This window comes from Rosa rugosa, chromosome 2 (assembly GCF_958449725.1).
Source record: "Rosa rugosa chromosome 2, drRosRugo1.1, whole genome shotgun sequence".
NCBI lineage: Eukaryota > Viridiplantae > Streptophyta > Magnoliopsida > Rosales > Rosaceae > Rosa > Rosa rugosa.
In genome coordinates, this window is record NC_084821.1 from 40,830,541 (window position 1) to 40,896,100 (window position 65,560).

Here is a 65,560-nt window from a genome sequence, read left to right on the forward strand (position 1 = left end):
ATCTCAACAACCGCTGCTGTCTCTGTGGATCACTACCGTTGCAAAATCCGACCCGAAACCCGGACTCGCACCCTCAACTGTCTCACCGGAGCTGCCACGATCCAAACGAGACTTCCGACCCGCACCGCCGCTGTACCGTCGTCACACACTGCCTGGAGAGTGCGCCGTAGCCTTGCCTGGTTCGGAGAGCGAAGCTTCACCGCCGCCAGCAACACGAAACCCTAGGTTTCGTATCCGAGGTCGCTCCAAGAAACTCAGAGGCCTCCTTCAGAAGAGATTTGGTAAAGAACAATGTTTTGTTTTGGAAACGACTAGAAAAGGATTTTGAATCAAGAGAAGTCGGTAATATTTCGTCTACAATTGAACTTTGCATAATCAGTTGTATAATTTCGTATGTAATTCTAGTTGGTATAGTTAAAATTTTTAAAGCTCTAGTCTGGGCTTTGACTCATGTTGTAAAATTCGAAGATTACATTAATGACATGTTTACTTACCGGAAATGATAATAGAAATAAAGAAAATGATTACGGTGTATGAGTTTTCCTGCATCGATTCTTGAATAACTCAGAATTTGATAACTAAGGGGGATATGGGTTTAGTAATGAAAGCTTTAGGAATGCATTTTTTTTTTACCCAAAATATCCTTACGTATTTTCAGTAGCCCCAAATTACCCATAACCTTATAAATATATATACTCTCTGATAAACATTTATTTATGTAGGGGAATTTTAATAATCAAACTAGTTTTAATTCTGATTCATTATCATTAGTAAACAACATCAATTGTAATTAGTTGCATTCCTATTTTGATTCCATATGCTAAGTATACAACTTAACAGAAATGAAATGTTCTCATACCGATTTCTTCTTTCTCCCATTTTAATTGTCTCTGATTTATGATTTTTGTCATTCCACATAAGTAAACGTGTTATAAGCTTTTGGTGGTTGTTCCTTCACAATAACCATCCTTGATTCCTTGTATTTCTTTTAATTGAAGAAAGGTTTGTGCCTTTAAACTTCAAAAGAAAGCATGTAACGATGTAAATTGCAGTTCATATTGATTAGCTTGATTAGAAATTGTTGTTCTTTCAAATGATTCATAAGAGGGGTCATGGCTAAGATGGCTAGTTCAATTAATTGTCTAATATTTCTCCTATTTTAGGACAATAGAGCTTAGAACATATTGTGTTATATATATTCCAGACGGTAAAAATAGCCGTGATCTATGGTTGAAGGGAAAAGACCAGAATACGACTTTGAATTAAGAGGCAGCTTGCTGAATCAAGAGCCTAGTAATTTTATTCGCCTTGGGCCTCCAAATTCACAGGGTTGGCCATGAATGTAATAGGGATTTAATTAATAAGGTAATTCATAGTTTTGTTTTTCCTTAATCCAAAGTTTCTAACATTTTTTTTTAAAGGATTAAATTCAGTTTACTCACTCAAACTTTGGGTTGAAAATCAGTTTCATCCTTGATTTTTTTTAATCACCATAGCCCCTGATCTTCCAACTTGCATTAGCCGCTTCCAAATTTCAAATTCCCCTTCAAATGAGATGTCACATGCTGAGTTGGAGCTGACATGGGTCCCACTTTTCAGCCTTATTACCCCAATTCTCTTTTCCTCATCTCTGTTCCTCTTCTTCTTCTTCTTCTCAACCCAACTCTCCTACCCAATTTCCTTCTTCAAATCCCAATTTCACTCTGAACCCAAACCCTCATCGAAGCCCTAAAACCTGAAAGCTCATCTATTTTCTCTCCCCTCTCCTGTCTCTCTCTTCACCTCCACCACTTCTCAGCCCATGTCCTCCTCCGACTCAAATCACAACCATAATCAAAGCAGCTAGCAGATCATAAATTGGTAGCTTCTCAATAAAAAAATCATCATCAAGATGGGCCTACCAAAATCCACATCCCATAAATTAAAAATCAAATCTTTGCTCCCACTTGAAAACTTTTCACGTACCCATGAACTTCCAACTAAGGCGGTGAAGAATCTGAGCCATCGTTCAAGTCCACTCAACAACGTCCTCTATCAGAGCCTCCGCGGCAGAGAAAAGGCAGCAAGGGAAAATCTGCCAAGGCGAGAAGAAGCTCCGGTAAACCTCAACGTAGAGAGGGCTCGCCTTCTTGCACCTCGGCAATGGTAACCTTTCATCTTTGTTAAATCCCTTGATCTTGAACTCGTGGTAGTCATTGATGGTTTTAGTGCATAACGTCGAGCACGTGGTCGGCGTAGGCTACGATGGCGGCAGTGAGGGTTTTGATTTGTTACTACAGACCTTGATTGTGCCTATCAATGGAGGAAATGTTCGATTTTGACGCTCTGGGTCTGATTGAGAAGGTAGATTGCCAATTAGATCAAGAGAATTGAGTTCAATTTTGGAGGTCGGATTGAGAATAATGGTTTTGATCGAATAGAAGAAGAAAGAAGAGGTTCAAAGGCTGAAAATATCCATTTTACCCTTCTTGGAGGGTCAAAGGCTGAAAACTGGGCCCCATATCGGCTTAACTCAATACGTGATGTCACATTTGGATGAGAATTTGAAATTTGGACACGGCTGATGTAATTTGAAAGATCAAGAACCGTTGTGATTAAACTGATTTAGTGACCAAACTGATTTTCAACCCAAAATTTGAGGGATTTAATTATTTTTTTTTACAATAGGTTAGATGATGGACAATATTGACATTACATGGTACATCACTAATTATAATTCAAATAAGTATCACCAATAATCAATTTTGGTATTACCACTTCCATATACAAAGATCATTTCTAGTAGCGTGGTTTTCTTCATCTTGAGTTAGAGACACGTGCACAAACAATTGTTTACATGTTTCTAGAATGAGATGAGGACCTTGTGTTTGATAGGTATTTTTAAAATAAAATCAAAATGTTTAATGCAATAATTTACTTTGTTACTTTCTTCCTATGTTGTGAGAGAACGCAACATAGTCACATTTAAACTTGTGCAACCAGTAACAAGACACCATTTTATTGTAACTTATAATCTGAACTGGACTATGTGGTTAATTAAATGTAATTAGGGCATATTTTTTTGAAAGGGGCTGAGGATGTTGCCATCAAGCCTTAATTAATGAAACTGCAGAATACAAGGAAGGGATGTAGAGCCTAAACCCCATATTACAATAAGCATAAAGAGAACATCCTAAAATAATACCAGGATTCTCCACTAAATTTATGTGTTCTAACAAGCACCAATTAGCAAAGAGTGCACGAATGCCTATTCCATTTGCTTTGACATAGTGGTGACATACGGAAAAAATAATTCTATCACGAAGAAGCATCATTAGAAATAGCACAGCTTTTCCACTATGTTGCCGCACGGAAATAAATCTGACGACACTTCATTTCATCTTGCCACTAGGAGGTTGCGTCCATTTGATCAAGCAAATAGGTCGCCTCCTCGCTAGGCCAGACAAGACACACTGTGTATGCATACAGGGACAAAAGCCCACATCGCGCTATCCAAAAGTGGTAGGGACTTATTGCCGGCACAGAGCCATATCTTACTATATATAAGTAAACAACAATAAAATTTAGCAGCCAAATAAAATGGGTCAAGGGACAAATCCCAAACCAATAAAACAGAAAGATAAAATGGGTCAAGGGTCAAAGCCCAGACCCGAACCCCTTCATACCCAAGCCTGAGCAGCTGGTTGCAAAATCAAAGAGATTTCATCTCACCAGCGCGTCACCACAAACAACCTCACCACCGTCTTCTAAGGTTCTACCTCCCGCTGGCTAGCCACGTCGCCCTTCCTTAGGTTGGAACCAAAGCACCTAAACAAATCAGGATCAAAATGATCTGACTTGAACACAATGAATTGTAGTGCTGTCCCCCGCGATCATCACCAACCGATGACCTCCGAGCCCGCGTCAGCACTTTGAACAACCAAGCAAGCCCTCCGTGCTCCTCGGAAGGGCATGGCGACACCGGCTCCACCGAGCTGCCATCCTCCCGCCACTGCCCTTCGCCGTCAGGCTTTTTGGTGTGCAACACCATCGCTCTTCACCGGACACAAGGTCCATTTTGTCCCGTCCAGTGACAACGTCGGGAGGGCGCATAGCCGGACAGGGATCACTCTCACTCTGCGTTTTCTTTTGTCGCAAGGGTTTTCTCTCTCACTAAAAAAAAAATGCTATTGAGATTAGGGCATAATTTTGTTGTGAGAGGATGCTTTTCTCACCCTCTTGCACTTGCAGATCCTATTCAATAAATTTTTATGAAACAAAAAATAGGACAAAAATAAAAATGTTGGAAGAGATGACAAGTTCGACTCTTTTCCGACTAGACTAAAACCAAAAATTCTTCAATACACGGCGGTGAACTTGCACATACAGTCTGAGGGACACGTGGTGCAATATGAGTCGTCCAATGCGTGGGGTCAGCAATAGATTATCTAGGCCATTGATTGAGACTAACCTTTAGTCTGACAATCAACGTTTGTGTTCTTTGTAGGTAAAAAAAAATTAGATGGTAAAAAACCAGTAAGCTAAACAAAAGTCGGTTGATTGGGTTGCTATCCAGTGTGGGAAAGAACCATGAAGCTCAGAGAGGAGGAAGAAGATGGAGATGGAGATAGAGAGAAACAGATCAGTACCCGACTCGAGTCCGTCCAAATCAACGGCTTTGGTTTGGCTCTGCCGGTAGTCTGCCCTCCCTTTTCTAATTGAGTGAGTGGGTCGACTGCGTACAAATTTCAAACCGCCCTCTATAGTAGTCATCATGAAGAGCCTTGGCAACTCAGATACTTTGGGTGCTTTGATTTTCACTTTCCCCAACAAAAATAGATTGATTTCTAAAAAAAAAAAACCCTTTTTGATCTAGCGGTGTTTTCCCAAGATTCACACACTCCGATCCATGTCTTTGTTCTTTTGTCTCTTACTATTTTCGTGATCTGATGATCATTTCATTAAGAAAAATTGAACCTTGTGACAACTGACAACAGTACTTTGTGATTTGAATTTTTGTCATCTTGAATTGAAACCATGAATCCCTTCCTTCCTGATCTAGCTATAATTATCAATTATGTGGTTAATTCACTAAATTCTCTGTTTGTTTTGGCTTGGTTTAGCAGATGAACACAGTCCAAGAAACAACCATGTTTACAGCAGAGACTTCCAGCCCATGTTGGACGCCTTAGACAAAAAGGGTGCGGGGCCATGTCGCCGAGAAAAAGCGCTGGCTAAGAGTTGAGCAAGTGAAGGCCTTGGAGAATAATTTCTAGGTGGAGAACAAGCTTGAGCCTAAGAGAAAAGTGAAGCTTTTAGAAGATTGAGTTGTCCATGTTGGACTTTGCAGTCGGCAGTGTCTGAGTTTGAGCGGCGTGCGGCCGAACTGGAAGCAACATAGGTCATCGGTGAATCAGATTTTGGTTGGAGCGGGTTTGGGCCGGATCTAAAGCTGACCGTTGATTTCGTCTTGGATATGGGCCCAACTTAGGTCTATAAAGCACTTTGCGTATACCAAAAAAGAAAATATGAGACTTTTCAAAAAACTAAATATATATATAAGATTAAATACTTGTTACTCCTCAAACTTTTCCCTGAAAAACAGTTTAGTCCCTCGTCTTTCAAATTAAACTGGATAGTCCTTATTCTCTCTAATTCTCACACAACAGGTCCAAAACAGGTATAAAATGACTATAATACCCCTCACTTCCTCTTTTTTATTATTTCTCTCTTTTGTTTTTCTCTTTTTTATCTTTTTATTTTTAATCATTTTTTAATTTAATTTTTTTTTTGCTTCTCTCTATGCTCTCTGCTCTCTCTCTCTCTCCCCCAATTCCAACTCCGATCCCATTTCCAACCAGGACCGAGCTCCACTCCAGGATTCAAGATCGGAAAATCGTCATATACGGTATCGTTTTTCATTTTTGCTAATTTTCTCAATTGTCCCCGATCCTCTATACTCTAGCTTCGAATAATAGAACCCTAGATTTCCAGATTTCAAATTCAATCGAATCAATCCCTTAGTCGAACACCCATACCCAACCTTCAATCCCATACAAATGATTCAATCCCCTTCCAGATTTCAAATTCAATCCCTTAGTCGAACATTCGAACCCAGCCTTCAAGTCTCTTCGTCCTCCTCCGCCGCCGCTGCAAGGCTCTTCCAAGCAATCCAAATCTCCGAGTAAGATAGCCGCCGCAAGTTCAAGTCTCCGAGCACAGCAGAGGACCAGACCACGGTCTCTCTCTCTCTCCCTCAACCTCTCTCCTGGCCGCACGGTCTCTCTCTCTCTCTCCCTCAACCTCTCTTCTTCTTCTCTTCCTCTGCCATCATCGAAGACAACCACTTCCGGCCACCATCTCACAGCACCACCATCACCAGTCGAATCCAGAACGAAACCCGAGCCAATCACGACCATACGTCGATCCCGGTCCCCACACGCACACCGCAAGCTCCAGCGCCACTGCTCCTCACCCTTCATCTTCTCCGACGCGAAAGGAGTACATGCAGAGCCGCCGAGCACCAAGCTCTGGATCCGACCGCAGTCCACAGCTTCAAAGAGTTCTCGGATTTGTCCGAGGAGGCGTTCGGCCAGGTGAGGTGGGTTCAGACGGAGAGGTCCTGCGACGGGATCGTGATCGTCCATTTTGACGATCTCAGGCATGCAGAGAAGGCCTTGGCGGAGAAGAGGTGGCCAAGGTGTGTTACTGTGTTTTGGTATGGGGTTACTCTTGGATTTGGGAGTGTGAATTTGGAGAGGTGGAGGAATTGTGGGGAGGATTGGCTCCAGATTAAATTAAATTGAAATATGGAGTAGAGTAAGAAGGGGGAAAAAAGAAAGAGCAGAGAAGAACGAAGAAAGAAGGAGAAAAGAGGCGCTTGGTTTGGTGGTAGAATAGTTTGGAGAGAGAGAGAGAGAACCAGAAAAAAAAATAAAAATAAAAAAGAGAAATAAAAAAAGAGAGAAAAATTAGAAAAAGAGAGAGAAAAAAATAAAAAAAGGATCTTGGGGGTAGAATAGTCATTTTATACCTGTTTTGGACCTGTTGTGTGAGAATTAGAAAGAATAAGAACTATCCAGTTTAATTTGAAAGGCAAGGGACTAAACTGTTTTTCAGGGAAAAGTTTGAGGAGTAACAAGTATTTAATCCAATATAAGATTATATTATGGAGAAAATTATGGTTAGAAAGGATTACTGTTAAATTTTATTAATCCGAAGTTATCCTTTACTTAATTAAAATCTTAAATATATATTATTAAGAGCGTTATTTTGCATAGTCATTTTTAAAAACATAAAAACATATGATAACTGAAAATATTTTCAAATTCATTAACATTTAATTCAATGTTTTAATGATTAAAGTCTTTTTTTTTTGGCCAAATGATAAAAGAGGTCTTTCATTTCCCTTTTTTTGAATTTATTTTGAATTATTGATATAGTTTAAGCTTACGAGAGTACGCGATCGAACAACGCGTCAACAAGAGTCACCATTGATTCTATCTATGTGTTGCACAATATGGATCAAGATCGGAAAAAGGATAACAATGACTAATATTTTTAGTATAAGTACTTCACTTCCATATTATCTCATTCCCTGTGTCCCGCAGTCCCCTGCCCTTGATCTACCTCCACGAACTGGTGATGTTGGCTGCAATCTGCTGCCGGTTCCCGGAACCCTAGTTTTGGCTCATCGCTCTCAAGGTCGCTGGCACCCGCCTTCTTCATCTCCTCCAATCACTACCTCCCAATCAGCCACGTCACCTCCTATGGGGCCCTCCTCAAGCACATCTTTAGACAAGGGTAAACAAAAGATCTTTGCTGATGTGGTTCCATCTTCATCCTCTCCACCACATCAGCCTCTTATTGACGTGGCGGACATGCAGTTAGCCTTATCACTCTACTTGGCCGATTTAGTTGAGTCCACTACTATGTTGCCAGATCAGGCCCATTTGATGCAGGTTGATCCGGTTTGTGAACCAGCCCTCCTTCAAGTCTTGTTGGCCCAACAGGAAGCTGTTTTGGACCCTACTCTACTCGGGCCCAATCCGGACATGTCAATGTTTGATAATCCACCAGATCCATCTTCTCAATCAGTCCCTTTTCAAGCACCAACTCCATCCCCGACCCTTCCTCCCTTCCCTTCATATCAAGCTCCGACTCCTTCGGTCTCTAATTCTGCTTCTCCATCATCAGTTCTCCCGTCAATTCCGGCTTTTCCTTTCTCTGGTGTTGTGGATCTCGTGCCGGGTTTTGATGCGCCTCTCTTCCTCCTTTGGGTACCCTTGCAATTCTGGCTCACCAATTCAAACAATTGCAACTCCGGAAGAGATTGCATGATGCCCTTACTGATTCTTTGACTACTTCCAAGAAGCAGAAGGTGATGGCCGTTGTGGAAGATCCACCTTCTCCTCTGGTGTCTGTTCCCCCTCCCACTCGACTCCATCGATCCCGTGCTTCCCCTGGTGCCGGTCGTGGTCGTGGTCGTCGTGGCCGACCCCGAGGTCGTGGTCTTCATCCTCAGGTCACACATCCTTCTTCTCCTTTGGTTTTGGAAGTTGGGCAGTCTAGCAATGTGGAAGTCACTCAGGATGAATATGTGGTTCATCTTCCCCCACCCTTTGAGGACCCACCTGTTTCACTTCCTGCTTCTGATACTCCATCCTTAGATGTCCCTCCATCCTTTGATGATCTTGCTCCGGCAGGTGGTATTGGTAGCTGGCCAGGTGCAGCTACGAGTGCGGAATGAGGCTACTCCCTTGGAACTGTCAGGGATTAGGGTCCTCTCTGACAGCAAAAACCCTTCGAAGGTTATGGCGTAAGTATGACCCGGATATGCTGTTTTTGATGAAGACACGTCAGCCTTCTAATGTGGTTTCTTCTTGGTTTAAACAGCTCAAGTTTGATCACTTTTTTGTTGTTGATCCTGTAAATACTAGTAGTGGTGGTTTGGCTCTGTTTTGGAAATCTTCAGCTCAAGTATCAGTCTTGTATGATTCGGTAAATGTCATAGATACTGAGGTTTTTTTTGTACATGAAGATTTTCGTTGTAACATAAGTTGGATGTATGGCAATCCTTATGAAAATGAAAAGAAAGTGTTTTGGAGTTACATGATTCGTCGTTTTCCACTTCGTTTTCTTCCTTGGGTTTGTTTCGGTGATTTCAATGAGATTCAATGGACCTATGAGAAATGGGGAGGTCTTCCTCATTCTCGATGCCGCATGGATCTCTTTAATCATTTTATTACTCAGGCCGGATTGAGGGATTTGCACTTCCAGGGTCCTTGTTTCACTTGGTATCGTTATCGTTTTGGGGACCTCTATATTAAGGAACGGTTGGATAGAGGTCTTGCAAATTCGTCTTGGTGTTTGGCTAAACCAAAGACTCAAGTTTTCCATCTTCCCTTAATTGGGTCGGATCATCGACCTTTGCTGTTGGATGCTTCTCCAGTTGAATCTAAAGCCCCAAAACTTTTCAGGTTTGAGCATATTTGGACGACTAGTGATATGTGTGGCCATATCATTGCAGAAAATTGGGTGGCTGCTTCTGGCTCTGCTGCTATGCCAGTTTGGCTCACAAATCTCCAGGCTTGTAAGCTTTCTTTACTGGCTTGGTGCAAGTCTGCTTTCCCCAATTCTTACTCTTTAGTCCAAGAGTTGCTTGTTCACCTTAACCATTTGCACAACAGTACATCAGCTAATGTGGCTCTTGAGATTACAACTGTCACAGCCCGCATTGAAGAATTGTGGACTCTCGAAGAGTTATATTGGCATCAGAGATCGAGGGTTTCTTGGCTTAAACTGGGGGATAAAAATACTTCCTTTTTCCATCAATCTGCAATTCAACGAAGGCAGTTTAACCGAATTTTGAGGCTTCGTAATCCCTCGGGTGTTTGGTTGGAATCGGAACCAGAGATCGCTTCGGTGTTTTTCTCTTACTATCATTCTCTTTTCACTTCTGTTGGTCCGAGAAATTGGGATGATGTCCTGAACCTTGGTGACCCTATTGTGAGCCCTGAGATGAATGCTTCCTTGTTGTCTGAAGTTACTTTGGTGGAGGTCAAAACAGCTATATTTGATTTGGGACCTCTCAAATCTCCAGGTCCTGATGGTTTTTCAGGCATCTTCTATCACTCATATTGGGGAACAGTTAAAGAAGTAGTTTTTGCAGCTGCTATTTCTTTTCTTCATACTGGTACTCTGCTGTCGGAAATGAATAGAACTTACATTGCTTTAATTCCTAAGGTAAAGGCGCCGGAACATGCTTCTCATTTTCGTTCTATTGGTCTTTGTAATTTCGCTTATAAGGTTCTTTCAAAGGTTCTTTCGAATCGTTTAAAACCTTTTATGCCAGAGCTTATTTCAGAGAACCAAGCTGCCTTTGTAACTGGTCGTCAAATTCAGGATAATGTGGTTGTGGTCCATGAATTTTTCCACCATCTTAAACTTCTTCGCAAAATTGGTGGTGAAGCTTTTGGTTTGAAATTGGATATTTCAAAGGCCTATGACTGCGTTGAGTGGGATTTCCTACAAGCTGTACTGCTCAAACTGGGCTTTGCAGATCACTGGGTTATGTTGATTATGAATTGTATTCGCTCGGCTTCCCTCTCCATTCTAGTTAATGGAAAACCGTCTGCTTTCTTCACTCCCACTCGAGGTATCCGTCAAGGGGATCCATTATCTCCATACCTCTTTCTCTTTGTCACTGATGTGCTTTCCACCATGGTTCGTAAGGCTTGTGGAATGATGTGGTTGGTTCCTATGCAGTTGTCTGTCTCCGGACCTCCCATTAGTCATCTGTTCTTCGTAGATGACTCTTTGTTTTTCTTCCAGGCCTCTGAGGAAAATGCTTCCACTTTGGTGTTTCTGTTGAATTCTTATAGCAGAGCCTCTGGTCAGCAGATCAACTATGCTAAGTCTCTGCTTTTTTTCAGCCCTAATACTTCAGAGGCACTCCAGCAGGTCATCAAAACCACTCTTAAGGTACATTCTACGGACAATCCTGGTTCCTACCTGGGTTTACCGACTATTTGGGGACGCTCAAAACGTTCTGCTTTAGGCTATGTTCGTGATGCTGTGCTTCGCAAGATTCAAGGATGGAAACAAGCTTCTTTGTCACCGGCGGGGAAGGAAATTATGATCAAGTTGGTTGCTTTGGCGATTCCGGCTTACCCCATGCATGTCTTTAAATTTCCGAAATCTCTTTGCACTGAGATCAATAACGCTCTTGCTGTTGTAAAACAGAAAAGTTTTTGAGAGAGAGAGAGAGAGAGTTTGGACACAGAGAATAGAATGTGTGTATTATTCATCTCACCATGAGGAGCCTTATATAGGACTACATGGTGTACACAAAAGGGTAATGCTTAATTACAATCCAATCACTCCTACAATTACAACCTATCAATCACCAATCTATAGGGATAGGCACCTATTACTCAACATCTATTTACATGATTATCCATAAATATTTACAACACTCCCCCTTGGATATTCCATGTCAATAGTGTTGCATAGGATGAGCGCTTCTAAGTTGCCTCGTCAAAAACCTTGCCAAGTAATAAAAACCCTGTGGGGAAAAAACAACCTTGGTCGAAGGAGAAAAAGAGCACAACGCGCTTGAGCGTGGAGTAGCAGTATCACAGCTTCAGAGATAGGTGAAGTCTTCTTATCAACACCATAGGTAGGTAGTATGTCTACGAGAGGGATGCATTAGAGTTGCTACACCAAAACCTTGCCCGGTAAACCCAGTGGGAGAAACCCGTGGTCGAAGGGAAAAGATGAGCAAATGCATGTATATGTCAAATCAAAGCATCTTCAGGATGTAGTATAAGTGGGGTGACCATGCTAAAGATGTGCCTCGTTAAAACCTTGTCAGGTAACAAAACCCAGTGGGACAAAATAACCCTGGACGAAGGACAAAAAGAGTACACGATGGTCAAGTGGGTATGCTTCAAGATACTCCCCCTGAAAATTACATTTCAGGTAATTCAGATAGTTTATGTAGACCAATACCTTGGACATGCTTCTGGAATATAGACTTTGGTACTGACTTGGTGAAAAGGTCTGCACGATTGTCTTCAGATCAAATCTGATTAACTTCAATCTTCTGATGCTCCTGTTGTTGCTAATTGAAGGAGAACTTCGGTACAATATGTTTGGTGTTGTCTCCTTTGATGAAACTCATCTTTATCTGCTCTATGTAAGCAGCATTATCCTCGTAGATAATGGTTGGTTCATCAGTGGTGGAATGCAGTCCACAAGTGCTTCAAACATGCTTTGTAACGGCTCTTAGTCATGTACATTCACATACTGCTTCGTGAAGAGCTAGTATCTCAGCATGATTCGAAGAGGTAGCAACAAGTGTCTATTTCGTAGACCTCTAAGAAATTACAGTATTCCCAATGGTAAAGACATAACCAGTTTGGGAACGTGCCTTGTGCGGGTCTGATAGATAGTCTATATCAACATATCCAACAAGGCAAGCATCATTCTGAGGATCAAGGGGGTTTGATCCATTCCTTGATGCGTAGGGATAGAATAAGCCCATATCCGCCGTACCTCTAAGGTAGCGAAAAATGTCTTTTATGCCATTCCAGTGGCGGCGTGTTGGCGCAGAGATATATCTAGCTAACAAGTTCACATCAAATGAGATGTCCTGTCTAGGGCATTAAGCCAAGTACAATAATGTGCCTATTGCACTTAGATATGGGACTTCTGGCACCAATATCTCTTCGTTATCATCTGCAGGACGATACAGTTCTTTCTAGACTTCGGACGACTATGGGTATGCGCTTTTATCCTCATTAAAGCGTCTTAACATCTTCTAGATGTAATTTGGTTGATGGACCAAAATTTCATCTGCACTGTGCTCGGGCTCCAGGTCGAGACAATAATTTGTTCTCACAAGGCCTTTCATCTCAAATCCCAACTTCAGGTGTTTTGCGGTTTCCTTGATCTCTTCAGGAGTATCAGTCAAATTTATGTCATTGACATAGACCATCATAATTGCAAACTCGGAACTTGTTTCCTTAATAAACACGCATGGGCATAGTTTATTATTCACATATCCCATCCCGATCAAATATTCACTTAGACGGTTATACCTCCTCCGTCTAAATTGTTTCAATCCATAAAGTGAACGCCTCAAAACTAATGGAGAGCGTGTTCCGTGATCTAGAACTATTTGCATCGGGTATCATAAGTCATTCATGAACTTTCATGTATATCTCTGTATCGTGATCCCCATAGAGATAAGTTATGACCACATTCATAAGCTGCATATTCAGTTTTTCGGAAACTACCAAACTGGAAAGGTAGTGGAACGTTATGACGTCTATTACGGGAGAATACGCCTCCTCGTAATCAATCACAGGGCGTTGAGAAAATTCTTGCGCCACCAGACGAGCCTTGTGTATCACAATCTCATTTTTCTCATTATGCTTCCTTACAAATACCCATTTAAATTCTACGGGTTTAACATGGGGAGGTGTAGGAACAACAGGTCCAAACACCTAGCTTTCTCTTTGTCAAGGAATCTAATTTGACCTGGATTGCTTATTTCCTTTTTGGCCAGTCGTCTCTTCGTTGATATTGATCAACAAAGCAGGGATCGAGGTCATCGCTTATTATAATTTCGGCGGCCACCGCAAATACTGATATATCATCGATGATAATCTCAATCCGATTCCAAATCTCACTAAATTTACCGAGATTTCTCTATTCTCGAGAGTGGGTTCAAATGTTGGAGCGTCCCCCAACATGGTCTCTTCTAGGACATACCCATAATCCGGATTTATCTCGTGAGATGAATCGGTTTGAGATTGCGATGTCAAGAGGATTCGTTTGTGCCAAGTTTACCCTCTTCTGGGGATAAGAATCCTTCGAACCTAATGGTCTACCTCACTTCTGGGCAGGGACATATGACTGGTTAGCCGCCATGGTCGTACCTCGTTCATCTGGGACGACACATCCTACAGGGACGTCTATCCTTGCAGGCACATTTGCAGCAGGTATATATGATCTCGTCACTTTTGCTAGATCAGAGAAAGTGTCTGGCATATTGTATTCTATACTCTATAGATCTAGAATTCTCCGCACTTCACTATTTTCGTGCGGTTTGGGGATCAAGATGAGACATTGTGGGGACATTTCATGTTAATTCACGCCGTTCATCAGGAATGGTGACGTTCTTATCTCCCCCTAACGGCGGGAAGACTGTCTCATCAAAGTGACAATCCGCAAATCTAGCGGTAAAGAGATCGCATGTCAAGGGCTCTAAAGAGCACATAATGAACGGGACTCATAATCGACATGTATGCCCATCCTTTGTTGAGGACCCAACTTTGTACGTTGTGACGGCACAATTGGCACGTGGACTGCATACTCAAATGCGCGTAAGTGCGAAACATCAGGTTCGTACCCAGTCACCAGCTGTAACGCGGAGTAAGGTTGGTAGCAGTGGGCCTCAACGGGACCAATATAGCTGCATGCAAGATTGCATAGCCCCACGCAAAAACTAGAAGCTTGGTGCGCATTACCAAGATTCTATTTGTGAAACCATCTTGGGTGTGAACAGAGGGAACTATATGTTAGGCATCAATCCCAAGGGATATGCAATAATCATCGAAAGACTTCGATGTAAACTCTCCGGTATTATCAAGTCTTATAGACTTTATGGGATAATCCGAGTGGTGAACCCTCAATTTCATGATCTGGGTGAGAGTTTAGCAAAAGCAGCGTTTTCTTGTGGACAATAGTGTAACATGTGATCACTTTGTCGATACATCAACCAAAACCATTAATATTTAACTGGTCCACATGGTGGTTGGATATATATGTCCACAAATTTCCCTTGCATTCTGTGCAGAAAAATGGTGGTGTATGTACTAGTCTTTGCATATGATGGTCTAGTATTAAATATTCTTAACGAGTATGGCATAATGTGTCATTATATACAAGACCCTTATTCAGAAGGGGATGCACATGCGATGAGTTGAAGATACGGTGCATCATACTTTGACTTGGGTGTCCCAAACGGTCATGCCATAGCAAGTAGTTGCTTGAATTAGTTAGCTTATAGCTAACAGATTTCAATTTTTTCTCCAATGTACACTTCTGGCCACACACTTGGAGGTTATGCAAAGATATTACACTCATTTTTCTCAGTGGTTTCAACGTGGTAACCGTTGGTTCGAATATCCTTAATAGTCAATAACATTCTTCTGGAACGTGGAGATTATAAGGCCTCATTAATGGTAGGTTCAATACCATTGGACAACATACAGTGAGTTTTGCCATAACCCTCTATCAGGTTGGATTGGCCTGATACGGTTGTCACAGAGGTATGAATAGACATAAGTTTGAAAAATATCTCCGATCTGGGAGTATGGTGTGCGTAATAGCACTTTTAACCAGACAACAAACTTCCCCACAGAATATGTCTATTCATTTATTTAATTCAATGGATCACATGTATAAATAAGTTTATTGAATTAAATATATTCGAACATAACCACATTTCTATAATCCAAAATAATTGAAAACATAAATCACCAAAATCCGAAGATGTTTCATTCATTAAGATGAAATAGATATGGCACAAGGGGCCAATTATACCCATGTCTTCGAGTTCTAATCCTCGGTATGTTCAGTAACTGCCTGAAAATCCATGATCTCTAGTGTGGAATCGATAGAAAATGACCCTTTAATAAAGTTGGTATTTCGAGTTCCGCGACCGGCGTAATTCTCATCTACTGCTTCGGCTATCGCACAACAGGTGCGGGACCAGCAGTCAATTCCTCCACATCGATAACAAAGATCATGCTGATTCTGGTGGCGACAGGCCGGACCAGTGTTCCTTTCAACTCGGGCTTGCTGAGTTATGACATCATGGTTCCTACCACGTGGGCTTTGGCCACGTGGAGCCTGATTACGTGGCCTCTTGGGCTTTGGCCAAGTGGCAGACGGTCATATGGGCTATTTTCGTTCTGTCAATCATGTCTTGCTTCAAGTAAGAAAATGGTCATCTGATGGTGAAAGTGCTCTTCCAGAGCGACCCAAAGAGTCTGTGTATCCTCTTCATCGGATACTCAACTTGGAGTGTTTTCTCCATATGTTTCCTTTTCGAAAATTATGGCACTCATATTAAAAGCCTCAATGACGACATTGTTAGCATTGATTGTTGATCTCATCTTCTTTGCAGTCAGATGAATTTTCACATCTTGAGTTCACTTTAGATAGTTTCTTCTGGAGACCTCCAAAGCAACAAAGTCAAACATGTTAAGATTTGACATTTCTTACAGGAAATGAACAAATAATATTAGTGCTTTGGGTAATATCATCCATAAGCAAGTAATGAGAACTTCAGGTTCTATAACATGGTATGAAAAATCGGATTAGACATGTAAAATCTATTGGTTTTATCATGTGTGGTGAATTTATGAAGGAAACTTCAAGTTTCTTAAACGGCATTATCGAAACTACAAGTTCGATATATGTATGAACTACTGGTTCATTTAGAACTTCTAGTTCATTAGGTACCTGCATTTTCTACACATATATTCTAGTGCGAAAATTTAGACAAGTAACTCAATAATATTGAATAAAGCAAATTGAAATAATCTCACAAATTTGGATAAATAAAAATTACAAATCAATTGAGATATTAATTGCATGCTACTAATTTAACATATTAACTATCACACACATAAATGCTTCTGGCAATTAATTACACATATTAGATATGGTGAATCTATTTACAATATGAAATCATTTTTCCTTTTATTTTGATTCTGCTGGACCAAAGAAGGAGTGAGCTTGATAGTACGTGAAGCCTATCAGGCTTAGTCTGCGGGCTAGTGACCCGGGCTTAGTCTGCGGGCTTGTGACCCGGGCTTTCATGCGTAAGTCAAATGGTGTGTGAGACCTGCTGGGCTGCTAGGTCCTGCTGAGGGAGAGTAGGCCTGCTGGGCTCAAACTGGTCTGCCAAGGAATGAAAATTTATTACTCAACCCTTTCGGTAACTCCAATTGAATATGACCAGGTAAGGAAAAATGAGGTTTAGGTGGAGCGAGGCTCACTTAAGTACACGGCCTCATCTGAACCTTGCCTAGACATCGCATCCAACTGGATGAGCCTAGTTTGAGAAGATTCATAACTTTTGTCATGGCAACATGTGGTGAGCTTCTGTTCTAGTCTTGCAACTTGGGCTTGAGCTTCTGGCTCGGATTTGTTGTTGTGACTTTGGGCTTGATTTGAGCTTCTGACTCAGCCTCATTTAATATTCACAATTATAACATAATTAAATTCAATATATGTTATTAAATCATAACGTAAATAAATTAATACAGCGGTTATGTACCTAAGGAAATGGGTTCAAATCCCATTAATGCTTCTGGCATTTCGTATAGGTAATAAATTGGGTAAATGCTTCTGGCATAATGTTAATGTAATAATCGCGTAATAATTTAGCCCATAATGCTTCTAGCATAAGGAATTATAATGGCATAATTCAAATTAGTGTAACCAAAAATTAAGCCCATAATTCGCGTAATATACAATATTAAAATGTAGTAATAAAGGATACATTGTGAAACTACTATGGTAATTGTTTTGGATAAATATCAATCAAAACCAAAACATGAATTGAATCAATTGATCAATCACCAATTATATGGAGTTGCATCTGCTTCTGGCAGTATTAATATTAAATGGTGGTGATAATTACCAATTGGCCATAATGGCACAGTGGACAACATGCTGGGCTGGTACACATTGTGGCTGGGTTCAAATCCCAGAAATAGCAGACTTTATTTTTGCATGATTGATTGATGCTCTCTAGTTGTGAATTGGTGCTACTGGACCAAGTGCTAGAAATAGCTACAACCAAAGTATCCTAATTTTTTTCTTTTCCAATCAAACAGTCCAAAACATGAACAGGTATATATATTCCAAATAAAACAATCAGAATTTAGGGTTCATGCATCAGGGAGGATTTTTCATGTTCAATCAATAGGCTCAATAAGCATGAATAAAATTAGATTTTGGAAAACATTACTTGATGAAGGACGGATGAATCTTCAGCTTATGTGTGCAAAACTGAGAAGGTTGTCTTCTCAGCCAATCCAAGAGCTATTCGCCTCTTCTGGTAGGAAACCCCGAATCTCAAAGCTATTCGATCCAAATCTTAGAGCTAGTCGTGAACACGGAGCAAATTCTCTTCTGAACAGCTCCCACTTCGAATGGTGTATAGGTCTCAAAACGACTCCAATATGGCTGAAATTTGGAGGTCAGATAGAAGAGGCAAAGACGAACAACTTTGATGAAGGAAAGATTTTGATCTGAGGTCCCGATCAAGAGGTTTCGGGGCGTGTAAACAGGCTGATCTGCACAGGAACTAGCACTATGTCAAAAAGGCCTTCAGACGACAGAACTGTTCTGTCGTCTGAACGAACAAAAATGTGTCGTCTAGTACGATGTCGTCTCTTGGGCGTATCGAACGACAGAAGAGTTCTGTCATCTGAATTTTCAGACGACATAAAAAATGTGTCGTCTGATGAGTTTTGCATTTTGGGAACATTGTGATCTGTTTCTTTAAAAGCATTCAAACAACGGTTTTGTATTGTCTGATAAACAAAACAATGACAGTATTTTTTAAATACTATTCTGTGAAGCATATTGCAAGACTTATTTGTGTGGTCTGAATGCCCTTAAATAAGAAATATGAAGACTCATATGTAGTGTCTTCTCTCATACAACAACAATTAAAGGTTGTGCTAATTTACTTTAAACGACAATTATATGTGGTTGTAAGGAGCATCAGAGGACAATTAAGTGTCGTTCTAGGGTAGGTTTGTATGACATTTAAGTGTTGTGTGAAAGGTCTTTTATTAGGTCTTTTATATTGTCTGTGAGTAATTCCAACCACACTTATTTGTTGTTATTATACGCTTTAGCCAACACTTTCGTCTAACTTACGTTGTTGTTTTGCCATTTAGACTACAATTTTCTGTCGTCCCAATGCCAAAAAGACAATAGACTTCTAATTGTTTTTTGTGTTGTTTTTGTTCAGCTGCAACCACACATTTTAGTGTGCTTTGTTGTAGCTTGCAATTTGAGATAACACATATTAGTAGTCCCCTGTTACACTTGGTATGCATTCATCTAAACATTAAAATTGTCCATTCATAAAACCATAAAATACACATCCAAAATCATTCATTGCAATTTTCACCAATCCAACATTGTCTACATGAGACAAACCTAATCATGAGCATTAGTTCAAAATGGCCCATATCTACTAATCTGAATCTGCAGACAAGTCCAAATTCTTAATGAAGGAAGAATTTCTACTAGACACAAGTTAAATATAGGAACTAGCTAGTTGTACTACTGCATTACACCTGGTGGCTTCCCCTGGGGATCACGTAAGCTCCATAATTTTCCCTTGACAGCTTCCTACACAGAAGCATGCATGATTATCACCAAAATGGAGGAGAAACAAACATAACATGTTAATAGGAAATCTCAATTAAGATGCCAGTCCTGTAGAAATGAACTAATATAACATGACCAAGCATACTTGGGGCACTCATATCCAATGGTCAAAACAAGAACAAATGCAGCTGTCTACTCAAGAGAAAGATTTTATGTGTGCATATGTGGGTGTAGCAGTCAGCTGGGAGTTGAACATCTCAGTCCGATTGAAAATGGATGATACCTGAAGAACTCCCTTGGTTGTGAAGTCAAATGCAGTTGAGAGAGAGAGAGAGAGAGAGAGAGAGAGAGAGAGAGAGAGAGAGAGAGAGAGAGAGAGAGAGAGAGAGAGAGAGAGAGAGAGAGAGAGAGAGAGAGAGAGCCAAAGTAACGTCATTACTACTAAATTCAAGCTAGCCTTTCTATATTAACTAATACTATCAACCTTGAGGTATTTTAGTTATTCAGACTAGAGCTTCATCACGCCTATATAACTTTATTCATATAGAATAACTGAAGTGACTGTGGTTCGTTGATCTGATTTGTTGAATTGGTGCTCAATAAACATCAATATATTATACCTTAGTTGTAGTCCAAACCATGACCATTGTAGTTGCAAGAATCTCAATACTCCCCAGCGGAAAAAATTGGTTTTGCTCCTTCAATATACTCCTTCACATATTTAGTTGCATAACTAATTGAATATTCGGAAACACAAAACAGAGTAAGCTGTAAATAAATAAACCCAATTCGATGGAATATATGTTCTGAGGGAGGTAACCCAATTTTTTTTAGTAAACCTCTTAATTGGCGCTCAGATCCATATTTAGAATTGAGGGAATATATGTTCTGAAGGAGGTAACCTACAATATGAGGAAAGCAAAGTGGACACAATGATCTGGTCATCTATATGTAGAAAGAATAAAAATCAACTTGATGAATTTCATGCACCAACCTTCCGGGGCAAAGGAATGAGTTGATGGCGGCAACCAGGCCGATGTAAATCCAGATTTTGCAATATCTGGAACTTTACTTTCTAAATTTTTCCTCCAGTGATATCAGCATGCTTGCAATCTCTGCATATATACAATATACAAGTTTAAACACCCACACATTCAGAAGTTTCAGAGTATGATTACACTCTCTGTTTAACAAAATCAACATACAGTTGGTAGCTTCTTTTGGTAAGACTTTCACCTGGTACAAAATAGGTCCTCTAACCACAAAATAGGTCCTTCAAAACACACAAAAGTACCCAACCTTAGAACTCTTTAATTGAATAGTTATTCATGACTTAGTAAGATAAACAACCAAAAGTAATGAATAAAAATACTCCAAGACTACGTGGTAACCAGAGTAAAGCAATTTAGAATCATTTTGTCAAACACCTTGTGTGCATGAAAATTTGATGCTGAACAACAAAAGAAAACCAACAAAATCACACTACAAATAACAAGGTTCCAGCTCCTCTTTCAAGAGTCAAAACAAAATGAAGAAAGAAGGAAATTAACCTTCAAAATCCGTTGAGAAACCAAAAATATTGATCTCCCCATAGTTTCGTCAATACCCAAACCAAACTCAATTCTTATCGTTTATTCTCTTCTCCGACCTAATTTCCTGTCCAAAGCAAGTTCTCTACCCACTCCTAAAAGCTCCAGCACCCTCCCTTTACAAGTTCAGATAAGAACAATGTTTGAATAGCCAAAAGGTAAACTAGTTTGGTGTCTTTCTAAACTCTAGCCACGTCAAGCAATTATAAGAGCAAACTTTAAAGAAAAAGAAAAAAAAGAAGAAGCCTTGTTTCAGTCCACACAATAGCAAGCACAATAGAACAAAGATAATACAATAAAGAAGAAAAAGAAAACAATAAGCACAACAGTGGGACAATACCAAGTTACTAGTCTAGGTAACAAGCACTCATTAAAAAAAATTACGGATATCACAAGAAGACAACTCTCTCTTCCTATGCAGTATAATCAGGCAGAACTGCCATCTTATAGTTATGTTGATTGAAACTTACTACAGAGAATGCATTCTGCAAGAAGAGAAGTCTTTATCATAAATCAAGAGATTGACTAACAAATTGCTATTCATTGTTTCCTTTATTATTACAGCAAAGGATGATCTGAACTAAAAGTTTTGCTAACTTAAAAGGAAGAGAAAAAATGACCATGGTTATGTGTTAGAATGACTAAAATCTCAAATGACATCCTACATTATGTCAGCAACAATGGAAACTTAAGAGTTTATAAGTTCTTCGTAATATGATAACAGAAGGGAGACCACTGCCACTTACAGGAAAGAAGTCAGTTCAGAGGCTACCTAGAAGAATATGAGAGTCATTAGTGACAAGTAACTACCCAGAGCAACCCCAGTTACAAGAATTTCAGTGAGCCTCCACCTGTCGGGAACTGGAGATGGCTAGACCCTGCCTTTAGGTATTGTCATGATAGAACCTGCATCAATACCAGCCTCTCAATCTCCAAAGTAATATCAGTGGGGAAATTGATATAATGAAAGGAAAATATCAAAGCAGAGAAGTCCTTTGCATCAATCCTATGCAGAAGCAAAACAGGAACAACTAAGAACAATCCATAAAGCTCTATACTTCTAGAGACCTGCAAATTTCAGAAACTTTACCCTGCACTAAAACCCCCCCAAAAAAATCCTCCTTCAAACACACTTGCCTCCCAAACCTCACAGTTTACCAACCCCAACCAAACTTTAGAGATTTAACTGAAAGACAAACCATGATACCAAAGAGGAAAACAAGTTTCTCATGTAAACAAATAGGCAACCAAATAAAGAAATACGAACTAGAAAAATAGATTTTTAAAACTATCCGATTATACGACCAAAAAAAAAAACTATCCGATTAAAAATCAAACCTCCACAAGCAAAGAAACCACATCACCGTTCATATAGTCGATCGTCACAAATGAAATACTAAGAGACCACATCGTTGTTCATATGATCAATCATCACAAATGAACTACTGAGAGAACCAATACTTGACAGATTATCGTTTCTCAAGACCATGATTTCAACTCAAAGCAGAGACCAAAAGAGCAATATAGAAATCAAGTAAAATCGTAAAGTAAAGAAGTCACTCATAATTGGAGAACTGACATTTAAACAAATTGAAAGTCTAACCATCTCTAAAACACAAGGTAGAAATCAAAATACATAAACAAAAGGTCTATTATCATTCTGTCATTGTAAAGGCTAGAACAACCTATAATAAGAAAAAGATCAACTAAACAACAGCAGCCTCCCAAATTCTCAAAACGATAAAAGAGAAAACAAAACAAATAAGTATAGAGGTCACACAGCTCAAAACAACCGATAATCATTAGGCCACCACAAGCACACCAAACCCACACCCTTCTCATTTACTCAAACATCACAATACTTTACTTGACTCTGAAAAGTGATAGACGACACAAACCACTTCACAAGACCAAGATTAAAATCCAAGCAATCCAAGCAAGACCAATAGAGAAATAGAAATTGAAGAAAGATTGAAATCAGAAGAGTCACTCACAATTGGAAAACAACCATAGATACTGAACAGGCCGAATGGAAACCCTTCACTTCTGAAATCTTCCTCCCTTTGCCTTCCCACAGTTCAGTTTCAAGAGCAGCAAAATCAAACTCCCATTCTCCTTCGTTCATCTCCTTCTTCTTCTTCTAACACCCAAATCGAAACTCACACCATTCTATAGCTTTACTCTCCTCCAATCTAGAAATACCCAATCGCAGCCTTTGAGGAAAGCCCCAAACTCTCCAATTCTCTCTTCTCATTCCCTGTCCGTCTCCCTCTTTCTACTTCTCGTTCTTCTTTCTTTTTTAACCAGTCATGCTCCCCTCCCTTCTATTTTCCTTCTTTTTCCTCTTTTCATCTCTCTCTTCTTCCTTTTCTTTTCCCTATTTTCTTTCTCTTCCCCGTGCTCCCTCTTTTCCCTTCTTCTTCTTTCTTTCTCCCTGATTGCCTTGCTTTTCTCCTCCTCCCTCTCTTCTCTTTCTTTTCTCTTCCTTCCTCTCTGTTCTCTTTCCCCTTCTTCTTCTTCTTCTTTTCTTTCTTCCCTTCTTCTCCCTGTTTCTCTTAATTTCTTTCCCGTCTCCTTGCCTCACTTTAGTTGGCAACCATCATTCTTATCTCCCCAAATTTAAAAGAAAGCAATATAACAAAAGTGATAAACTAAAAACCATTATCTAATAACCAAATATATATATATATATATATATATATATATATATATATATATATATATAACAGAACTAACTAAAGAAACTACCACAAAAGGAAGAAAAGGATAAGAATTAAGAATATAAAAAGGTCTAACTCACAGATAGAAAATCAAATAGGCTCCAAAATCAAGTACGGGATGCCTTCCTGTTTCCTTGCCAACTGCAAGTTGGTTCCCTGCAGCGAAGACCATGTGTGAAAGTTGAAGGAGGTGAACAATTGCAGAGCCTAATCTATGCCTACTAAAACTGGTAAACTTAAGGTCCAGATATATGCTTTAATACAAAACTTGCCCATTTAGATCCTGGATTAGTCTCTAAGATTAATGTACCATCAGGTGAAAGAAACATACCAATATCAGTCTGCTGATTGTGTTTCCCTATCAAGGCCAACAAAACAGAAGAAACATGTTACAAAATAGAAGAACAATTATCCAAACTCAAAACCCCAAAACCCAAATCAGTTTTAATTGAAAGAAGAAAGAGTTCTTGTCAAACAACATGGAAAACAAAACCCCAACACATATCCATTTCAATCGAAGGAAAACCACATCACTAAATCGAAGACAAATCCCCAAGAAAAAATCCCAATATAGCTATATCCATTTCAATCACCCCATCCCCAAATAGAAGAAAAACCTAATCGAAATCAAACCCCAAAATCGAAATTTTGGATAATAAGCAAACCCAAAATCTGCAGATAAAACCCTAAAATCTATCGAAGATTGAACCCAGTCGAAAAACTAAACTAAAAAACAATTGAAACCCTAAATTGCTTACCAATATCGGAATCGAAAATAGCTCTATTTGTTGCTGGAGAGCTCCATTAATCCAGATGCAAAAGATGAAGTAGAGACTGAGAAGAAGAAGGAGAAACAAAGAAGAAGAATCCAGAGAGTGAGAAGATGAAAGAGAGAGTGAGAATCGAGATCTTGGAGAGTTGAGAGAGAAGGAGAGAGGCTGGTGTTTGAGTTTTTCGTTTTCGCGGGTTCTAACTAGGTCGAGCTGAGAGAGTTGAAGGACAAGAGAAAATGACTTTAATTAGGTGTCGAGGTCTATCTCTATGTAAAAAAGCACAAGTCAAAATAACTTCAAAAATTTTAAAACAAGCTCCACACTCAGACGACATTTAAATGTTGTCTAAATGTCACAACATTTTCTTGTCAACTAGAGTTCAGCTATTTGAGAGGGAAAAGTACCTGATCAAATTTTGGATATCCCTCCACATTTGAGATAGGAAATCATCATCTTTTACAACTACACAAATGTGTCGTCTGAATGCTCACCATTTTTTCAAATTGAACGAGTATGGTTTTAGTCTATATTCAGACAACACAAAAAAAAATTATGTCGTCTGAAAAACTCAGACGACATAAAACAAAACTTATGTCGTCTGATGTGTGTCGTCTGAAGCACATTTTGGCATAGTGTAGCGTGCTGCAGGGGCAGCAGGCGTGCGACGATGCTACAGGAGCAGTGGGGGCTGCAGGGAGGCTGCGGCAGGGGGGTTTTTTCTTGGCTAGAGCTTGGGTTAGAGTTTTCGTGCTGATAACGTGTTGTAAAACAGAAAAGTTTTTGAGAGAGAGAGAGAGAGAGTTTGGACACAGAGAATAGAATGTGTGTATTATTGATCTCACCATGAGGAGCCTTATATAAGACTACATGGTGTACACAAAAGGGTAATGCTTAATTACAATCCAATCACTCCTACAATTACAACCTATCAATCACCAATCTATAGGGATAGGCACCTATTACTCAACATCTATTTACATGATTATCCACAAATATTTACAACACTTGCAAAGTTTTGGTGGGGTTTCAATGGTGATAAAGGCATTCACTGGAAGAAGTGGGAGCAGTTATGTTTACCGAAGTCTGCAGGTGGCCTTGGCTTTCGCAATTTGGAAGATTTCAACCTTTCTCTTTTAGCAAAACAGGGTTGGCGACTGCTACAGAACCCTTCTGCTATTTGGGCTCAAGTTCTCAAGCACAAGTATTTTCCTCACACTACCTTCTAGGCCGGGAAGCCAAACAGAGCCCTTCCTCTTCCTGGGTTTGGGCTAGTTTGTTAGCAGGCAGATCCGTTTTGTCAAAAGGATCTCTATGGCGTGTTGGCAATGGTCTCCTTATTGATGCATGGAAGGATCAGTGGATTCCGAATCACCTGAGTTTTAGTCACCGGTTCCCTCATCTTCCTTCTCCAAATCTGCGGGTTCACAATTTAATTATCTGGTCCACTCTGTCTTGGGATCTGTCTCCTTTCCAACAATTTCTCACGCCTCCAGAGTCTTCTGCTATTCAGGCTATTCCTTTGTTTAGTGATATGGTTGAGGATCAGCTGATTTGGCCTCACGTTAAGAATGGCAGCTATACGGTACGTTCTGGTTATCATATAGCTCACAATTCCTCTCACCTTGTTTTGAATCCTTCTACTCAAACTTCCCATACTATCTCTGAAAAAGTCTGGTCTTGGATTTGGTCTGTGAAAAGACTTCCTAAAATCAAGCTTTTCTTGTGGCGGCTTGTTTCGAATGTCTTAGCAACCACACACAATCTTTTCCGGAGACATCTTGCTCATTCTCCTCTCTGTCCTTTCTGTAACTCTCATGAGGAAACAGTGGAGCACCTCTTTCTGTTATGTCCTTGGGTAGTGCAGGTTTGGTTCATTCATCCATTTGGTTACAGAATTCCTTTTCAGACTATCACAACTTTTGACCGTTGGATCGCTGGATTATCTTTTCCACACAATGCCTCTATCAAAACTACAGAAGCTATTACACATGTTAGCTTTCTTATTTGGCATATCTGGAAACATCGCTGCCATTGTGTTTTTAATCACCTTGCCCCTGATCCTTCTTTGGTGGTCAGTAAGGCTTTTGGTGCGGCTTCGGAGTTTCTGCTTTCTCGCTCTCTTCCTACTACTCACATCATTCCAGTTCCACCTCCCCCTCCTCCACCTCCCCCTTGGCTTCCCCCTTCTGATGGCTTCCTGAAGATTAACACTGATGCCTCATGGGATTCTGTTTCTCTGGAGGCTGGTTTGGCTGTGGTTGTTAGAGATTCTTTGGGGACCGTCCTTCATGGTGAAATACGGACTACAAAGTCTTCTTCAGTCCTACGTACTGTCTGAAACTTTGGCTCTCGTTCAAGGTGTTCGTCTCGCCTTGCGTCTTAATTTACAGTGTGGTTTTTGAACTTGACTCCTTTCATCTTGTGACTCTCCTGAATGATTCAAATCTGATTCCGGATTGAATTATTGCTCCCCTGGTGTCTTATCTTCGTGAGATCACAGTTGCTTTTCCTCATGCAAGCTGGGTGTGGACCAGCAGAATGGCTAATCAAGCAGCTGATCACATTGCTTCTTTGGCTCGCAGGCGGATGTGCCCTATTGATTGGGTTAACCATCCACCTTCCACCTTTACTAATATCCTTCTTTATGATGCAGTCCCAGCTCCTACATAGTTTACTTTCTGTTTCCCTACTTCTCAGTGACCTGTTTTCTGCTGAGGAGTTTATTGGGCTCTTTAGTTTTCTTCTTTTCTGTTTTCAAGTTTCTGTATCTCTTTGGTTTGTTTCAATGGAATGTTTCTCTTCAAAAAAAGAAAAAAACAGTCGGACTAATAAATTTATATGTTCACCCACCACCTTGTTGGTTTTGAAATGAAAACTTTTCATGATGACCAATTAACAATTTAAAATATAATAGTGGGAATATTGAATTTTTTAGAGAAACGAAAAATGGGAGATTTGACATTATATATGTAACTAACTTGTAAATATCCATCATGTGAAAAACATAATTAGCTCCATATATTAGTAGTTTTGCCTTGACAAAGGTCGTCAACATCCAAGGCTAAATTTCTTTGTAGGTGGCCGAATAATAATGATAAGTTATTCCCCCAATATTCTTATGTGGATTGACAGAGACGAATGACATGTGACAAAGAATTGTGAGGGAGTGACTAAGATCCTTCTAGTTTGATGTGTATATAGTTGATCATATAGATTGAGACTAAAAGAATGACTAAATGAGCTAACTTTTTTTAACATAGCCATTTTTGTCCGTGATAATCACATCTAACGGCCGAATTGATCAATTTATTTTTTCAACTCTTTGTTTGTCCTAGTAGATGTATGTTTGTAAATTTGTATATAACCAATAGATAAATGTGACTACATTATTAGTAGTCACGTAAGGAATTCGTGTAATTTGGAAAAGGGAGAAAAAAATCAAAATGAAACATATAGTGATAGCCGTGTATGTATCACTAGGGCTGTAAATTCTGATACGACCCGATAACACGACTCGAATCCCGCACGAAATAAAATGGGTTGAACCCGCACGATTAAAAAGTGGGTCGGCTGTGGGTCAACCTGTTATGACCCATTTAATAAATGGGTCAGCCATGGGTCAACCCGCCAATACGAAGTGAACCCGTATAACCCGATTATGCTATACTTCTTCTTGAAATTTCAGACGTTGGGAGTATTTGATCATAAGATTAGACAATAGTTATATGTTCAAATAACTATTCTCAAAATCATTATACCTCTGAATCTTGTGTTCATGTTTGATATGTTAGGCTCAAGGTATATATCTCAGACAATTATGATTTAGACAAGTTCTCGTTATTGTTATGCAATTTGGCTTGCTGTAGTTATATTAGTGTTTAGAAGAACTCATGTCTTCTGTTACTTATATGTAGGCATTGGACTGGTTGGGACATGTGGATGAAATGTAAATGACCCTCAGTATGTACTGAAATGTTATTGTGGTCTATAAACAGCATTTTGATTGAGCTTTCTTATATTTTCTCTTTCCAGCTTTACTTTATTAATCGCTCTGGCATTTTCATATGCAGCTACAAATTTGAACTCCCAACTCCAGATGACAGACCCGGTGCTCCTATAATAAGTTTCAGGTTTGTAAAATCATATAGGCCTAGTTGTGGACACACACCATCCCCAGGGGACTCTTGTTTTAAGCGTGCCTTATTTGTAGCTTTCATTTCTTTTCTGCAAGTAAATTCAGATCCTCTGCGTACTTTAAGTTTTTTTTTTTTTTCATGTTTATTCTGCCTTTCATTTTCCACTTCTGCCTTCAATCCACGGATCGAGTACTTATGTTTCTGATTATATGTATTTGCAGTGATGCATCATTTGGTTATCTTATCCTGGTGGTTATCCCGTGGAAAACTAAAGTTATCTCGAAGAAAGTAGTGATTGCACTTGGCAAGAGTGTAGCTGGAAATATCAAAGAGTAAGGTTTGAGCTTCTTTTTTCTTCTAATAACCTGAAATGGTGCATTTCAGTTGTGTCTATGGATTGTGAGGGTCTGATTAGGCTTCTTATTTGAAGATTATAAGATATTATGGAGGAATTTCATAGTAGGTTGGGAGAAGCCCAATGTGTTTATGAGACTTCTTATGAATGTCCATGGTGCATTTAGGTTTGTCTTCTTAGTCATATGACTGTCTGTTTAATTTTACATATTTCCATTGATAGTATGTTTTACTTTTACATATATATGGATTATCTGTTGGCTAACTTGCATTTTCGGTCGTCAAGCAAGTCTTTATGGAGCCTGAGATGGCAGTATAATTGTTAGCTCAGGGGTCTCCATAAGCATTTCTAGTTCATAGCTTTTGAGATTATTCATTAGATATCTTAATGACAAACCTCTAATTTACACTTTTAATTCCTGATCTACTGCATAATCTTCTAGCATGGTTAGGGTTGGTTTGATTGGTTTTGGTCTATATTGCTAGGCTAATTTTGGGTTGGTTGGTCTATTCTAGTGAACCTTAGGGTAATGACTGATTACTGGTTTACCATATTTGTATTCTGAAAATTGTGATCTTCCTATACCTAACGAGCTATAAGAAGCTAATAGATGATGTTACCATTTCTATAAAGACCTTGTGGAGCTTGTATAGAATTGTTGCATACTCTCTGTTTTCTTGTATGCCTTGAGGTATGAAATGTTTTATTTTCAGTCATATCATTCGTTCTTCTGTGTATATGATCACGTTATTCTTGTGCTGGGTTGGAGTTGGAGCTGAACAAGGAACCATGGGTAACAAGATGCTGACTCTAGATGAGTATGTAACCAATGTGACTACTTGGAAGTTTGGAACTCCTCTTGTAACCTTTGTCATGTTTCTGTACATGTTGCGTTTTGTTGTGAGAAAGTCAGTTTTATATTTTAAAGATATTTTGGGCAGGCTCCCCCAAGATTAGTCCGTGTCTTATTGGAGAACCTTGTTTTGGGAAGTCTGGAAATGTGGAAGGTCATGCTCAATGAATTGCAAGTGGTGATCGATGCACCTGAAATAATAGATGGAAGGGTGAGTGATAGTTTATTTGTAATTTCTAGTACTCTAGCTGCCTTGACATCCTTATTTTGTGTTCTTAAAGAGTCGAGGTGACCAAATCCCGAGCTCTAGTCATCGTTGGAGTAGAGCTGAAATGTGGTAGTTTTTCAAGAGACTTGATGGAATCTTACCTTAGTCTGCTTGCTTGAATTCAGCATCAAGTTGTCCATGTGATTAAAGCCTAGTCCTGTTTGTTTAATATTCAGCATGTACAGATGCTCCAATTTGGCCAGATCAAGTACTTGTACCAACTTGTTAGGAGTTGGAATAAGCAAAATAATGAAAACAGCTTTCCTTTATGGACAATGTTTATATTTAACATGTACTACAAATGATGTTCTTACCAACAAATGCTTTACATATTATCTTCAAGAGTGCAAGTTCAACTATGAACTATGGTCAAACTATTAAATTCTATATAAGGGTTCCATTTATACAGGATCTCTATGCAAGGAAGTAATTTATACATGATTTCTATACAAGCAACTAATACACAATTTCTAATTCCATGCAAGGAATTCATCAACAATAGGATTCCCATTTTATACAGAAATTCACAGTACATACAAGATTTCTATACTAGGATTGAGCTTGTAATCAAGAAATTTACAGTATTTGACATATCTCACGGTTAAGTTTGCTGCACCCTAGCCTATGCAATGGGCCAAATCCCATTTCATTAATTGCATTTGTCTTTGCATCTGACAAACCTAAAATTGTTTCTTTGAAATCTTTCGGATTGCAGCCAGCTCTTATAGTCAGCCCATCCTGTTCTGCCACATTATGGGAACTTTCACCCTTCCCACCAACGTTCACTTTAAACTCATGACTAGGAACTGAATCACCAAATTTAACCTGCACAAAATCAGTTTTAACTTTAGTCATCCACTGAACAGATCAAAACATACGCAACTCTAATTATCCGGGATCAACTTTAATTATTACACGTAACAGATTATCCGACATCAACCTTCTACATTTAACCTTCGCCTTAGGAGTAACCATTTTCCTGCGTCAGAAATATACATCCATTGAATAAAAGAAGAGGTAAACAAATTCAAAATTAATGACAACAAGTGGGCAGATTCTGTAAGAGCATAAAATTGACACCAAGTCCTCAAGGTCAGTGTTATCCTATTAGATTATCCAACACTACAACGCATCAGATACATGTGCAAAATTTTGGACTTCCGCATTTTTCTTGTTCACTAACCCCTATTCACTGTTGTCCATCAACTTTGATATCACGTGTCTAGCACATGGGCCGTGTATATCCACGACCGTGTACTGAAGACTCTCCGCAAAGAGCAAACAAAAACACAAGGATAAAAGTGGAAATTATCTATGCACCGAGAGTGCAAATGACCCAACACTTATAATATGATCTTAACCATTGATATTTATAATTAATATTTTTATTAATAATCTAAAAGTGTATTTAATATAATCTAATCATCCATTAAAAACCTAAGAATGCAAGTTGCCGCTAGCAAACCCCTTCCTCTTCACCAGCAACAAACAAAAACCCACGCTCAATTTGCTCACTCCGACAACTCCAAGAGCCAAACATGTTTATGAACAAACAACAATCCTAACAATTCTCTACCCTCTTCCTTCCCAATTCTCTTCATCTTCAATTCCTCCCACAACCTTAGCCTCCCATCCCATCCACACTTGAGCATCCAATTCTGATATTCCAAAAAAAAAAAAAATTTCATTCTTCTGATTCTTTGGCTTTGATTAGTTCTTGGGAGCTGAACTCTGCGATCTGGGTCTTGTTCAAATTCTGGTTTTGGGTGCTATGGCGCTTGAGTCTTCAATTCTAAGCCCGCCCAGATTCATTTCTGGTTCGAAATCATTGGGTTTCTTGTATTACCATAAGCAGAAGGTTTTCTTTTGAATACTCAAGTTTGAATTATCCTCAACTTCTATTTTATTTGTATTTATTTTCTTGTTGGTTTTCAATCAGTGAGCCATATGTTACTGAAGAGGAGTGAAAACTGATGTTGTGAGGGCCAGAGTTAAGTGGGGCAATAGAGGAGGAAGAACAGGTACTCCAATAGCTTTTTTTCTAAGATTGTTCTGCTGAAGTATTTATTGCTTTGGTAATTCCAACTGGTAAACCATGATTGCTGTTTTTGAATGCTAATAGTGAAGAAATTCAATCAATGTCATACAAGCTATCAGTTTAAAATTCAGTGCTTCTGCCATCAAGTATCCTGCAGGTGCATCCATAATTTTTTTATTTATATATGCAAGACACTTAATACTTATTATTTATCCATATTTTTTTTTATTTATATATGCAAGACACTTAATACTTAGTACAAATGCGATGATACTTTAAAGAGGATGTATTCTCTAGATCCCTCACATGTATTTCTTTTGGGACAACTGTACACATACATCTTATAGCCAGTAATTTTTTTTGTCTCCTTTGAAGCTTGAAATGGCTACAGCTTCATTTGCTCTAACTAGTTGAATATTGTGTTCTCTCTGATCGCTGATGTGTGTGTAACTTTATGTAAGATGTACTTTTCTGTAAAAACAAAATCTTTTGCAGGATATGATTGAAAATGTGTTGGAGATTAAAGATACGCATGTTAGAGAGGTGATGACACCTCTTGTAGATGTAGTTGCAATTGATGCCAGTGCAACGCTGATTGATTTTCACGACTTGTGGGTGACTCATCAATATTCAAGGTAAGCAAGGAGTTTTCTTTTTAATAATTTTTATTTTCATTATTATTATATTTTTCCAAGGAGATTTATACACCTTATTTTGCTTGTTAGGTTAGGCAGGATTAATTGATGCAGTGAATATTCCTTGATGCCTTTATGTTGATAATATTTTGAACTTTCTTGTAGGGTGCCGGTTTTTGAGCAGCGTGTTGATAACATAGTAGGCATTGCATATGCAATGGATCTCCTGGATTATGTTCAGAAGGTGAGATTTTTGTACTCCTATTTTCCCTCTGTGGTTAGCATATTCTTTGTCTCTTGATTGTATGTAACAATCTCATGTGCAGAATTGTAATTATGTTTAATTTTGAAGGGTGAGCTACTAGAGAGTACTACTGTTGGGGATATGGCTCAGAAACCTGGTTACTTTGTGCCAGGTAAGCTTTAGTAGTATCCCAAGTTCTGGTCAACACTTGCATTCCAAATAGACATTCGTTATGTAACTGTCTTTGAATTTCGTATTAATTACAGAAAAAATTCTCATCATATTCTTTACGAATGAAACCATTTTTGAAATGAAATAATATCACTGGAATTGAAGTTGCTGGGTCGTTGTCGCTTAATTGCTCATGTGCTTAGGTGATTTCTTTAACCTTTAGGCAAATCCAGCAAACCATCTGTTGTCCCCTACATTGTTCTTTTTTATTTTTATTTATTTATTTATTTATTTTCTTTTAAGGCGTGCACTAAGCCCAAAAGAGACACTTACCAATCACTAGCCTTGACTTTACCAAGTCATTCAAACCAATAGAATAGCCTAGCAGGTATATCATCAGTTGTGTCCAAGAGTCTGGACCCTGCTCGAGAGTGTGCCCCATGCGTGCAAGTCCATCAGCGGAGAATTTTATTCTCTACGCACATGATTCACCTGACCATCATCTTCATGCCAGTCTTCTGCATTGAATTCCATACTGCTTTATTTGTTATAAACTTATAGTTCATATAAATCAGAATTTGTAGAAGTCAGCGGACAGACTGGAACTGATGTCACACAATGATAGTAGGCAGGACTCACAAAGTTATCCCTCCTCTACTTTGATCAATGTGAAATTTTATATTTAATGTAATGCAAAGTTTATGTTAGACATCCCTGCAAGCAACATAAGGTTGTTATAGTCAAAGCTGTCTGGAATTTTGAAACTCTTGTTTCTTGGTTGGTGTCATTCAAAATTTCTGTTGTGCCAATTTCAGCACTACGTAACCACCATATGCACTATTCCTTTTGTGATATGCAAACATTTTTTTAAATCAGATTCATGCTAAATGAGTCTAATCGAACATTCATGCTGCCAACTCTAGCCATGTGGTCTTGCTTTTCAGTTCTACTTTGTGCACACCTGAGTATCTGAACCTCGATACTAGTCATGCTAAATAAGTCTAATCCCACATTCATACTGCCAAACTCTAGCAATGTGGTCATGCTTCTCAGTTCTACCTTGCGAACACCTGAGTATCTGAACTTACTAGTCATGCCTCAACTGCAGGCACTTGTCTGTTTTTGTCTGGAGCATCTTACACCATCTGGTATGTAATTTTCAAATGTATTAAGTAGTATGATTTATTTTGCAAATTCAATGTCAGTCTGGAATCTTCTTAGAGAATTCCGCATTCAGAAGGTTCACATGGCTGTGGTTCTCAATGAATATGGTGGAACTGTAGGGGTATGTTACGTCGTCATTTTAGTTCAGTATATCCAATGTTGCTGTTAAAATTTCAACAAGTTACACAACCTGCCTCCTAAGTTGTTTTGTGGTGAAACAGATAATTACCCTAGAAGATGTGGTGGAGGAAATTGTTGGTGAAATATTTGATGAAAATGATTCCAAGGTATGGTCTTTTGTCTACCTCTTTCTGATATGTCGTTGACAATAGAAGAGGCAAAGGGCACAACCCATAGACACAACTAATTTACAAAACAATTAGATTTAAACAATTAAACAATTATTTTTGGTCCCAGAAAATTTATGCTTAAGAAATGAGCCTTCTTTTTTATGAGGAAAGTAAATGAGCCTTCACTCCATACACACAAAACTATGCTTTATTGCTTTGGGGGTTGTATTAAGGATCTTATTATAAGGATTTAATTAGGACTCTTATTTCAACGATAGGAGGTTGTATGATGAAGATTTAAAATGTCGGTTTAAGTTTAAATACTGATCCAATGATGGGATCAGCGTATTTATTTAATCCTTCATAAGGTCCTTATTGGAGAAGCCCCCTAGTAATCATGGTGTTAATATTTTGACAGAATCAGCTGTTGTACTTCTGACAGGTTGATAACTTACTATTTTCGTATTTACTTATTGAAATTGTTGATTCTGGAACAGGAGGAGATTCAGAAAAAAACTGGCTACATCGTAATGCGTGCAGAGGGAGTATTTGATGTGGATGCAAACACATCTATAGACCAGCTCTCTGAAGATCTAAATGTGAAAATGCCCGAGGTATTTATCCTTTTGAGTTCTAAATCCTGAGTATTGGTCTTGAAATCTATATATAGGTATACCATTTCTATTTTCTCCCGACTTTTTTATTATCTTCAGCAATTTCATAGTTAATAATTCCATTTGTGGCATTTGTTCGTCTGCTTATTTTGGCTTTGAACATTAGTTTCTAGTTCCTACTCTATTCATAATGGATAATGCTATAGACACTACATTTTAACTGCAGTTAAGGTGTATCTAGCTTGTGCATTCTTATTGCAATATTGTATTGGAACAAAATACAACTAAAACATCTGATAAAGTTTTGTTGTTTTTTACTGTTTACAAGTAGAACTATGTTAGAACTTAGAAAGCACCTAGGAGGCACAGTGCATTGTTAGATTGTCAAGGCTTCCTTGGTCCAGTAGTTCCTCGACAATTCATTGTCACTGAGCTCAAGGACCATATATTCGATGTCTTTGAAGGCTCTCTGGTTTTCTTCATTTTCAATTAGAGACACATGCACAAACAACTGTTTACACGCTTCTAGAAGGAGATGAGAACCTTGTGTTTGATAGGTACCTTTTAGATAAAATCAAAACATTTAATGCGAGAATTTACTTCGTTACTTTCTTCTTATGTTTGGAGAGAATGTAAAAGAGTCGCGCGTAAAGTTGCAAAACAAGAGACACTGTTTTATTGTATCCGGGAATGTGAACTTGACTATGTGGTTAATCTAATGTAAATAGGGCAATACGTGTGCCTAATTTGGCTGTGCAAGAGGATGCTTTCTCACCCTCTTGTACGTGCCGGTCCAATTCAATAAATTGCTGTGAAATGAAAATAGGACAAAAATCAAAATGTTGGAATATATGACAAGTTCGACTCTTTTCCGACTAGACTAGCACGAGTAAAAAAACAGAAAGCAAAGAGCAAACAAAAACACAAGGGTTGGATTTGCACCAGCAAACAATCAAGTTGAATACAAGTTGCCGCTACCAAACCTCCCGTCTTCACCAGCAACAAACAAAAACCCACGCTCAATTTGCTCACTCCACCAACTCCAACAGCCAAACATGTTTATGAACAAACAACAATCCTAACAAGTATCCCACACCCACTTCTCTATCTCTCCACCCTTTCCCTTCAACTATGACCCTCTTCTCTCCATTCTCTTCATCTTCAATTCCTCCCACAACCTTAGCCTCCCATCCCATCCACACTTGAGCATCCTATTCTGATATTCCAAAAAAAAAAAAAAAATCATTCATTTTACTCTTTGGCTTTGATTAGTTCTTGGGAGCTGAACTCTGCGTTCTGGGTCTTGTTCAAATTCTGGTTTTGGGTGCTATGGCACTTGAGTCTTCAATTCTAAGCCCGCCCAGATCCATTTCTGGTTCGAAATCATTGAGTTTCTTGTATTACCATAAGCAGAAGAATTTCCCCACTAAGGTTTTGGTGCAAAATAATCGATACCCATTTCGATTGGTGTCGAATTGCATTGACACTAGCGATTTTGGGAGGTTCTTAGGTCCAAGATGCGAGGGAGTTGACTTGTTTGCGAATAGAGCTCGTTTGAGAGCTGTAGGTAAAGATAGTGAGAGTTCTAGTGGTACAAATGCTGTTTTGGGTTCGAGTTTTGATTTTGTTAGGGTAATGGTGAAGTGTGGAGTTGTTTTAGCAGCTATGGTTTGTGGGGTTTCGGTGTATGGGTCTAGGAGAGCTTTTGCGGTGAAGGGTGTGGTCAAAGCAAGCTATGGGGTTGTTGACAAGTGCATGTTAATGTTCAGAAATGCTTGGCCGAAGACGCTGCTGGTTCTTCAGGTTTTTAAAGAGCAGGGTTTGATTTTGGCTGCGCTTTTGGGTCGCTCGGCTTTTTTCTCAATGGCAGAGACTTCGATTACCACGCTATGGCCTTGGAAGGTATGAACTTTATGTGTTTTCGCCTTCTGGGTGCCTATATCTAGACATAGCTCTGTGTTTGTAGTGTATCCATTAGTTAGTGAATGATAGACTGCACTAGAATCTTGGAAGAACGTGAATTATCTAAACCATTAAATTTTGAAAGAATGGGAGTAACTAACCTATTAGAATCTTCGGTTAGCACATTATGCCTCGGAATGTATGAGCTTTATAGGTTTTGGGCTTTTGGCCTTCTGGGTTCCTATATCTAAATATTGTGTTGTCTTTGAAATGTATCATTATCCAGTGAATTTACACACATTAGAATCTTCATAAGCAGGGCAATGATCCAAACCATTGATTTGAAAGAATGTGAGTGATCTAACCTTGGTAGAATCTTGAACGAAGATTACTTAATTGATATTTATTTGTGTCAGGTGCATGAGTAAGAGCCTGAAAATGGCGTCTTCGGATTGCTTCACAATGATGTGACTCGGTTCTTGGCAACCATACTTATTGGCACAACGTACTTTCCTTCTCATATTTGTTGGTATTTGTTTTTCCTTTCTTTCGTCATGAAGTTGAACATAACTTCTTATTGTAAAATTTACTTGTGTACTCAGTGTTGTCAATATTGGAGCACCTGCTTTAGTTACAGAGGCTGCAACAGCGATATTTGGTGAAGCTGGTGTTAGTGCAGCAACTGGAGTAATGACTGTATGTCTCATTTTCCCAACTTGATATGATACATAGTTGGATGTTTCAAAGTTTGTTTGTGATAAACTGGGTACTGGTCAGTTTAAGTTTTAGTGGTCCTTATATCATAGATATTTTGTATGATCAAGCTTCTAATGTTGAAAATGCCAATAACTTGTACTCTATCCTATATCAGTAATCTCGTAAAACACAACACTAAAATATATTTAGTATCTGGAGTGGACACCGAAGTGATGTTCTTTCATTTTTGACTGAGTAGGGTATTTTCTATATGCAGTCTCAAGAGAGAGATTGATCAAATTCGCTGGACATCTTATTGAGTGTCAGATGTTAGTGTTATATACATTGGGTGTTGAAACTGAAATTTTGTTAAAATGCAAAATCAGTGTTCTGTTTTGTCCTCTCCTCACTTGTTAGGGAAGGCCATGACATATGAGGAAATACTATTTGTATGGAACTGATATCTAATATTGCTCCTCCCTTTAATGATGCAAGGTTCTTATTTTGCTCCTCACTGAAATAACTCCCAAAAGTGTTGCTGTTCACAATCCCACAGAAGTTGCTAGGTTTGTGGTAAGTTAGATTCTTTCTCACTTTAACTAAGTTCCACGTGTGAATACTAGTTAGATGTCCCTGCCTTTTGGTATAGTGGTGCAATCTGTGTGCTTAACTTATGTTACTCCTGCCTGCCTTTCTTTAATAGTGAAAGAAACCTTGAGGCTACATCCAGTGGCACTATTGTTGCTTCCCCATGCATCCACTGAAGATTGTACTGTTAATGGCTTCTACATACTCAAAAAATAGCGCGTTATTATAAATGTCTGGGCAATCAGGAGAGACAACCATGCTTGGAAGAATGCAGACGAATTCTACCCAAAAGGTTTGCGGGGAGTAGTATAGACCTGAGGGGAAGCCACTTTCAGCTTATTCCATTTGGGTCGGGTCGCAGACATTGCCCTGGAATTCAATTGGGGCTAGTTGTGGTCAAGCTGTATTGGCACAACTTCTGCATTGTTTCGTTTGGGAACTTCCAGATGGTTTGTTACCGAGTTGGACTTGATGGAGGAGTTTGGTCTAACTGTTCCACGAGCCAAGCATCTGCTGGCTGTTCCTTCTTATCGCCTACACAAATAAGAACATATCATCGATCATCATAATCATATCAGAATGTTTATGTACTGTTTAATTTCATGTTTCAATAGTTTTTGGACAATTACAGGTTTGATGTTACTATAGCTAATATAACTTGTAGGTGGACATAAGCTTGTGATGGTCAGATTAATAGGTCTTACCAACTACCAAAAGCAAAATCTTTCGTACGTTATATTCAGTATTTACCCAACTTCAATTACAAAATTCTACATTATAATAAATAATGTATTCAAACATGCACCAGTTAGCAAAGAGTGCACGACTAGCTACTCTATTTGCTTTAACAAAGCGGTGAGTTCGGTGACATAACGGAAAATTAATTCTAGTGTAGAGATGCATCATAACAAATAGCGTAGCTTTCTTACTATGTTGCCGCACAGGAACATACATGACGACACTTCATTTCATCCTGCCACTAGGAGGTTGTGTCCATTAGGAAGAACGAAACCCATACTCTTCGATAGCTTCTTTAACTACTAAGAAAAATTACTATCAAGATAACAATAACTAATACTCATGCTATATATATTCTGTTATTAGGAAGCCAATGCAAATTTATTTTTTGCTTTGAAAAGTAGGTTTTTGTTTTTATTTAATAGAGGATTAGGCGATATTATTCTCCAGGTAGTGGTCTTCGCATGAGGTGCCAACTCTCTATAATAGAAAGAGGACCACTACCCAGAATCTCACCACCCGTCCCTCCATTCTTTTATTTGTTGAAACTTAAAAGTAGAAAGATAAAATACAAATCGGGAGAGGGGGACTTCGACCAAAACCCCTCCCTAAAAAGTTAAACAAAAAGCAACTCTAAAATAAGAAAAAACTGGACCAAAATAACCAATACTTAGAACGACTTTGTAATAACCAAGGAATAGACCATCACTACTTTCTAGTTCCAGCACCAGTCTTCTTGGCCCTTTTCACCATTCTGCTTCTTATTTCTCTTCCCATGACCCTTACCCGCCGATCAACTTTTCCAATGGAAATATCCCACAGACAATCCAATTACCATTCCACATCCATAACCCATCCATACTATTTTCCAATCAAATCCATTCAAATCACCATCTTGCTGATCAAACAATGGTGGTGGAGGTGCTTCGTCGTTGATACATGTTTTAGACAGTGGATATCCACACGACCCCAAATTTCCACTGTATGAATCCTTTTCAAACGTTTCAAACTGCTTGCCACGAGGTATTGGTCCAACCAACTGGTTTCCTGATAGGTTTAACTTAGCAAGCCACGTCAAATCGGCTAGCTGCCTTGGAATCTCACCGGAAAGCACGTTTGAGGAGATGTCCAGCCATTCGAGACTGGTCAAGTTACCGAAGGCGGATGGAATTGAACCGTTAAGCTTGTTACTAGAGAAGTTAAGCCCCTTCAATGATTTAAGCTCGCCAATCACCCCCGGAATCTCTCCTGTGAAAACATTGTTTGAAAAATCAATGGTTGTGAACATGGCTTGTATTTTGACCAGCTCAAGATACAAGCCTTTCATTACCACTGTGACTGTGTCTGTTGAGAGAAAATTGCACACAGTGAGCGTAAATGTCACCCAACATAATTTCACTCGTATTCATTTAGTGAATAGAGTTTTTATTATTTCGGGTTCGACCCATTCAAGACAGAATGTATCTCTTAATTACAATCCCTTGTTACAGGGAAACACCCTTTGATTCCATTTATGAAGAAACCAATTGATGGGATGTGTGTTTGTTTGTTTTTGCGGCTGCACCCGGATATTTGAATGGGTTGCCTACGTATTCTTGGAGGGGGATCAAGCCACTCGTAGTTCAAGAGTTCCAATGAGTGAATGACTCATTGGAGGGTTTTGATTTTGGAATGAGAATAGTGTTTGAGATGAATTTGGTTGAAGTGGACCAGGGATTCGGTTTTGTGTTTAGGACGCGGTTGCATCTCGATAAGTTTGGTTCTAGATTGCCTACATACCCTTTGCGGGATCTACATGTGGTTTGTTCCGGCTTTTGAGATTTAAATGGGTAGATGACCCATTTATTTTGAATTTGTGTTTGGGATAGGGTTTAAAGCCCTTGAATTTGGTTTGGACTTTATTTGTGTGATTTGGGAATAGATTTGATTTTTTGTGCTATTGGGAGAATTTGACTGGAGTCAGTGATTCATTTGGGACTAGCCGAATTTGACTGGTGGAGTCAGGGATTCTGTTTGGAGTTGTGGTTGCATCTAGTGGGTCGCTAGACTGCCTACATACCCTGTGAAGGGATCAAACCACTGTAGTTCATATGGGAATTTGTATTTCTGATTTTGTACCGACTTTTGTGTTCGACGGATGTATATATTTTTTGAATCCGTCAAGTGTATTTCTTTTGCAGAGATTCAAATCGTAGAGCGTCTGTCAATCTGATTTGGGCACCTAGTATGCTGAATTCGTAATGGGCCGTGGAATGGGCTTTTGTGTTGTCTCCTTTACTTATTGACGACAAATTTGGCCGGACCCGAAACTTCCAAGGTGCACGGGCTTAAAGGGTGGTCTGTAATTCTGGGCCTCTGCTGCGTCAGGCCCAATTATACTCCCAATTGAGAGGCTCGCTCCATTTATGAGACCAAATTGATTGACTCTATCTTCACACCAGAAAACTGGCATCCATCTTGGCATAGGGGACTCGAGCCGGTAGAAATCATGTCGGAGATGGAAGCTAGCTCTTGTAGTTCGATTCAGAGAGGGAAGCCTGAAGCCCAGCTCTGCATAAATAGCGGGATGCATACCCGTAATGCTGCACTCTTTATCGAAGACTCGAACCGGGTAAAACTTCCAATTCTCTTATTTCTTCTCACTGGGCTTCGATCGATCGAAATACTGACCAAGATTTCCAAATTTATTTCTTCGCTGCTGCAAAATTCGGTGTGGCAATCGGACAAATTTCTATAGCGGTAACTCGTCAGTCAGCTGGTGTACAAAGAGCTTGCGACCCATTTTTGGTAGAGTCCACCTCTCTGAATGATCAATTAAACCTTTGTTTTTATCTTCTTATTGATCATGTGTAGCACCGCTTCAAGAGAGTTGGAATTATTAATTCAATTATGCTTGCCACCATTCTTTGTCATCTTCTTTCTTTTGATTGAGTATTGATTTTTTGCATGCTTTCCTTTGATTGAGAGGTGAGCACGTAGCTAGGCATTCTTGGTTTGACTTGTATTCAAAACCAACACTTTTGTTCAATTAGATGTATTGAAAGCTTTGACTTGCAGCACGTTATGACAAGCTTAAATATATGTAAAGCTATTCATCATAAACTTGTTTGCTTGACATGCATCTGCAGCATCACTCTTAGAGACAAAGCAATTGCTTTAAATTTCACCTCTGTCCACCACCGCTTCACCACCGTTTTAATTCAAAGCATTCACCAAAACAATTAACCTTGTTGCACTTTGTCTTTCCTGTTAATTAAATCACCACGACTTTAAATTAACAATTTATTTTAAGACTTCTGTGCTTTTGTATCCAGGCTTAATTGTGTCTCCTCCACCGCTGCTTTTATAGTCATTTAGCAAAAGGACACCTCGATCATCTCTGTTAGCAAAGTGAGTATAGAGTCTCTGAGATAATATTCTTTTATGTCCGTAGCTTTGCTTTAAGTTTGTCTTTCCTTTCCTTTTGTTTACAGGTTACAGAGAAGAAACGAAGACCAAAAAAACAAGGGTGAGGCTTCAATCGTTTTGCTTGATGTGATTGGTACTTTGTATGGTTTGCTTTGGAGGTGGTGGTTTATCATATTGGATGGGAGACAGAAGGCTGGGAGGCTCTTTAGTCGTGGCGGGTATTTCTGTTTTTCAAAGAGACTTGCAGCCTAGCTGCCTCAATTATGCATATTCTGAAGCTTCTGCTCTGCTGCAAATAAGTGGAATTAAGCTTCCATTTTTCTTTTTGTGTAGCCGTGACCATGAAACCAAAAGCAAGGACTTCATTTTCCTTTCTTGCTGATCATAAGATTGCTTTTCCATCTTGCAGACACAGTTTTGAAGAAAAAGCATCGCAGACGCCATTTGAACCATCACTTGCCAGAGGTGGTCTTATCTTCACAAAATGTTGCGACTTGGCCACGTATTTATCTAGGAGTGAATAGGCATGTTCCATCCTTTATAGAAGTTGATCTATCCCTCCAACATTTCAGCCACTATCTTGTGCCAGGTAACAGGAACCAGACGACTCCCACCTCTCTTCCATTTGTGTGGCTGCAAACTAGTGATCGAGGGTGAGCCAAGTGAACGCCGCAAACTTTGTGATCAAGGGTGAGCTAAGTCGAACAACCTTCTGCCAAAGATAGCCATCTTGCCTTCGGGGACACTTTTCTTCTGATGATGATGACTTTTATGCAGGTAGCGTAACATCTTGGCTTTGGTGCTGCACAAAGATTCCTCCAGAGCAGTTTCTTCACTTTGTGTGCCCAAGAACTTTGCAGACTCGTAGTTGGTGTGAACTGGCAGCCCCAGGCCTTCACTTGACACTCGTTTTTGCCACCCATATGCAGGACGCACCGCGATACAGGCATCAAAAACAAGTGCGGTGCACCCTCTAGTTTGGACCTTGCTTCTGCCACCCATACGCAGGACGCACCGCAGTATAGGCATCGAAAGAAGGCCGAAAACACAGGTGAGCCCCTTCCCTTGCCGAAATCACTTCTCCTCCTTCATCTCTTGAATGTGCTTCTTTTTTGTCTCCTTGGACCTGCACTGTTTGTTAACACAAAGGCAAATGGAGGTGTATTTGGTTGTTTTGTTTTCTGATTTTGGTGGGCAACAATGAGGGATTTGAGGCTTTGTGAGCTGTGAAGGTGTTGTTGGCATATTTGGCCGGAGTGGTTTGTTTGGGGAATGGAGGGACTGTTTCTGGTGCTTAGAAGTAGAGGCAAGTCTGCACTTACGAAGACTTCAGCAACGATGAAAGGAAATAGTAGGAAAAGACCATGGAACCAGCAGGATACTTGACTTTAAAGCTCCTCGCCGGGTCGTCGTCTCCAGGTAACTATCTCTCCATTTTGAACGATACTTTGTTTCGATGCAGTGCCTCAACTCACTAATTCCGCCGTCTCTCTCCCCTTTTTTCTTATGCAGCCTTGTGTTCCTTATATAGGGGGCAGTGAAGATTCTAGAGGGCTGGATAAACATTTGTTTGAAATTTGAATCTCCCGAAGCTCACGAAAATAAGTTGTTGATCGGAGACTTCGTCTTTGACTTTGAGATTGAACTTGGATGCCCGCTGCCACTTTGTTCTTATCTCACTTTGAGATATTTGAATCACAATTTGAATGCTTTCTTCTGTTTCTGTTTTTTTCGTAGCTTATTCCCGTTGAAACTTGGTCAAACATTCAACTTGTTTGAATTTGAGAAATAGATAATTTGAAACATTTGTTTAATTGCAGCCATTATCCTCATCTCTTTGTTTTTTTTGAATAATGTTGCGATAGCTACATCCCTTTATTTTTTTTATTATTCAACACTCGTTAACAAGTTCGTGTTTGTTTTCTCGATCATTTATCTATATTGTTTTGCACTTGTTGCTTCCGCAAGAGGAATTTTAGGTCAAATTCCTAACAAAGTGGTATCAGAGCTTAGGCTCTAGAGTGGAAACAATGAGCATAGAAGACATTGAGAAGAGGGTCGATAAGTTCGACGGTAATGACTTTAGCCTATGGAGGTCACAAATCGAGGACTACTTGAATATGAAGAAGCTTGCTAAGACTTTAAAGGGCAAGCTCCCAAAAGATATGAAGGAGGAAGAATTTGTCGAGATGGATAGGATGGCCCTTGGAGCCGTTCGACTATCGCTTTCGAATGATGTACGCCGATTTGTTATCAAGGAGACTACGTTGAAAGGGATGATGGATAGTTTGTCCAACATGTATGAGAAGCCAAATGCCGTTCAACAGTTGTACTTGATGAGGCGGCTGTTCACTTTGAAGATGGGTAAGGGTATATCTGTTCGCCAGGAAGTTGGGATAGTTGGTGATATGATCGAGCAACTAGCATCGGTGGATGTTAAATTCGACGAACACATCAAAGCTTTGGTGTTGTTGACTTCCATGCCTTCGGATTGGGATGTGACTGTGAACTCGATTTGTAGTGGAGCTGGGACTACGAAGAAGCTGAAGTTTAATGATGTGCGTGACATTCTTCTGAATGAAGAGACGCGAAGACAAAATAACCTTGAAGATCCTTCAAGTTCTACGCTCTCTATAGAAAATAGAGGTAGAACGTTCAACAAGAACTCAAACAACAATCGTGGAAGGTCCAAGTCTAGGGCACCTGGAAAAGGCCGAAGCGTGTCCAAATCAGGAAAGTGGTCCGATGGGTGTTGGCATTGTGGGAAATCTGGACATGTCAAGAGAGACTGTAACCAGTGGAAGGAGACAATGAAGATGGCAAACACAACTGAGTTTGATTCGGATGCAATTGTACTAAGCGTTATTGAAGCACCATTGGAGTCGTGGATCATAGACTCTGGAGCGTCATTTCACTCAACTTCACAACAAGAGCTCATGGTGAATTACCGACGTGGTAATTTTGGCAAAGTGTTTCTTGCTGATGGTGGAGCCTTGGAGATTGTGGGAAGGGGTGATGTGAAGATTTCGCTAACAAATGGTGGAACATGGACCTTGACCAATGTTAGACACATACCGCGGTTGAAGAGGAATTTGATCTCTGTGGGTCAGTTGGATGATGAAGGATGTCGCACTACCTTTGAGAAAGGTACGTGGAAGGTGTGTAAAGGAGCTATGGTGTTAGCTCGTGGAATCAAGACAGGGACACTTTATACGACCTTGAATATTGTTGCTATTGTTGAGAATAATGAAGGCACTGCGATTGTTGAGAAAAATGAAGATGCATACTTATGGCATCGTAGACTTGGGCACATCAGTGAGAAAGGTATGGGTGTACTTCAGTCGAAGGGTAAACTACATGGTGTGGACTCAGTGAAGATTGGGCTTTGTGAAGACTGCATATTTGGGAAGCAAAAGGTTGTTAGTTTCTCAAAGGGTGGCAAGGCACCAAAAGATACAAAACTAGAGTTGGTTCATACTGACGTGTGGGGACCTGCACCGGAGCTTTCGTTAGGTGGCTCAAAGTACTATGTGACTTATATTGATGACTCCACAAGGAAAGTTTGGATTTATTTCTTGAAAAATAAATGGGAAGTATTTGATACTTTCAAGAAGTGGAAGGCGATCGTAGAGAATGAGACCGGGTCGAAGATCAAATATCTGAGGTCGGATAATGGAGGTGAATACTGTGGTAATGATTTCAAAGAGTATTGTGCAGAGAATGAGATTAGGATGGAGAAGACAATTCCCGGAACTCCACAGCAGAATGGAGTAGCTGAACGCATGAATAGGACTCTGAATGAGCGCGCAAGGAGTATGAGGATACACGCAGGATTGCCAGACATGTTTTGGGCTGATGCGGTTATTACTGCTGCTTATTTAATTAACCGTGGACCATCAGTACCATTGAATCAACTCCTACCTGAGGAAAAATGGAGTGGAAAAGAGATAGGCATATCGCATTTAAGAGTGTTTGGTTGCGTGACATATGTTCACATTGAGTCCGGTGCGAGAAGCAAGTTGGATCCCAAGTCTTAAAAGTGCATATTCATAGGCTATGGCGGTGACGAGCTTGGCTATAGGTTTTGGGATATGCAGAATAAGAAAGTTGTAAGGAGCAGGAATGTCATCTTTAATGAAGAGGTGATGTACAAGAATAGGCAAGCAGCAGAGCCTAAAAGTCCTGTAAGAAAAGATCGGCAGTTTGCAAGGCTGGAAGAATTGTCCAATGAAGATGTGTCTAAGGAAAATCATGGGGAGGAACGACAACAACAAGAAGCTCCTGAGGTTGCACAACCTGAAGAACAAGTTCCTAGTGATGAGCCAGTGACACCTCCTTTTGTGCCAAGAGTATCGTCAAGAAGTACTAAAGGTGTTTGGCTCCAATTTTGTTGCAGCTGGTCAACAGTCTCTTTTCTTGCGCGGGCGTGCCAGCACCGTTCGGGTGCGGTCGTCGGGGGTGTCCCTTGACCTGACTTCTATCAAGCGATTGTAGACGAGGAGAGCACCAACCTCGTCGTGGGATTCTTTGTGCCTCGTGGCGAGGACTTTGCTGAAGTTTCTTCTTGTTCACAAGTCGATACTCAATATTGCAGATTGAGCAGAGCGAAATCACCGGGAAGTATTGAGATCTTGCTAAAGCGTGACTTTAGCTTGGCTGGGTTGCTAGGGCGTTACCCTTGCTTGGCTGGTTCTGTAACCGTTGTGGTCGCGGCACTACCGTCGGCTCCCGAGGAGACTAGGACCGAAGCACGTTGACAGAGGGTTTGGTGGCACTGAAAGTCGGCTTCTGAGAAGACTAGGACTAGGAGTGTGAACACCGGTAAGAGAAAGAGAAGGAGAGGAGTTGCTCTTAGAGAGGTTGCTCTAGAGAGAACTTAGATCATCTTAGAGATGTTTTGATGTTGTGAATGTGTGTTTTAGAATGAGAAGAGAAGGTGTTTATATAGGGAAGAAAAAGAAGAGTGAAATGATGAGTGGAAGAAAAATAATGAAAGTGGAGTATGAAAGTGATTTGTAAAATATGGAAAAGATAGAGAAATGATGAAATGAAAGCAAGGCATGAAGGTGCAAAAACATGGAAGTGATGATGATCTATTAAAGAGATTGTCTTGAAAAATATATCCAAGGAAAAGAAGAAAAGCATCTAGCTTTCTTCATGTGGGTAGGAAACATGAACATGTGAATATTGAGCTGGTTTTAGGTCAGTTTCTGCCCCTTTATTCCTTCAATTATTTCTCCAACAAGACTTCAGAATGAGCTTTCGACTTCTTCATAAAAAATGTTCCACTATGAGTGTAGATCATCCTGACAAATTTTCGGAGCTTTATTCCATGAGGTTGGGCTGGAAATGCTGCTGGACCTCTTACAGGTCCAGTTTTCCAGTTTTGCTTCTGTAGAAAATTGGACTGATTGTTTGAAGGCCTTCCACTCAAACAAATCTCTGGCACTCTTCATAAGAAATTATCCTTGGGCTGTCTAGAATGGATCTGCAGAGTTTCAGCTCATTTCAAGTTCATTTGGTCAGTCTGCCGCCCCTCCTTCCTTGTTTAGCTCGGTTTCTCCTAGCCGAAGTAGGAAAATGTGCTAAAGTTGACTTTTCATGTTTCCATGCTTCCATAGTAGGCTTTATTTAGCCTCTAAATATATATTTCGAACTTGTCGACAATATATAGCTTGAGCCACTGACATTGGCTCAATTTCTCCAAGACACGCCTTGTCAGGCCAAAATGCTTATTTTGGGTCCAAACATTGCCCCCCAGACCTCGAAGTCAAGAGGTCTTCGTCTTGACTGAAGAGGTCTTGAATCAGCACTGCTCTTATAATGTCGTTGCTCCAAAGCCACTTGTATTGGCTTGACTAAAATTACTTGACTGATTCCATATAGGCCTCTAAATAGGCCATAAAGCTTGAATGCCACAATCTGGATTGCCTTTGTTATGAACTGATGCTTCCTTTGCCAACTTTATTGCCCCCCATGGATCTGGCGAAACTTGGGCAGGTTGTAGGAGATCAGAACTTTAGCGTGCCCCCCATGCGAAGGAGACTGCTTTTGATCGCGAATGAGTATCCTTCTCTTCCTTGGTGGTAGCTTCGCCATGTGAATAGCAGCAAGTATCTGCCTTGTTTGCTAGCTCTCTGTTGAGAATGCAACTGCTGCAAAAGAAGCCCAACTCGATGAACCTTTGGCTGCTTCTGAAGAAATGGGCCGCAACCTGGCCCATCTCAGAGAATGGGCCACTCAGGCCGAAGCTAGTGCTATTGCGGTGAACCTCCGCGTGGACGAACTTTGCTTGAAATTGAGCTTTGTGGGCCAATCTCTGTAGGCCCCCTCGAAAATCGTTCGGTCTCCTCACATGCTATTAATCCTCTCTTTTCCGAGATTTAAGGCATTAATCACTCGTTGAAAAACAACGGTCGTGAAAAAATAATCTCGTGAATAGAACAGTTACCTCCTCGAAAACAGTTCGGTCTCCTTACATGCTATTAGTCCCTTTTTTCCCGAGATTTGGAATCACTAATCTCGATTTACTGACATCGGTTTGAAATTGAGCTTCTTTCAAGGGTGGGGATTTGCCTGAATTCCCTATAAATAGTTGTATTTCGGGAAGGGAATACTCACAACAATTTTTCTGAAATATTCAAGAAATGGCCTTTCAGTCCTTGCTTCTTTTTCTCCTTCTTCACAAATCTTCCCCTCATGAAATGACCTTTAGCCTCTAAATTTTAGGCTTTATGGCATAATCTTAAGCCTGGGTTAGGCCTCATGGCGTAATCTTAGGCAACCCCTTGTTTCGTCCTTCTGGAGTTCTGCAACAAAAATGCCAGGCTTCAGATTGGTTTAGAAACACGAGGGGGCTCCAAGTGTGGGATCTCCGGTCATGTAAGATCATTTTTTGAGAAAATCCCATACGCGGAGCGAATCGGGGAAGGGAGGGAAGCCAAATTGAGGTTCGTCTTTCCTCCTCTGTTTCCTTCCTTCTGAACCCGGCCCGTGTTGTGCCCTCCAGATGGAAGGGGCTTTGGTTCTCACCTCCTTCTCCCCCTTTCTCTTCTTGATAGAATCTTGGAGGGATGAGAAGGGATGGACTCTTTGAAGGAATGGGTTCAAGCTACAGAATGGCTGTTCCTGTACTTCACGTCCAGCTAATGGTGGTTACCAAGGCTAGAGGGGGTGCAGAGACTCAAGCTGATATTTGGTTCCTTCACTCTCTGCCCCTCCAGGAGATAATGGCGCGGCTCAACCCGGCGTTGGATTCCATAGCTGCTTCCAATTGAGGGGGCTCGGGGGCTCCATTTTCTTTCACTGGAGTCTCCCCTTCTCATGGATAATGGCGTTGGCCAAGCCTATGTTGTATTCCTCTACCGCTTCCATGTAAAAGGGCGCGGGGGCTCCGTTACTCCTCTTTTTCCTTCCCTGAAGTCTGCTCCTCCTTGAGATAATGGCGCGGCTCAACCCGACATTGGATTCCATAGCTGCTTCCACTTGAGAAAAGATTCAAAAGATATCCGAAGATTCCTGTTTTGTATTGTAGCCACTTTTGGCTTTGTAATGAATGTACTGCTTTTGGTCGCAAAGCCACTTTATGAATACAATAATATTTTCTTATCCTGATATCCAAATATCCGTGAGAAGCCAATAATTGTGTCTCGCAAGGCCCCAAATATAGGCCCCTATAGTTGTATATTGAAAATAATATGAACTTTTAAAATATTCTCCGCGTCAAAAAGAGCCTCGCGGCGAGGGTTTTGAGAAAATATGTATCTTTTGGATCCACTTGCTGGCTCCCAACTCAAAACTCTTAGCGTCAATAACTCCTTCTTTTCCGAGATTTAAGGCACTAATCACTCGTTGAAAAACAACAGTCGTGAAAAATAATCTCGTGAAAAGAACAGTTACCTCCTCGAAAACCGTTCGGTTTCCCCACATGCTATTAATCCTTTAATAATAGCTAACTCCTCAAAAACCGCTCCTCACATGCTGCTAGTCCCTTTTTTCCCGAGATTTGGAATCACTAATCTCGATTTACTGACATCGATTTGACTCCTCTTTGACCGTCCATCCAAGGGTGGATATTTGCATGCCTATATCTTCCTCCACATTATAAACCCAAATTTCCAATCCCAAAATCATTTCATCAATTCGAATATTTCTAACAGCAATCTTTCTTAATTACTCATCATCATCACTCTTCAATTCTCGCATTCTCTCAATCCATCACCAATGGAACCACAAACCCAGCAACCAACCGAGGATGGAGGAAGCAACAAAGCAGCCGGGAGTAGTGCTAACATGCTTTGTAAGCGGAGCAGGTGGAATCCCACTACAGATCAGATAAGAATCCTCAAGGAGCTTTTCTACAATAAGGGAGTTAGGTCCCCAACTGTAGAGCAGGTTGAGAGGATCTATCTCCAGCTGAAATGGTACGGCAAGATCGAGTTCAAGAACGTCTATTTTTGGTTCGTGAACCAAAGGGCTCGGGAGAAGCAGAAGAAGAAGTCCACTTCGGATATTCATGTGCCCATGCAAAGATCAGGGCTTGTTGGTGATGACAATGTTACCAATTGGAAACATGAGGATCAGTATATTAACTTTGGATCTTCTGCACCTGTTTCTGCTTCTTCCGCTGGTGTGATGATAGCTGTTAACGGGCAGATGGGGAACTATGGTGGTTATGGATCTATGAACATGGAGAAGAGTGCTAGGGATTGTTCAATCTTAGCTGGAGGGGGAACTAGTTCTACTTTCTTTGACATGAATGTAGAACAAACTTTCATGGAACAAAGAGGAGAAGATCACCAGGAGATTGAAACCCTTTCACTGTTTCCCGTGCATGGTGAGGACATCTTTGACAACATGAAGATTACTTCCGATGAAGGTGGCGGTCACGGTGGTGGCTCTCACATTTCCCTTGAGCTCAGCCTTTCCTGCGAGGGCAAAGCTGGAAAAAATTTCCAGAGCCACTGACTCGGCTTAGTATTGTGTAGTGTTGCCCCCCCTAGTGTTGCTAGGCGTAGCGAAGAAACGATTATGGGCCTCAAAAACAGGCCTTCATGAATGGGCTTCGCGAGTGTAGGAACACTAGAATTGCCCCCTAAGAGTTGTATTTATGACTCTCTTTTTTTTTTTTTTTTTTTTTTTTTATAAGTAGCTGAATTCAATAAGACAATGTGAATCAAAGTTTAGACATGCGGCCCAAGTATAGTCGCCTAGACACAAATTTTCTTTCAAATCCTTTGGGCAACCTTACTGAAATGGCCAGGTGGGGGAGGGCGAACAAGAGTGGCAGAATCCATTTTGGCATGAGCTACTCCCACATAGTGGTTTAGGCCCATTTGCACGCACTTCTGGATTCAAGAACCTGTCATGAACGTTGTCCCATTTCTAGACACCATTTCACATAGGCTATACTTACTAAGATGAGAAAGGTCATAAGTGTGAAGACAGTTCAACAAGTGTTAATAAAAGCCGCCCTTAACCTTAAGGGACCTGAACTAGGCACTAATAAGGAGTTTAGGCCAATATTAACAAAAGAGACTTCACCTATTCCGTTATGATTCACAACCCCTTACCAAATTCAATTTTTTTTTTTTTTTTTTTTTTTTTTTTTTTTAACTATGAAAAATAAAGGTAAAAAAAAAAAAAAAAAAAAACTGAAAACTGACAGGAAATTAACAACAAAGCAAGGAGCTACCAGCGACACGTTTGGCTAACCTCTAGAAGGTCACGGGGGTGGCCATCTATGCTTTTTTCCAAGCTCCGATGTGTCAAATGCTATAGCATGAAAACCCCTCTTGTGAGAGCTTGTAGGAAAGGAACAAAGATACTTCGCATCGAAAACTTAGGAAAAATTTGGCTCGTAGGAGGAGTAATCTTGCCCCCCAAGTATCTTTGTTGGTTGGCGAAGCATGATCTTCAATTGCACTTTTGGAGATGAAGATGTTCCAAGATCGGCTTTGTCGCCAACTACCATGTCATAGAACATGGTGTCTTCAGGATTAGCCACAGATTGGCCATTATAGACGACCACTTGCTGGTCTGAATTCTCCACATCAAGAGCTTCACTTGCTGGATAATTGTAAACAAGAGTTAACTTGTATTGATGATACTCAAATTTACAGTTGCGAAGGACAACTTGGCCACTAAAATAATTGTTCTGGCCATTCATGCAACGTGGGTTGTAGATGTGCCCTCCACATATATCAAAGCCACCGCTTGGCCTTGAAGAATATATGAAAAACTTCAAGTTGAATTGATTAATAAAGCCACAGATTGGCTTCTGTAGACCACAACTTAATTGATAATTAAGTTGGTCATGGCTTAATTTATTAACTCCACCATGACGTCCAGCATGGCTAAGGCTAAATTGATGATAGTAAGGTGGGCCCTGCCCTTGACCCTTTGCATGATCATGATGACGTGTAGCAGAGTCACAATTAAAATGATCATGAACTTGCTTCTTTTGATCAAATGGATGATCATGGGCCATATCTTGCCCCCCATGCATCTGATCAGTAGCCACGTATTTGGCTTGATTAGTGGAGAAATCAGATATTTGTTCAGAGACAACTTTCTTGTCCGAAGAACAATCTTGTTGATGACCTTCTCCATGCACAGCCTCTGTGTAAGGCTGTGACTCACTAGTGAGACCCTTAGGTTGATTGCCACCCATAGGCAAGTTAGTCTCAGAAATGACCTCTTCGCGAGCAGCTTCTTGATGTTCCAATTTGTCTTGATGCGAACTGACTTGAGTAGCCAAGTTGGAACCTTCTTTGCGCAAGGTCACGAACTCCGATGAGGTCTGTTTGTGCTGGGTCGCAACGACATTCATCGACTGCTGGTGGTTTTCTTGGACTGATTGGGTCACGTCGGCCAGCTGCTCCCAAGTCTGCCGCGACCCTTGTTGGGCCGATTGGAAAAGTTCATCCATCCTCTTATGCTGCACCGCCAGGACCTTTTTCAAATTCGCATAATACGAAGCAGTGTTCTGTTGAAAGATAGCAAGTCGCTCCTCTATGCTCGCATTCTCCGGGACAGGTATGCGCACGAAGACAGGCATGATTTCAGGAATTTCTTTTGGTAAAGATTTTCCTCTAGCATCCCAATGATGGTGAATACAAAAAGACTCTAGTTTTGTCCCACTGGGCGTGCCAAAATGTTTGGTTTTGAAGCCCGGTGGTTGAATGTCTTCAAGAAAAGAAAAAAAAATTCTAACCTTGTCCCACCGGGTGTGCCAAAATGTTTGGTTTGAAGCCCGGTGGTTGAAAGTCTTCAAGAAAAGAAAAAACTTCTACAGTAGGTCCCACTGGGCGTGCCAAAATGTTTGTTTTGAAGCCCGGTGGTTGAATGTCTTCAAGAAAAGAAAAAAAATTCTAACCTTGTCCCACTGGGCGTGCCAAAATGTTTGGTTTTGAAGCCCGGTGGTTGAATGTGCTTCAAGAGAAAAACTTCTGATGTAGTCCCACTGGGCGTGCCAAAATGTTTGGTTTGAAGCCCGGTGGTTGAATGTCTTCAAGAAAAGAAAAAACTTCTACAGTAGGTCCCACTGGGCGTGCCAAAATGTTTGGCTCCAATTTTGTTGCAGCTGGTCAACAGTCTCTTTTCTTGCGCGGGCGTGCCAGCACCGTTCGGGTGCGGTCGTCGGGGGTGTCCCTTGACCTGACTTCTATCAAGCGATTGTAGACGAGGAGAGCACCAACCTCGTCGTGGGATTCTTTGTGCCTCGTGGCGAGGACTTTGCTGAAATTTCTTCTTGTTCACAAGTCGATACTCAATATTGCAGATTGAGCAGAGCGAAATCACCGGGAAGTATTGAGATCTTGCTAAAGCGTGACTTTAGCTTGGCTGGGTTGCTAGGGCGTTACCCTTGCTTGGCTGGTTCTGTAACCGTTGTGGTCGCGGCACTACCGTCGGCTCCCGAGGAGACTAGGACCGAAGCACGTTGACAGAGGGTTTGGTGGCACTGAAAGTCGGCTTCTGAGAAGACTAGGACTAGGAGTGTGATCACCGGTAAGAGAAAGAGAAGGAGAGGAGTTGCTCTTAGAGAGGTTGCTCTAGAGAGAACTTAGATCATCTTAGAGATGTTTTGATGTTGTGAATGTGTGTTTTAGAATGAGAAGAGAAGGTGTTTATATAGGGAAGAAAAAGAAGAGTGAAATGATGAGTGGAAGAAAAATAATGAAAGTGGAGTATGAAAGTGATTTGTAAAATATGGAAAAGATAGAGAAATGATGAAATGAAAGCATGGCATGAAGGTGCAAAAACATGGAAGTGATGATGATCTATTAAAGAGATTGTCTGGCACTCTTCATAAGAAATTATCCTTGGGCTGTCTAGAATGGATCTGCAGAGTTTCAGCTCATTTCAAGTTCATTTGGTCAGTCTGCCGCCCCTCCTTCCTTGTTTAGCTCGGTTTCTCCTAGCCGAAGTAGGAAAATGTGCTAAAGTTGACTTTTCATGTTTCCATGCTTCCATAGTAGGCTTTATTTAGCCTCTAAATATATATTTCGAACTTGTCGACAATATATAGCTTGAGCCACTGACATTGGCTCAATTTCTCCAAGACACGCCTTGTCAGGCCAAAATGCTTATTTTGGGTCCAAACAAAAGGAATACCAGCTGATAAATACTCACCTTGTGCTAACTATTTGCTGTTAACTGACTGTGGTGAACCCGTGAGTTATGATGAGGCAATGCAACATAAAGATTCTGCTAAGTGGAAGGGTGCCATGCAAGATGAGATGGACTCTCTCATGTCGAACAATACTTGGGAGTTAGCTAAGTTACCAACAGGTAAGAAAGCATTGCATAACAAGTGGATTTACAAAATTAAGCAAGAAGTTGATGGGAGCAAACGTTACAAGGCAAGGTTGGTTGTGAAAGGTTTTCAGCAAAGGGAGGGAATTGATTTTGATGAGATCTTTTCGCCGGTTGTGAAACATACCACAATCCGGGTGGTGCTTGGTTTAGTGGAAGCTGAAGGTCTGTATTTGGAGCAGCTAGACGTCAAGACTGGTTTTCTTCATGGTGATTTGAAGGAGGTCATATACATGAAGCAACCACAAGCTTTTATAGCACCTGGTAAGGAGGACTTGGTATGCAAACTGCAAAAGAGCCTTTATGGCTTGAAACAAGCCCCAAGACAGTGGTATAAGAAGTTTGATGCTTTCATGTGTGGGAGTGGCTACACAAGATGTCAATCCGATCACTGTTGTTACTTCAAGAGGTTTGACAAATCTTATATCATTCTTTTACAGTATGTGGATGATATGTTGATAGCTGGGGAAGACTTCAATGAGATTGAGAAGTTGAAGAAAGAGATGTCAAACCAGTTCGCGATGAAGGATTTGGGTGAGGCGAAGAAAATCTTAGGTATAAAGATTATCCGTGATAAAGTGGCTGGTACTCTGAAGCTTTCACAAGCGGAGTATGTTGAGAAGGTGCTTAAGCGATTCAATATGGATGAATCAAAGGCTGTAGGAACACCGTTGGCGGCTCACTTTAAATTGTCCAAGGAACAATCACCCAAGAGCGAAAAAGAGAAAGAATATATGAAGAATGTACCTTATGCATCGGCAGTTGGATGCTTAATGTATGCTATGGTGTGTACTAGACCCGATATTGCTCATGCAGTTGGAGTTGTGAGTAGGTACACGAGTAATCCAGGAAAGCAACATTGGGAGGCTGTGAAGTGGATCATGAGGTATGTTCGGGGTACTACTGATATGTCTCTTTGTTTCAAGAGAGGTAGTGCTGAACTACAAGGATATGTTGATGCAGACTTGGCAGGAGATCATGATACTTGTCGGAGTACTACTGGTTATGTGTACACTATGGGTGGTGCTGCAGTATCTTGGGTCTCAAATTTGCAAGGGCAAGTGGCCCTGTCTACAACAGAGTCCGAGTATGTAGCAGTCTCAGAGGCTGGTAAGGAGATGGTGTGGCTAAAGGGTCTGTTGGAGGAATTGGGTAAAAATCAAGAGAATTGTGCATTGTACAGTGATAGTCAAAGTGCAATTCACTTGGCAAAGAACCTTGCTTTTCATTCAAGGACTAAACACATTCCTATGAAGTATCACTACATACGAGAACTCGTGGAGAATGAAGTGCTGCAATTGTTGAAGATTCAAGGAAGTGAGAATCATGCTGATATGTTGACTAAGTCTGTGTCAATAAGTAAACTGAAGCTGTGCTTAGCTTCAGTTGGTCTCCAAGTTTGAAGAAGGAGATGTTGGCTGTGATAATGGGTTTTGTGTTGGCTATGATTGAAGAGTATTGAAGAATGTTAGCTACTAGCGTAATCGGCTCCAAGTGGAAGATTGTTGGGTGTGTGGATCCGATTCCACATAGGATAAGGATTTGTTAATCCTTGATCAAAGAGGAGTTTTGATTGTTTCCTACCTGCTTACATAATCCTACTTGGTAATGGTTTCTATGTCTATTGGGAATAGGTTTCCAATGTCTTATAGGGTCTAGTTAGATATCTATAAATAGGGGCATAGGTTGTAGTAGTAGATCAAGTCTTTGAAGCATTAAACAGAGAGAGCAAGTGAGGTCTTGAGAGTTGGTGAGAACTTCTTGTGAGAGATTCTTGTATTCTTCTTCTTCTATAGTGAAACCCAAGCAGCCTGGGGACGTAGGCAAAGTTCTTTGCTGAACCTCGTTAACAAGTTCGTGTTTGTTTTCTCGATCGTTTATCTATATTGTTTTGCACTTGTTGCGTCCGCAAGAGGAATTTTAGGTCAAATTCCTAACAAGTCCATCAGCGGAGAATTTTATTCTCTACGCACATGATTCACCTGACCATCATCGTCATGCCAGTCTTCTACATTGAATTCCAAACTGCTTTATTTGTTATAAACTTATAGTTCATGTAAATCAGAATTTGTAGAAGTCAGTGGACAGACTGGAACTGATGTCACACAATGATAGTAGGCAGCACTCACAAAGTTATCCCTCCTCTACTTTGATCAATGTGAATTTTTATATTTAAAGTAATGCAAAGTTTATGTTAGACATCCCTGCAAGCAACATAAGGTTGTTATAGTCAAAGCTGTCTGGAATTTTGAAACTCTTGTTTCTTGGTTGGTGTCATTCAAAATCTCTGTTGTGCCAATTTCAGCACTGCGTAACCACCATATGAACTATTCCTTTTGTGATATGCAAACATTTTTTTAAATCAGATTCATGCTAAATGAGTCTAATCGAACATTCATGCTGCCAACTCTAGCCATGTGTCTTGCTTTTCAGTTCTACTTTATGCACACCTGAGTATCTAAACCTCGGTACTAGTCATGCTAAATAAGTCTAATCCCACATTCATACTGCCAAACTCTAGCAATGTGGTCATGCTTCTCAGTTCTACCTTGTGAACACCTGAGTATCTGAACTTCAATACTAGTCGTGCCTTAACTACAGGCATTGGTCTGGAATATCTTACACCATCTGGTATGTAATTTTCAAATGTATTAAGTAGTATGATTCATTTTGCAGATTCAATGTCAGTCTGGAATCCTCTTAGAGAATTCCGCATTCGGAAGGTTCACATGGCTGTGGTTCTCAATGAATATGGTGGAACTGTAGGGGTATGTTACGTCGTCATTTTAGTTTAGTATATCCAATGTTGCTGTTAAAATTTCAACAAGTTACGCAACCTGCCTCCTAAGTTGTTTTGTGGTGAAACAGATAATTACCCTAGAAGATGTGGTGGAGGAAATTGTTGGTGAAATATTTGATGAAAATGATTCCAAGGTATGGTCTTTTGTCTACCTCTTTCTGATATGTCGTTGACAATAGAAGCGGCAAAGGGCACACCCCATAGACACAACTAATTTACAAAACAATTAGATGTAAACAATTAAACAAATCTTTTTGGTCCCACAAAATTTATGCTTAAGAAATGAGCCTTCTTTTTTATGAGGAAAGTAAATGAGCCTTCACTCCATACACACAAAACTATGCTTTATTGCTTTGGGGAATGTATTAAGGATCTTATTGTAAGGATTTAATTAGGACTCTTATTTCAACGATAGGAGGTTGTATGGTGAAGATTTAAAATGTCGGTTTAAGTTTAAATACTGATTCAATGATGGGATCAGCGTATTTATTTAATCCTTCATAAGGTCCTTATTGGAGAAGCCCCCTAGTAATCATGGTGTTAATATTTTGACAGAATCAGCTGCTGTACTTCTGACTGGTTGATAACTTACTATTTTCGTATTTACTTATTGAAATTGTTGATTCTGGAACAGGAGAAGATTCAGAAAAAAACTGGCTACATTGTAATGCGTGCAGAGTGAGTATTTGATGTGGATGCAGACACATCTATAGACCAGCTCTCTGAAGATCTAAATGTGAAAATGCCCGAGGTGTTTATCCTTTTGAGTTCTAAATCCTGAGTATTGGTCTTGAAATCTATATATAGGTATACCATTTCTATTTTCTCCCGACTTTTTTATTATCGTCAGCAATTTCATAGTTAATAATTCCATTTGTGGCATTTGTTCGTCTGCTTATTTTGGCTTTGAACATTAGTTTCTAGTTCCTACTCTATTCATAATGGATAATGCTAAAGAGATACATTTTAACTGCAGTTAAGGTGTATCTAGCTTGTGCATTCTTATTGAAATATTGTATTGGAACAAAATACAACTAAAACATCAGATAAAGATTTGTGGTTTTTTTACTGTTTACAAGTAGAACTATGTTAGAACTTAGAAAGCACCTAGGAGACACAGTGCATTGTTACATTGTCAAGGCTTTCTTGGTCCAGTAGTTCCTCGATAATTCATTATCACTGAGCTCAAGGACCATATATTCGATGTCTTTGAAGGCTCTCTGGTTTTCTTCATTTTGAACTAGAGACACATGCTCAAACAACTGTTTACACGCTTCTAGAAGGAGATGAGAACCTTGTGTTTGATAGGTACCTTTTAGATAAAGGGTTAATGCTCATACACCCCAAATCCTCGAGAATACTTCTCATACACCTCGTGTCTTATTTTTCTTCCTCTTTACACAACTTTTTCTTCTTTCCATTCCTACCTACCCATCCTAGCAAAACCTCTACCGGTAGTACCCTTTCTTGATTGTCCTTGTCAGTTTGGTTTCTTTGCTGTCTATTTTCATTATTTGTTTAAGGTTTTGATGAAACGTGGTGGGCCCATCAGAGTTTATTCGTTTACATATATATACAGAAGTTGCAATCATCCTCTATTTCAAAGGTAAACAGTACACTTTACTATTCAAGATTTTAATCATTGACAGACTTGAGCTAAATGCTATCTGTAAAAATACTAGCAAAGAACTGCATAAGGAGAGAGAAAAATTGAGAAAATTGAAAGAATATAGAGAAAGTCTTAGTAGAGAGACTGCCAACTACTGGGATATTATCTATAGACTTCAAACCAGAATTTATAAATTAGAAGAAGATATTGATAATCTTTTATATATTCTGGAAGAGGAACAAAAACCTCTTGACTATTTGAGCATTGGTTAGATCCGCAAATCACTGGTATCAGAGCTTGTAAAGAGCTCAGCAGGGGAATCCCCAAAGGGGACAATGTCTGATTTAATAATAGAAAGACTGAATTCTCTATTAAAATCTTCTGATGAAAAATATCAGATCCTGCAGAAAGAAATATCTAGATATCAAGAACATCTAGAAAAAATTCCTGTTATAATCCACCAATTAGAAAAATTGGAAAACAAACTGGATTATATAAAAGAACTTCCAAAAACGGAAGAAGAAAAGCTAACGAGTGTTAGTAGAAAAATCAATGAACAGCAAAAAACGCTGGATTCTATGAAGAATATACTGAAGGACAAGAAAGTGCCTACAGTAAAAACAAAGAAAGCTAATGGATTCAAACCATTAGAAAGACCGGAAAAGAATCCTGTTCCAAACATGATTTTTCTGGATCCTTCAACTAGTTCTACTAGTATTCGGTATGAAAAGCCGAAAGAAACTCGAGATGTCAATATGATGAGCATCTTCGGAAAAAAGAAAGGAGTACAACTCCTAAATGCTGAAGAATTTGAATACAACGAAATCGAGCATGAGGTAAAAAACGCCTCAATTCCAAAGCTAGATTTCAAACAAATCTACAAAAGAGGAATTTGACCTGATGGATAGCCATCATTTCAAATTACTGGAATTTACAACCCCCTCCACAACAGGAGAAACAGATCTACTACTGATCAATCCTGCTGAAGTTGCCAGAGCAAAAGCAAAAAATTATCAATTTATGCACATTGGAGCAGTCCAAGTAGGCATAAAACTTCTTGCTCGAGAAGGCATAAACTGTTCAGTTCTGTGTCTTACAAGACAATAGACTAACAGATTTTCAAGCTAGTCTTTTGGGAACCCTTGAAGCATCTCTGTGCAACCAAGTGACATATTTCAACTGCTTCCCAAATTTCTCAACCAGCTTGAAAGATGCAGCTCACTGTCTAAGACTGAGAGTCAAGACAGATTGCATATCTATGAAAACTGATATGCAAGAATTGGCAATAGTATACAGGATATACTATAAATTGATGAGTACCACAGTAGAGCCAAAGACAAGGATATCAAACATCCCTGGTCTTACTACTGGATTCCTCACCAGTCAGAAGAACCATTCACAACAGATCCATAAGGTTACTTGGAATGAAGTAACTTTTCCCATTGAATGGAAATTATCTGGTCCGAAGCTACCAGCAGAAAGTGCAAAAGCTAAAATTTATGAAAGTAGAAAGACTGGAGAAATCAGTCTAAATTTTGAAATTCACAGAAAAAGTGATGCCTGTCCTGAGAATATCAGGATAAACAAAAATCTTCTCAGAAGAAGCTACAGCACTAGAGAAGCTAGTGTTAGTGGTACAAAAAACTCTGAAGAACCATCAGAGTCCATCACTGAAGAAGAATTAGAAGCTGATCTAAACAGACTAGTCAATATGCATAGAGCACAAAAGCTCTATGATCTCTATGAAGAAGCAAAATTTTGTGAAAATCCTGAGCGATTAGAAAAACTAATCGAAGAAATGAAAAATTTCAATCCAGGAAAGGAAAGAAAACTCCTTCCCTACCAAGATATTGAAATGGAAGAAGGAGAAAGCTCCAAAACTTTCATTATTAGAGAAAAGGGAAAACTGAAACTCCCTATACAGAAAGCCCCTACGGGCAGAAATGGAGAAAGAAATTCTCAAAGATTTGTCCCAGAGTACCAATTTCTAATTATGGTATCTGGCTAGATCTAGACAAAGCTCTAGACAAGAGAAAAACTCTTGACCAATGGGTAGACAGCCTGATGATGGCCTCTGCTCTTACCCTTAGAAAATTTGAAGCTCTTTATCTTCAGATGTACTTTGAAACTACTCTTACCGGAGTAGCTAAAAAGTATTATTTCTCTTTCAAAGAAACAGCCAGAGGAAAAGAATGGCTGGAAGAGATCAGAACTTCTAAATCTCCGTATGATTTTGCAGTACCCCTGTACGATCAGTTCTGTGGAGATCTTTCAAATCTGAGTGAAAAGGCTAAAGAAACGGCCAAATCAAATATCTATGCACTCAAAATCTGTGACATGAGATATTTTGAAGAATACTTGAATGAATTTCAAGAATACTACTGTACGATTGGTGAACTAGAGAATACTGATCTAGTCAACCTGTTGCACAGGAAACTCCCTGAACCATGGAGAACAGCTGTGCGAGAAAGCATAGCAGAAAAACCAATTGAAAGATTTTCAGTTGGAGGAATTGCCGACAGAATTCGGCAATTACTGAAAGAACAATGTAAAGCCAATCTTAGAGCAAAGATGGCCAAGAAACAACTCAAAGGAGTTGAAAATTTCTGTTACGGAATACTGGATATGCCAACAAATTGGGGATGTCATGAATCCAAGTTCTACAGAAAGAAGAAAGGAAAATATTACTCTAAAAAATTCAAAAAGAGTAATCAAAGAAAAGATTGGAAATTCAAGAAAAGTTCCAATTACAAGAAACAACAGGATGAAGATCCAAAAAAGAAATTCTTCAAGAAAAAGAAGAATACTCCTAAACAACCAAGCAAGAAAGCTTGCAGATGTTGGTTATGTAAAGCTGAAGGGCACTATGCCAATGAATGCCCGGAAAAGGGTAAAAGATCTACTAAAGCTCTCTTTGAAGAATATGAGCAGATAGTAGAAACAGCAAACATGAAAGGCTATGAAGTAGCCTATTCTGATGATGAAGAAGACAACATGTCAGTTTACTCTGCCTGGTCTGAAGAAACAGATTCATCTGAGTCTGAGACAGATTCTGAAGTAGAGTACTTCGAATCCCGACAAATGAATGTTTTGAAAATCAAAAACTGGGAAGAAAGTAAGACAGAATCCTTAATGTCTTCTTATCAGGTGAACCCTGGTACATTCGTTTGTGACTACTGTTTATGTCACTAAAAGGATGGTCTCCCTATGTTTTGCATGTGAAGAGTCAAAAAAGACTTATCACAAAGAATGCTTCATAGCTGAAGCAAGAAGAAAAACCAAGAATGGCCTTGTCAGCCAATTGGTTGAACAAGAATATGAAGAATATTTCTCTGAACAAAAAGAGAAAAAGGTAGAAGCCTTGTTCCAGGAAATCATGGAACCTTCTCCCTCAACAAAGAAGGAAGAAATCATCGATGAAGAAAAAACCGATGAAAATTTTGAACTGGACGAACCACCAGAAATTGTTCCAGAAGAATGCAAGCCATTCATTCCTAAGGAACAAGCTCAAGAAAATGAGCTTCAACAATCGAAAGTCGTCTCTACGAGTAGATATAGCAACTACATAGAGATTGGACTAAAATTCCCTGATCATAAAAAATATCATCTGCATGCCTTTGTAGATAATGGATCAGGATTTACAGTTGCAAAAAGATTTGCAATTCCAGAAGAACTCTGGAAAGAAGATAAGAAAAGAACTGCTACTGGTGTCACATTTGATGGAAGCCATCTCACCATGAATAAAGTAGCAAAAAATGTTCACATCACCATTGGTGGAGGAACATTTATCATCCATAATGTCTGGCAATCTGAAGGCCAAGGCTCAGATTTCTTGTTGGGAAATGATTTTATTCTCCAACAGAGATTTATTCAGGATGAAGAAGCAATAGGCTTCAGAAAAGAAGAACGGGTGTTCTGGGCAGATAGGCTTACTCAAGCCAGAAGTGTAGTCGGTCCTCACTTTACTACCCAATATCAGAGATCACAATAGAATAGTGGTGATCTTACCCCCTACAAACACAAATTTGAACCCATACTCCAAATCAAACAACAATAAGAATTACTTGTTGAAGAGTCTTCTGAAGAGGAAGAAGAAGAAGAAACTAGTGAAGAAGCAGAAGCTAGTTTTATCCATGAGCATAATCTCAAGCATTTCCAGAATAAGCTTGAATCTCAGAAAATTCCCACTCTTGAGAAAATCAAGAAACTACTCGAGCAGAACATCAATGTAGATCCTCAAAAGTTTTGGGAAAAAGACCCAGTGGTCTGTGAATTAAGATTGCATGACATGAATGCCATTTGTCATGTTAAGGCCATTACTCAGTACAAAGAGGAAGACCAAAAAGAATTCAGAAAAGATATTAAAGATCTCCTGAACAAGAGATTAATTCAACCTTCCACTAGCCCTCATCATGCTCCAGCATTCTACGTTAGAAATCATGCAGAAAATCTAAGAGGAAAAGCTAGAATGGTGATTGACTACAGAGATGTCAACAAGAAGACTGTCAAAGACGGTTATCAAATTGCTCAAGTAAGAGTACTGATCAACCAGCTCAGAGGAGCTAAAGTCTTTTCAAAATTCGATGCAAAGTCGGGTTTTTGGCAGGTCAAAATGCATCCTGAGAGTGTACCTCTCACTGCAAAGTCGGGTTTTTGGCCATTACTCAGTACAAAGAGGAAGACCAAAAAGAATTCAGAAAAGATATTAAAGATCTCCTGAACAAGAGATTAATTCAACCTTCCACTAGCCCTCATCATGCTCCAGCATTCTACGTTAGAAATCATGCAGAAAATCTAAGAGGAAAAGCTAGAATGGTGATTGACTACAGAGATGTCAACAAGAAGACTGTCAAAGACGGTTATCAAATTGCTCAAGTAAGAGTACTGATCAACCAGCTCAGAGGAGCTAAAGTCTTTTCAAAATTCGATGCAAAGTCGGGTTTTTGGCAGGTCAAAATGCATCCTGAGAGTGTACCTCTCACTGCATTTGGAACACCACAAGGACATTACGAATGGTTAGTGATGCCTTTTGGTCTAAAGCAAGCTCCCTCAATCTTCCAGAGAAAGATGGATAATATCTTCAAACATGTTGCGGAGTTCTGCGTCGTCTATATAGATGACATCCTTGTCTTCTCCAAGAACTGAGAAGAACACATGAAACACCTCCACGAGCTAGTAAAGCTGATAGTTCAGCATGGAATTATCCTAGGAGAAAACAAAATCTTCTTTATCCTTGATGAAGTTGATTTCCTAGGAATAAATATCAAAAATGGAGTGATAAAACTTCAACCTCATATCCTTGAGAAGATCTGGAAATTCCCAGATAGAATTCCTGATGCTAAGAGTCTAGAGAGATTCCTTGGTATCATAAATTATGGGAGAAATTTTATTCCCAAAATCTCAGGGTTAACAGCAATGTTATCTCCTAAGACAAGTTCCAAGAGAAAATGGAACTTCACAGAAGATGATGAAAAACTTGTGAAGCAGATAAAAAATCTCTGCAAAAACCTCCCTCCTCTACAACAACCAGAGGAAAATGATGAGATTATCCTCCAAACAGATGCGAGTGATAATTATTGGTCCGGTGTTGTTCTGGCAAAAACTCCTGGAACTAACATTGAAAAGATCTGCAAATTTTGTAGCGGCAAGTTCAGCCCTGCAGAACTGAATTATCCCACAGGGGAAAAAGAAATTTTGGCTGTCAAGAAAACAATTTTAAATTCTCCAGCTTTTCTTGGAA

The 65,560-nt window shown here is 39.8% G+C and overlaps 4 protein-coding genes and 2 long non-coding RNA genes across 16 annotated transcripts; 4 read left to right on the forward strand and 2 right to left on the reverse strand.

Moving 5' to 3' along the window:
• The first annotated feature begins 7,526 nt into the window (after positions 1–7,526).
• LOC133730750 (proline-rich receptor-like protein kinase PERK12) lies at positions 7,527–8,728 on the forward strand. Its single transcript, XM_062158283.1, has 2 exons — positions 7,527–8,258; positions 8,351–8,728. Exons 1-2 carry the CDS (start codon positions 7,527–7,529, stop codon positions 8,726–8,728), a joined length of 1,110 nt encoding a protein of 369 aa, XP_062014267.1.
• Positions 8,729–20,445: 11,717 nt separating this feature from the next.
• LOC133734348 (uncharacterized) lies at positions 20,446–23,293 on the reverse strand. The gene is made up of 4 exons (XR_009858239.1): positions 22,997–23,293; positions 20,964–21,908; positions 20,619–20,686; positions 20,446–20,528 (listed from the first exon to the last, which is right to left on the reverse strand). It is a non-coding gene; the product is annotated as an uncharacterized LOC133734348 (long non-coding RNA).
• Positions 23,294–31,571: 8,278 nt separating this feature from the next.
• Positions 31,572–58,177, forward strand: LOC133733823 (putative DUF21 domain-containing protein At3g13070, chloroplastic). The gene is made up of 5 exons (XM_062161465.1): positions 31,572–31,965; positions 32,047–32,128; positions 32,641–32,780; positions 32,946–33,024; positions 58,088–58,177. Exons 3-5 carry the CDS (start codon positions 32,644–32,646, stop codon positions 58,175–58,177), a joined length of 306 nt encoding a protein of 101 aa, XP_062017449.1. The 5' UTR covers positions 31,572–31,965; positions 32,047–32,128; positions 32,641–32,643.
• On the forward strand, positions 33,216–39,181 carry LOC133733822 (putative DUF21 domain-containing protein At3g13070, chloroplastic). The gene is made up of 6 exons (XM_062161464.1): positions 33,216–34,480; positions 34,581–34,646; positions 35,147–35,263; positions 37,768–37,861; positions 38,357–38,434; positions 38,565–39,181. The coding sequence occupies exons 1-4, from the start codon at positions 34,373–34,375 to the stop codon at positions 37,825–37,827; spliced, it is 351 nt and encodes a 116-aa protein (XP_062017448.1). The 5' UTR covers positions 33,216–34,372; the 3' UTR covers positions 37,828–37,861; positions 38,357–38,434; positions 38,565–39,181.
• LOC133728475 (receptor-like protein 9DC3) lies at positions 39,716–40,638 on the reverse strand. Its single transcript, XM_062155883.1, has one exon. It carries the CDS (start codon positions 40,512–40,514, stop codon positions 39,981–39,983), a length of 534 nt encoding a protein of 177 aa, XP_062011867.1. The 5' UTR covers positions 40,515–40,638; the 3' UTR covers positions 39,716–39,980.
• On the forward strand, positions 41,618–44,409 carry LOC133733809 (uncharacterized). 11 transcript variants are annotated; one of them, XR_009857916.1, is made up of 7 exons: positions 41,618–41,974; positions 42,502–42,577; positions 42,661–42,813; positions 43,005–43,060; positions 43,185–43,285; positions 43,373–44,014; positions 44,108–44,409. It is a non-coding gene; the product is annotated as an uncharacterized LOC133733809 (long non-coding RNA). The 11 variants fall into 11 exon arrangements; XR_009857917.1 differs by having other exon boundaries at positions 42,661–42,695; XR_009857913.1 differs by having other exon boundaries at positions 42,661–43,285; positions 43,373–43,646; positions 43,745–44,014.
• Positions 58,178–65,560: the final 7,383 nt, after the last annotated feature.

Bases quoted from the DNA above. Each gene is read 5' to 3' on its own strand.
- LOC133730750 (XM_062158283.1), top strand. From the start codon at position 7,527: ATGACTAATATTTTTAGTATAAGTACTTCACTTCCATATTATCTCATT. The intron at 8,259-8,350 runs GTACCCTTGCAA...ACTACTTCCAAG, and splicing joins CGCCTCTCTTCCTCCTTTGG to AAGCAGAAGGTGATGGCCGT.
- LOC133733823 (XM_062161465.1), top strand. From the start codon at position 32,644: ATGATTGAAAATGTGTTGGAGATTAAAGATACGCATGTTAGAGAGGTG. The intron at 32,781-32,945 runs GTAAGCAAGGAG...ACTTTCTTGTAG, and splicing joins GTGACTCATCAATATTCAAG to GGTGCCGGTTTTTGAGCAGC. The intron at 33,025-58,087 runs GTGAGATTTTTG...TTCATTTTGCAG, and splicing joins TCCTGGATTATGTTCAGAAG to ATTCAATGTCAGTCTGGAAT.
- LOC133733822 (XM_062161464.1), top strand. From the start codon at position 34,373: ATGATTTATTTTGCAAATTCAATGTCAGTCTGGAATCTTCTTAGAGAA. The intron at 34,481-34,580 runs GTATGTTACGTC...GTGGTGAAACAG, and splicing joins AATATGGTGGAACTGTAGGG to ATAATTACCCTAGAAGATGT. The intron at 35,264-37,767 runs GTATTTATCCTT...TTGTGTACTCAG, and splicing joins TAAATGTGAAAATGCCCGAG to TGTTGTCAATATTGGAGCAC.
- LOC133728475 (XM_062155883.1), bottom strand. From the start codon at position 40,514: ATGAAAGGCTTGTATCTTGAGCTGGTCAAAATACAAGCCATGTTCACA.